We start from the raw sequence: 72,089 nt of genomic DNA on the forward strand, positions 1-72,089 counted from the left end.
AACATTATACACAGTAACAGCAACATTGTGCAAGGATCAACTATGATTGACTTAGCTATTCTCAGCAACACAATGATTGAAGACAGTTTCAAAAGACTTATGACAGAAAATGCTATTCACATACAGAGAAAGAACTATGGAGTCTGAATACAGATCAAAGCATACCATTATCACTTTTTTTGTTTTTTCTTTCTTGTGGTTTTTCCCTTTTGTTCTGATGCTTCTTTCATAACATGACTAATGTGGGAATATGTTTAACATGATTGTACATGTGTAACCTATATCAGATTGCTTGCTGTCTGAGGGAGGAGGGAGAAAAAGGAAAGAGGAAGAAAAATTTGGAACTTAATATCTTGCAAAAATGAATGTTGAAAATGATCTTTCGGGGGCAGCTAGGTGGCACAGTGGATAGAGCACCAGCCCTGGATTCAGGAGGACCTGAGTTCAAATGCGGCCTCAGATACGTAACACTTACTAGCTGTGTGACCCTGGGCAAGTCACTTAACCCCATTGTCTAGCCAAAAACAAAAACAAAACAAACCAAAAAAAAAAAGAAAATGATCTTTACATGTAATTGGAAAAAATACTGTTAAGTACAAAAAACTTTTTAAAATAAGTGTTCTTTCCACTGTACATCTCCTGACTTTCAGTCTAGTATTCTTTCTACAACATCATGCTGCCTCTCCTTGAAACAAAGCTAAGATGTCCGATTAGGGTGGGGAAAAATCATACCTCTCAAAGATAATGATTAAATATTCAAGTTTCCCCCCATAAAGATAATATTTTTTGTCTAAGTCAACATACTTTACCATTTTTAAACTTTTCTCATCATATTTTTGACAGCAGGTTTTCCAATTTTGACAGCTCTTAAAAAGTAATTTTAACAGACGAGTGATTTCTCTTCTAAGCAAAGTCAGATTGTGTGAAATGTCAATGTAAAAACCATACACTCTGACACATAATCATTTTTAGATGAATTTACTTATTAATTTTGCTTGCTATTGCTAATAAAATATAAGTGCTTAGCTAACTGTATTGCTTATTGAAATGTTTTAAAGGTATTTTAAAGCTGTATTCTTATGACTACAGGATTTTTTATTTTACTACAATCAGGTTGCTCTTCTTTATTCTGGAAGAAGGAAAGAAGGGCAGAGAGAAGAATGAATGTTTTACAGTTGAGAGATTCCAAGTCTGACCAAAGCAAAGAGGAAACTTGAAGTAATTACCAAGATAAGTCATAGTCATCATAATATCATAACCATGACAAATTTGGAAAGTACCCTAACAAAGCAATATAATGTTCATGAAACACCTGTCCTGAAACCCTAAGGCGACTATAAAAAGATTAATACTTTTTCACCGTATGTGAGAAAGGGTGACAGACATTCAAATAATATAATATAGGTAAAGAGATTTCCAAAACCATAAAGCATTATGGAAATGCCAGTTATCATCATCATCATCATCATCATCATCATCATCATCATCATCTTGTAATTAATTATTATTTCCTTCTTTTTTGATGGGAGCCATATAGAGTGACTAAAGCACAGGAAGACCTGATTCCAAATCCAGCCTCAGACATGTACTAGTTGTTTGACTCTGCACAAATTACTTAACCCATGTCTGCCCCAACTTACACATCTGTAAAATGGAGATAATAATAGATTTTTTTTGTGAGAGTTTCTGTAAGGAGCAAATGAGATAATATTTGTAAACTATTTTGAAAATCTTAAAACTCTCTATAAATGTTTGCTACTAAAATCATTCCTATTCTTTTATATTTAATGCTCTACAAACCATTACATAAGTGAATAAAAGGACTATTTTTTAGGATTACATAAAAGTATCAGGATGTAATCTCATTCTTTGTAGGCTCACTGAAAGCAAACTTGGTACAACTCCAATAGCATATATGGCAACAGTAATGATTTATACCTCATTTGTTCCCATGTGACTTATGTAGAATTAGAGGATCACAGTTCAAGAGCTAGATGGGAGCTCAAAGGCCATGCAATCTAACTCTCTCATTGGACAAATATGGAAACTGGAAACCAGTTAGCAGAGGAACTAGTGCAGGTAAGTAGCCAGACCTCAAACCCAGCTTTTCTAAGCCCAAGAGGAATCTTTCCACTATACCATGCTGCTCCTGGCAGGAGATACAGGGCATCCTACAAGGATTTGGAGAATAGGTATAAGCAAGAGGTTGATCAATCCCAGCAGAAGGGCTTTACACTGAAATCTTAAGACGGGGAAGATAATTGCGCTGGCAAAATTAAACCCAGAGTGGATGGAGGATAACAGATAGAAAAAGAATAGTGTAAAAACTGTTCAGTCTGTCAAAATGAAATAACAGGGAGAGTAACACAAGTAATACTCAAGTCAGTGGAAAGAATAATGAACTGGGAGTCTGGCAAATAGCCCAGGTTAAATGACTTGCCTAAGGTCACACATTAAGAAAGGCCAGGGAAAAGCTTGAACCCAGGATTTCTGGTGTACATCTTAAGGAAATGTATTGCTATTTATTACTTGGTAAATAAGCTCATGCTCTGAGTTCTTTCCCATTATATAAGGACTTGAAGTATTAAGAAAAATTGAAAGTAGACAACTAGAGAGGGAGAAGAGTTAGAATTGTGGAATATTACAAACAGAAAAAAAAACCCAAAGGACTGATCTAGTCTGATTAATAATAATAACAATAGCTACAACAACAATAATTCATTTTATATAGTGCTTTTAGTTTGCAAAACATTTTCCCCACCACAACCATAGAAAGTTGAAAATATTATTATCCCCATTTTACAGATTAATAAGCATCACAACTAGTATATGAGCCCAGATCTTCCTAATTCCATGTCCAGAACTCTTTCAACTGCATCCTACTGCCTTCATTTCCATTACAGTATTCTAATTACCTACCCTACTTAAAAATGATCTGTCCTATTGATGGTCAAACCAGTGCTTAAAAACTTCCAATGATGGGAAATATGCTCTCTGAAGAGGTAAAACACTTTATCTTTGGACATGCCTAATTGGATCCAAGTATCAAAATCATAGAAATCCTCACCTTGCTAAAAAGAATGCATGCAGGTAATATGAATATTTACACATAAGTACACATATATTTACATATATGCATATAACACATATGGCTTTAAATATACATTTATGTATATGCATACATACATACATACTCTGTGTGCACATATGTATATATATAAAATATTCTTTTTTTAAAAAACAGAGCTATTATTTCTTTTCATAAAAAACTCTACCAATATAGTTCAGTAATTTTTCAATAACTTACTTAGACTTCAGTGCTTGGGGCACTAAAAAGTTTATTGACTTGCCCAAGGTCACACAGCCATTAAATGTGTCAAAGCAGGAACTTGAACCTAGATCTTTTAGATTCATAGAACAGTTCTCTTTCACTATGCTGCTGCACATATTATCATCTGTGTTTTACTGGTAAGAAAATTGAGACTCAGTGAAGTGTTCATAATTATGCGTGAAATAAGAGCAAAGTCAGGATTCTAGCCCAGTTTGCCTGACAACCAGATGATTATTCTTCCCACCAGACCACAATGACTCTCAGCATTCATTCTCATGCTCTCCTTTGTCATTTCATTTGGACAATAATGAGCATTTACTGCATCATTCTTTTCCTGTCACCCTTGTTATCCTTCATCTTATCTGAATTTAATATTGCTAAAGTAGTTATCTTTCTCTAACAAATTTCAGCATAAAAGTCTTTTGATGGGATTGGTCAGCTTCTTACATCCATTCTTCCCAGTCCTTGTGGGATGGCCTATATTCCTTGCCCAGGACAGAATGGAGTAGTGGAAAGATAATGCCTCTTGGGCTTAGAAAATCCAGGTTTCAGTTCTGGCTATGCAATATACTTGCTAGGCAAGTCACAGCCTCTCCTGACTTCAGTTTGCTCGTCTGTAAAATGGGGACAAAATACCAGTATCAACTACCTCCCTAAGTTGTAAAGAAAGTGTTTTGTAAATCTTCAAGTGACATATGAATATAAAATATTACTGTTGTGCTGGAATCAAAATCCATAGAACAGAAAATAAAATCCTATTCAATACCATCTACGTAGTCATATGTTTATTCTCCATATTCTCTTTTCCTTGTAAAAATATGACTTTGGACTGGAAACATTCATCTTGAGATCAAATAATTTTATAAATGGAAGAGCAATACAAATACTGAGTCCAATTCACCTTATTATATGAAAAGGAAATAGAAATTTGCAGATATTTAAGGAACTTGTCCAAAGTCACGCAGATAGGGTCAGAGTTGGAAGTCAAGTGTGCTGGCTTTTGGTGATCTACTCCATAAGAGTAAAAATGACTTCTTTGCTCCCATATCTTTAAGTGCCTAGAAATTCAAAGTCACTAGAGTTATATTCTGGGTTTCTCCTGGTTTCATTCATTTTCACATGGAATAGAAGGATTGGGTAGCAGTTAACAGCTTCCATTATGTCAAAGTCATGTGTCTTAGGAAGACAGAAACCCCCAAATAGCCATACCAGGACTTCTTAGAGCATGCATGCTTATTATATGCAGTAGATATGATAATGCAGGCTTCTTTATGTTTTTTTTTAATTTCTTAGGTTTAAATTATTAATAATAATATCTAATATTTATTTATTTGTTGTTGTTGTTCAGTCATTTTTCAGTCTTGTCTGACTCTTTGTGATCTCTTTTGGAGTTTTCTTGGCAAAGATATCAGAATGGTTTGTCATTTCCTTCTCCAGCTCATTTTACAAATGAGGAAACTGAGGCAAACAGGGTTAAATGACTTGCCCAGGGTCGTACAGACAGTAAGTGCCTGAGGCCAGATTTGAACTCAGAAATATGAGTCTTCCTGACTCCATTGCAAAGCACTTTATAAGTATCTCATTTGATCCTTACAACAATATTATCTTTATTTTGCAAATGAGGAAACTGAGACAGAGATCAAGTAAGTTTCCCAGGGTATGAGGCTGGATTTGAATTCAGGTCTTCCTAACTCCAGGTCCAGCATTCTATTCACTATGCCACCTACCAACCTTTTAAAGATTGGTTTCGCATACCTTCTTTCTTGAAATATGCTTTCTTTCCAAGTAACTTTATGAATTGTTTCTACCATCCTGTATAGAATCCTTTTGCCCTTATCTTCATCAATAAGCACAAAATTGTTGTAAAGAGGAATTTCTCAGACCCTTTTACCTTCTCTTTTAGTAGAAAAATAATTAACATTATAGCAATACAATTGATGATTGCCTCAAGTAAGAGCACAACAAATGAAGTCATACCTTAAACTTCACTATATTGGTTCCCATATTGTCTATGTCTCTTGGATCTCAGCATGAACTATTATCCTTTGTGACTACCTCTCAAAATTCTCCCTGTAAATTGCCATTGCAAACTGTCATTTTTTTGTCCCTTTTTAGGGGGCTTTGGGGAACAATGCTTTTTTAGATCTGCACTTCCCTTAACAGCTAATATCTGCTAACTTGCTAACCTTTAGTAATTACCTACTTTCCATTCTAAGATCAATCTTCTTCAGTAAACTCATAAAGACCCTTCACTTAAACGTTCCAAATTTTTCCGTGTCCTGTATCTGATTATTTTGGTCCATTTGTCCATGTCTAATTAATTCAGAACCCAAATGCCCAAGTGTTTTAATCCTTAAACAGAAATTTAGATTCATCAGATACTAGTCAATTTTGAATGATAATAGTGTTGTACAGCTATTCATTTATTTCACTAATAAAATCCAGTGTCAAGAAACAAAATAGTATTACATCATAGAAAGCATATTACTTTAAGATTTAGGATATCTAGGTTTAGTTTCAACTTTGATATTGATGATTTACTTGACCTTAGACAAGTCATTTAACTGGTATGGGGTGTAATGTAAAGAGTACTGGATTTGGAGTCAGTGAACCTGGGTTTGAATATTGGTCCTGATACTCAATACCTTGGGTAAGTCACTTTAACAAGAGCAATCATTCTCTGAGCCTATTTTTTTTAATGTGTAATATGAGGGAGTCTTAAGTCAGTTCCAGATATAAAATGTTATGATTCCATAGATGAAATGAAACTGGGAAATTGAGGCACCTTATATAAATAATTGAGGCACATTTCCCCCTACTTTTTGCCTTACTATAGATATTAAAGGTATTATAGCTAAAGTAGAGAATTTTTACATAAATTATGAGATAGTGTTTTTCCCCTATATAAATGTAGCTATATTTGAGCTTGCTTTAAACACTAACATGGACTTTTACTTTTAGAGAGCATATCTATACTTTGTAAAAAGGGGTATTGGGAAGCAACCTCCATATTGAGGAAAGGTTCAGATCAGCCATGCTTCATTTTCTGGACTTTGCCACCATGCCCCATGTGGGTACCTTCTCTGCTTCTCCTTTATTTGTTGCATCCCCCCCCAAACAAAATGGAAGCTCTTCAAGGACAAGAACTGTCTCTTTTCTCTTATTTGATTCCACCATGCTTAGCACAATGCCTGGCACATAGTAAGTGCTTTATAAATGTTCATTTATTTGCCTTGGTTTGAGAAATAGATTTAAATAAAAGGATCTACAGTATAGGAATTTTTTTCTCTCCTGAAATCTGAATGTTTTTATGTACTTTGGATTTGTAAATAGATCTCGAGGTTGTTGTTTTTTTCCTAGTCCACACTATATTATTGATGCAATGCTCTAGAGTTGTATATCAATTTGACATCACATCTCTAAAAAGAGCATTTTTTTTCAAAATTAAGGACAGATGCAATTGAAGTATCCAGATTGTGGTTTCACAAAGCTACTTAACAAAACCTCTCATGACATGGACAAAATGGAGAGGTATAAGTTATACAATAATACCATTAGTACAGAACCAATTGATTGACCAAACCCAAGAAACAATAATTCTGGCAAATTAATATCTAACTAGAGGGAAATATTTCTCTAGTCCCACTCCAAAGATCTGCTTTTGAGTCTGTGCTGGCAAACATTTGAATTGGTGGCTTAGTTGAAATTAATAATAGCTAGCACTGATATGATGATTCATGGTTTGCAAAGAACTCTCTCTATGTTATCTCATTTGATACTCATAATAACCCTAAGAGGTAGGCACTATTGTATTATTTCCTTTTTACAGAGAAGAAAACTGGGGAAGACAGAGGTTAAGTGATTGTCCAACACATAGTGTGCTTATTTAATTTTTAGATGACAAAGAATTACATGAGAGAGTTGGAGGAGATCTCATAGGCTACCTAGTCCAACCCATACTTAAAAAGGAATTCCCACTACAATATAACCAGCTTTGTCATCCAGCCTCTACAAGATCTATGTGAGGAGCAACCTATTCATTTCTGAGGCAGCCCATTTCCTTCTTTGGGAATCCATTCATTTCTCCTGGTTCTTTGCTCTGTAGACAAGTAGACAAATAGAACAAATTTGATCCTTCTCTGACATGACAGCCTTTTAAATACTTGAAAAACTATACCCTTTAAGTCTTCTCTACTCCTAGCTAACCATCCCCAGTTCCTTCAACCAATCCTCACATAGCCTACACTTCAGGCCCTTCATCATCTGGGTTGTTATCCTTTGGATCTTCTGCTGCTTATCAATATCCTTATTAAACCATGGCACTAAGAACTCAACACAATATTCTAAATTTAGTCTGATGAGAGTGGAGCGTAGAAAGATTTTAGTCTCCTTATTTTGGAATCTATGCCTCTTTGAATTCAGACCAAGATCATGTTAAATTTTTGGCTTCCACATCATCCTGCTGTTGAATATTGACATTTCAGCCCACAAAGCTCCCCAGATCTTTTGCAGATAAATTGCAGTCTAACAATACTTCTTCCATCTTGTACATGCAGTGGATTTTTTACTTCAAGCATAAGACTACATAAATATAAATATATATATTTATATACTACTTGACCTTCATATTATTAGACTCAGTCTAGTGCTCTAGACTACCATGATTGTTTTGTACTCCAATTGTCATTGATTATTTTTGCTTTCCCTTCCAATTTTGTCTTATATGCAACTTGGATAAGCATAACATCTACGTTATAATCTAAGTCACTGAGAAAAAATTAAGTAGCACAGGGGCTACAACAGTTTGATAAAACATTCCAACATAGACCTCTTACCAAGTTAACATTGAACTATAAATGGCTACTGCTAGAATCTATTCCTACCATTTTGTCTATGTCATGAGAGGTTTTGTCAAATGTCTTCTGAAAATCTGGATCTAGATAGTTCAAGTCTATTTTTATTTTTTTATTTATTTTATTTAATTAAAAAATAGATATATGACATCAAACGGGTGGAGAACTCAAACTGACTTTTCAGCCAGTTCTGAATGGATGTATAATTCAATGTGGTAATTGAATCAGTTCCGGATCCACATAATTATACTATCATCTAGTCTAAATCTCATCTTTTCCTTGAGAGCAATATGGGATACTTTATCAAGTGCTTTACTAAAATCTATGTAAATTATATCTATGATATTCCTCTGATATGACAGTGTATTAACCTTGACAAAATAATGAATTGTTCATCTGGTGTGACTGTTAATTCATGGAGTCCAATGACTACTTTCTTTTCTAAATGTTTACTACCTCCTTAATTATCTATTCTAGAATTATCCCAGGAATCAAATGTTTGGGCTCATTGGCCTATAGTTTGCAGACTCTGTTCTGTTATTAAAAAAAAAAACACAGTATATTTGCTATTGCTCAGAAATGAAATCTGACAGTTCTTTCAGTACTAGAAGCTGTAGCTCATGTGGGCCAGATGATTTGAATTCATGTTCTCTTTTTCCTCTCCTCCACAAATTTAATGAAACACAATTGCTATTGGTGGCAACAGAGGCTTGAGGAGAAAAGACTACCTTTACTCATCTCAATATCCCCCATAGGGTCTAGCACAAAGCAGGTGTTTAATAAATGTTTATTGAATGTTGGTGAATAAATGCACTCACAGATTTTATTGTCTGTACACGAGATACTGTGAGAGCTGTGAGAATACACATACTGCCTATAAGACAGTTGTGATCCCAATGCTTTCTGTATAAGTGTAGTCTGCCTTTTAAAAAATCGATTTAAAAAAATAGTTAAAATACAGAATTCAGTAGCATTTTTTTACTAAGGAAAGTTTATGCAGGAAAGGAACTACCTTTCCTGAAAACCAAAAATCACCTGAGATGTTGCACCCACAAAGGTAGATAAGTAACCCAAGGCTCAGAAAAATAAGCAAGGATAAAATGATTTAAGAATGAGTTCTTGCCTTCTGCTTACCATGTAACCTGCATGGTCTCATGAAGAAAGTAGTGTTATAAAAACTTGAGCCTAATGGCTAATGGGCTTACTTTTCTAGGCTGAATAATGGCTTTATATTACAGAAACCACTTTAAAAGTGCTGTCCAGGGGAGTTTTGAAAAATAGATAAGAAAAATATATGCATAGTCTTTTCAATTCTTCATCTATGATCTCATTAATATGGGTCTTCCCTGCAATGGTGGAGATACAACTAATCTATGCCTTCTTATTCCTGTGTGACTCTTGTCTATATACTGCCCCACAATAAATTCTCCAAAATGACATCCATTGAGCATATTGGAAGCTTCTTCTAGGTCACCTGACATTGAATAAATAACAATGATACATGCCGGTGGTCCATCAGTTATTCCTTGCTATAGTCATGTGACCAGACCATTTTTTTTTGGTTATATATCTGAGGACCTCCCTTTACACATCTCCTGCACAGTTCTTCACTAATACTATACTGCTGCCTACTTATGCCCACCATGCACCTCTCCATTTGGGTGTCATTAAACTTTAATTCATTAGAGACTGTTTTATTCTGTGTAATGTAGCCCTGTATTGTCAATGAAAGAACAGTGTTATTAAAAAAGAGAGAGAGAGAGAGAGAGAGAGAGAGAGAGAGAGAGAGAGAGAGAGAGAGACATGGGCCTTTGTTTCAGGAAAAAGCTTAGAGTCATTAAAAATACTATACAGTTTCCCAAAAGTAATCCAGCTACCTCTCTTCTTCCACCCATAGTACTTTTAATATAGGAAGTCATTTATAAAGATCAATGTGATGGTTGCTATTTTCAGATGGCATTTGTTCTTCTTAAACAGAATAAACCAGACTTTGTATCTGAAAAGGAAGGGCATGATCTCAGTACTATGACTTTCAGAAATTCTCTAATTGTTGTTGTTGCTGTTGCTGCTGTTGTCATCATTGTCAATCAGTCATGTCCAACTCTTCATGACCCCCTTTGGGGTTTTCTTGGCAAAGATGCTGGAATGGTTTATCATTTTCTTCTCCAGCTTATTTTACGGATGAGGAATCTGGGATAAACATGTTAAGTAACTTGCCCACAGTCGCACAGCTATACATGTCTGAGGCCAGATTTGAACTCAGGAAGATGAGTCTTCCTGACTCAAGGACTGGCACCCTCTTCACTGTGCCTCTCAGCTACTCATTATTTAACTGCTCACAGAATAAAAATCAAGTTCTATTGCATAACAACACTCAGGATTATCCAATTTGGTCCCAATCTAACTTTGCAAAATTATTTGCCATTGTCCCCAAACACAAAATCTCCGTTTTAGTCAGACTGACCTGGGTATATCATATGCTTATCCATCACTATGTCTTTACACATACCATGCCCTTCAATTAAAATATCCCTTCTCTTTCTCCACCTATCAAAAGCCTACTCTTCCTGCAAAGTCCAGCTCATGTGTCCTTCTCCTCTGTTAAGCATTCACCAGTACTCTCAGCCAGAAATAATATCTGTCTTCTAAATACCTATTGTGCTTTTAGCTTGTCCATTTATCCTTTATATTGTTTTATTCTTAGAGGTTCTTACATAAAAAATCAGGAAGACTTTAAGTTCAAACACTGCCTATGATACATACGGCTGTGTGGCCCTAGGAAAATTGTTTAACCTGGCAGTGCTCTAACCAAATCACTAAAACTATCATTTGCAGAGAAGATGCTGACCTGCTTTGTAACAGGGAATTTTCCCGTTCAAGAATTCTCCTTACCAATAAAAACCACAAGTCCAGCCCCTATCCCTATCTCCACATTTTACTATCTCTCCAACTATATTTGTCAACTCCTAGAGGACAGGAACTGATTTATGGGTTTTTTTTTATCACCATAGAATATAACCATAGTGTCTGGTACATCAAACTCAATTATCATGAAAGCACCCCAGTGATATTTGCCCAGTGGGGGAAATACTTGAGAGACAGAAGAATTGAGGTCCAGCTTGTGGACAAATACCATGCCAGGTAACAGTTGCTCGGTAGCTGTCTTCAACAAGGGAGATAACTGACAGGTTATTTGTTTATGCATGCCAACACCATTAAACAGATAGGATCCAAATAGGAAAAAAAAAATCACTAATGACCCAACAGTTAGGTTCTGGTCAACCAAATATCTTGCTTCTATCTGTACTGCAAAAAAGAATTTTCATATAAATAATGCAAAACATTGGAAGCAGAAAGGCAAGAAAGGCAAGATTCTGACTTTTGTCAATGAAGGAAGCAAAACCAGTTGTGGGAACTTAAACTAAAGGGCAAAGTCTACAACTCTGCTGTGGTGAGAGTGATACCTAACCCCAGATTCCATTCAAATTGGGCTAGTTTTTCCTTAAAAGATAGTGAAACTATCCTCAAGACTTGATTGACTCTGGGAACTAATGATTCAGACTACTGACATGTTAATTGAATGACAGTTAACTGACTCTCTGGGGGCCTGGGTAAAAAACATCCATGAAGAGTTCCAAGAACTTTCCAATCCTTGGCTGATAGACCAAGATGGGCAACTCAGGTGCAGGGGGGGCTTCACACAGATGAATCAACTAAGGGTTCTACAATGTATACCTGTTAAATATCTGTCTCCTCTTACATAACTCAATAAATCTCCTTTTGTTAACTGTTGAATGACCTACAGGTATTGCATCTCATTTCAACATTGAGCATAAAATGCAAGGGAACTGGTTTGAGTCAGGTCCAGCCCTTATCACCTGCCAGAAGGAGCAGCAGTGACATTTGGAAGGGAAAGAAGATCCTAAGAATGGCACTCAGATACTCTGGCAAGAAGGACAATGGGAATGGGTAAGTCAGATGATAGGCTTGATCAAGTTAAAGAAAATGAACTTTTTAGAGTATTCTTTTTTTTTTTTTGGTGAGACAACTGGGGCTAAGTGACTTGTCCTGAATCACACAGGTATTATAAGGTTGGTTTTTATTTCAGCTGGGCAATGGGGTCAAGTGATTTGCCCAAGGTCACACAGCCAGCAAGTGTCTGAGGCCAGATTTGAATTCAGGTCCTCCTGACTCTAGGACCGGTGCTGTATCCACTGCACCACCTAGCTGCCCCTAGTATAGGGTATTCTTTATGATCCATATGAATTTGGCATTTCTGATAGCAGAGGGTTGTTGTTGTTGTTTCATTGTGTCTGACTCTTGTGACCCTATGGACCATAACACACCAATACTGTCCATGGGGTTTTCTTAACAAAAATACTAGAGCGGTTTGCTATTTTCTCCTCTAGTGGATTAAGGCAAACAGAGGTTAAGTGACTTGCCCAGGGTCACACAGTTAGTATCTGAGACCAGATTTGAACTAAAGTCTTCCTGACTCCAGCCCCAGCGCTCTATCCACTGCACCATCTAACTAGCCCCAATCAGGGGGGTAGAGACATGTATACACAGGATTACAGATCATAAGATCATAGAGTTGGATCTGGAAGATAAGTTATAGTCCAACCCTCTCGTTTTACAGATGAAGAATACGAGGCCGCAAAAAATTAAATGACTTGCCCAGGGTCACATAGCTAGTGAGTATCTGAGGCAGAATTTGAAGCCAAGTCTTACTGACTTCAAGTCCAACAGTAGCCATTGCAGCATGCTGCCTCAATACTCAAGTGTGCAATACTTAATTTTAACATGGAGAACTCCCATCTTTTAAGGGACTCAAAATCAATGACTCAAAATCACTTTTAAGTCTTAAAGTATGAAGACTGATCCATATATAGATATATACATGTGTATGTATAATTATGGTGACTTATAATTAAAACTTATAATACCTCTTCAGAATCAAATACATCAACTGCCATTCACTTAATATAGTGCTATTAAGACAAAAAAAATAAGGTACACAGAGATTAGGAAGATTAAGTTGCAGAGAGACTAATAAACAATGATTTCCTATATGGTACTCTTTACTCTAAACTTACCCATTTGTGACCAGTGGGTGGAGGGAGGAAAAAGAGACAGAGACAGACAGACAGACAGGAAGGAAGGAAGGAAGGAGGGAAGGAAGGAAGGAAGGAAGGAAGGAAGGAAGGAAGGAAGGAAGAAAAAGGAAGAGAGAGAAAGAAAGCAAGAAAGGAAGGAAGGAAGAAAGCAAGCAAGAAAGAAAGCAAGAAAGCAAGCAAGCAAGAAAGAAAGAAAGAAAGAAGGAAAGAATGAAAGAAAGAAGGAAAGAAAGAAAGAAAGAAAGAAAGAAAGAAAGAAAGAAAGAAAGAAAGAAAGAAAGAAAGAAATATGGATAGATGGATAGATAGAGAAAGAAAAATAATTTATGGAACACAGTGTTTTTCTAATAAGTGAAAGATTACACAGCCTGTACACAGGCTACATAAAATTTGAAGTTCCTGTAATTGTTACCTTTCACTAATCCCTAAGGAACCATTCATTCCTTCATTCATATGGTTCTTTATTGTCTCTTTGATTCAAGAATCTTAGAGCATTCTTAAAGATGGAAAAAATGTCTCTCAAATCTATAAAGCTGACAAAAGCACAAAACTCTAAGCTCAAGACATTTTTTAAGTCTTCTGTGAGCTCATTTTATTCACTACAACGTTCCTTGATTCCTAAGAAAGAAATAAGAATGAAAAGAGCTTTATGTGAACCTTTCCTCTATATGGATTCCATAAAAGTTATTGTTAGTTTTTTCCTTCTATACAATCTTATACTTTGTTGTTTGAGATCCAAAGTCTCTCATTATTGATAGATGTGTTCTGGTGTAGGCTATTCCAAAACAACAGAAAGTTTGAACAGCTAAAAAATCCATCAAGTAGGAATGTGAAATTATCCCTGACTACACATAATTTAGTTCTTCATTAACTTAATTGTTTTCCAGAAAAATGAAATGTGCAATATGCAAATTAAATATACTACATGTCAGTATTTGAAAGAAATATTCATTTAACATTACAACAAGGTTTTTTTTCTATCAGGAAATCTTGTTCATTTATTTTTTGCTAGAATTTTTGTTTGTCTCTATTTGTTCAAAACATAATACAATGGTGAGACCAGTGCCTGCTGGCAAAGTTGGAATAGCTGTCAGCAGGAAATGGCAAACTAATAATAAGTGGTGGTAAAATATTTATATTATAGTTTACTGGGGAGCTGAATGCAGTTTTCTATTTCATTACTGCTTGAGGCAGTACATAGTAACATATTTATGCTCTAAAATGAGTGGATAGAATTCTAAACACTATAGTAACTTATTTTTCAACTATGAGCTGGAGACAAAAAAAATTGTAATAATGAAGTCTTTCACTAGTTCCAATAGGAGAAATTTTAACTGCGGTACATAGTGCAGTAATTAGCAGCATCTCACATTCGGTGTTATTAGACACGAGTCTGACGGATCAACCACTTTTGTATGTGGCCTAGTAATTTAGCTCTTACTCATAATTTTCAATAACAGTGCTATTCATACAGAGGGAGGGGTGGTCTTAAGCCACCAGAGTACTCTGAGGTATGGTGATGTTCAAGCACAACACTGTGTTTATGTACTCCCCAAAGTGTATCAAAGCTCCGATCCCCAGAAATAAAAGAAAAGTCAAACAAAACAAGCATTAGACTGCGTAAAATAAGGTATGGACAAGGCAAACAGGTGAGGCATTGTCTAGGTGGCTAAGGTAGATCAATATCTATTCTTGCAAGCCAGAAATCCTGCCTGCTTTCCTCTGGCACTATGCAGATCATCTTACGGCGTGCAGACAGACTGTCGCCTCGATCTAACTGACAGACAACCTATTTCACCCCTGCAAAAATCATACCCATCTTCATTCTTTGTGGCTCACTGGAGAGGGGCGGTGTGTAAATGCCAACATGAAATAACAACTGATTATGCAAAGAAAATGGCATCAGGCTTCAATCTTCTTGGTTTAGTATATTAATCATGGTAGAGCAGCCACCAAATCTGGTTTTCAACTCCATCCAATAGACTGGAGGGAGGGTATGTAAGTGCTCAACGGTGCAAGTGTGTGTGTTTCCACGTATACTAAATGTGTATACACACTGATGTGTAAAATTACATCTACCATACTTACAAGTATATCTCTCAAAGGAAAAAGAAGAAAATGGATTGGGAGTAAATACATGTAAATGCACGCATATGTACATTTAATATTTATAATATTTAATAATATAATATTTACATGTAATATTTAACACATGTAGATCCATCATGTACCAGAAGATAGAAAAGAAATATTTATGAGACTTTACAAATGTATAGCTGACATAATGCTAGGTTATCCCTTAAATCAGCTGTATATTTAACAAATGACAGAAAGACTGGTAGTTGAAGTTTGTGTCATCAAGCTGCCATGTTCTTGTAAACTGTAATCTTGTACCTTACTTTAAAACACCTTTCTTTCCTTGAAAAAAATGTCTTAAATTCCAAAGGGAGAAATGAAAATATTTTAACCCAGGAAAAAAAAAACAATTGAGTGTATGGGTTTTTTTTAACTTCAGTAAAATCTTTAGATGCATTAACTTGTCTGTTAGTCAAAAATGAACAGTAGAAGATTGCAGAAACTTTCTTATAAACTTAATGCCATGTATAAGGAACTCCATTAAAAAATGTTGATTTTATCAAATCATTTATTCCACCTCCTAGATTTAAGTGAAAGTTTAGGGCACCCAACTCTTACTGCAGCACCAGTATTATTTTACCAAATAAGAAGTTGATTTAAGGGCAGAATTACACCAAATGCTAATTCAGCTAAGAATATCCAAGAAAAGATGTAGGCTACACTGCTAATTCCGGTTTGCAATGTTTAGTAGGTGTTTCTTCTAGCTTTGTTTTACTGAAACTAATATAGTCTTCATTGTAAGTCCTCATTTCATGTATATAAGCATGTACATTTCATTCTACTCACACTTTCTTAGGAAAAAAATCCTTGTATTGTTTCCAGTTCTAAACTGATTAGTAGAAAAACAGTAGCAATTATAGTTTAGCATTAACAATTGAAATTTTCTCTTACAAATTCTGATTTTAAAGGCGGTAAAACATTCTGTCTTAATCTCCAAAGTGGAAAAGGTCACCTTTTGTAGACTGATGCATATCATACCTCTGAGTAATAAGAACGAGTGTTTTCCTCACTGCTCCTTCTGAAGTTAAACTTATATTGCAACCATTTTTTTCCCTCTGCTTCCTTCTTTATGGTAGAGGAAATGTAATTTACTTGTCAGATTGAAATGTTTGATATGAATCTTTATCCTTTGTTTCAAACAAGTATTTCTGAAACACTATATTATAAACAACTGGCATGTTTAATTAAACAACTACTTTATTCCCAACTGAACAAGAGGGTATGATTATATTAATTTAATAGCAAGACATGTGACCAGGTTTTAAAGAAAACATTTTCAACTCAACAAGAAGGTATGATTATATTAATTTAAAAGCAAGACATGTGATCAGAATTTAAACAAAATATTTTAAGTCCCTATCTTCACAAATATAAAAATAAATTTTCTTATAAGATTTAAGATTAATATGATACACAGAATATTACTTCACATTAAAATATCTTCTTCAAATTACTAATTGACAAGCAAAACAAAATTAAAAAGTCATTTAGCAGTTTACTATGATGTTGGAAATTTATTTCAAATAGACAATTGTAATCTTGTCAAAGCATCCATTTTGCATATTTCATTGACTGCTTTTCATAGCTACAGGTTAGCAGACCTGAAATGCTGTATTAGTCCTGTTCTCTGAAATAAGACAATAGGCTGAAGTAAATTCAGCAGATAAAATATTGAACATGGTAGAATTACTATGTTATTCTTGCATGGTAGAATTACTGTCAAAATTAAATGTAAATAAATTTCTGTGATGCTTTAAAATTCATTAGTCAGCTAAGAGATAAAGACAAAATTTTAGTTTGCAAAGTTTTGTATGTGAAGGCATCATTTTACTGTGTTCGCCACAAATATTCTGCATTCTATAACAACAATTCACTTTTAATAATTTGTGAAGACAAGGCATACCTTAAAATGAGTTTCTGACCTAAGCAGAACAAGAAGCTATTTGAAGAAATCTGAATTGTTATGATCCCAATTACCTGTGTTTATATTTGTTTATTTAGGTAAACATATGAAACACTTCTGATCCAGATGTGACAATTTCAGTGCTGTCATTTACCTTGCAAAGATCATAGGATTTTTGCTTTTATCACATTCCCCTGAGTACTTTCTTGTTTTCATTATAAACTAGTAGTTGAGAAAACATGTCAGATGCTAAGCACAAAATCCTCCATGCAGCAAACATGGGAAAATGCAACAACTGTTTCGGAAGCAAATGTCTTAATGTCAACCTACACAAGATCTTCAATGACTTGCCAATGAATTTTAATTAGCATGTAAGTTACACTAAGCATTTGACTTCAAATGCTTAAGGAAAAGTTTTCAATTTTAGCTACTATATGACCAATGGATAAAAACATGTTATTTTGGCATTGACACTTAAAACCTTATTCCAAAATGTAGGTGTGTTGTCCATTTTATGTGAAAAAAAAAGTTTAGGGAGATAAATATGGAATTTGTGCACCCATTAAAATAATTGAACAGCAGAAATAAAAATGATCATTCAAGAATGTCTCAAGCACTTAGAACTTTAAATAATTAATCCATTATTTGAAATTTTTATATAGAGGAAAGCCACACGTTAGCTAGTAATTCCCTATATACTGATTAATAACTTACATGACCAAATAGATTGAAACTTAGAAATTCTTAAAGAGCTTTATTTTCACAGAAGTAGATATAAAATATACATTTTAGAACTATTATCTAATAGTTGACTTCGCTGAAATTGCATTTTAAAAAGGCTAGATTTTTTTAAATCAGCAAATGCAATCATTCTACTATTTAACCCTTGAAAATAAATAATTACATCAAAATGCTTCAACATCAAGAAATATTTAGTAAATTGTCATAACATACATGACACTGACTAAAATGTTGTAAATATCAAAAAAGGTGATGAAAGAAAAAGACAATGATAATAGCTTTATAGAGATATATACATATTTATACCGCACCTGAAACAGTCTGTTTCCATACATCATCCTTAAGACATTTCATTATAATTCAGGTGTTAATGTATTGCTTGCTCATTGCAATTTGGAAAAAAAAATCAAGAAAATTTATTTCCTGTGCATCTTTTACTTTATATGTAAATTGATTTTATTTAGTAGAACAATTATTTGTGAAAATATTTGCAATCAATGATGCACCAAAAAAATAAAAATATAAATGTTACAAAATTATAAAGACTAAGTGGGACTCAGATGAAGAGATATGAGAAGACACTCCCAACTTACCCCTTTGTGAAGGTGAGAAGTCCACAGGTATTACACATTGCACATTTTCAGACTATTTCAATATATCAATCGGTTGTGCTGACTTTTTCTTCCCTATCAAAAAAATATACTATTTTTCATATGGGAAAGCCTTCAGAGAGGAGGTGGAGGGATATACGGGATACCATGAAGTTGTAAGAAACAGAAAATATCAAAAAAAAAAAACTTTTTTTAAAAAGAAAATATTTGCAATCATTTATTTTTAATCTTTTATGTGCCTTATTTGTTTCTTTATTAAGTAGAAAACTTGATTTGTCTAATCATAGAAAACAAAATTATTCAAATGTCATTATTTTGAATTTTTTAATATCTTCTAATTTGCAGTGAGGTCATTATATAAACAAAAGGTGCCACCATGTATTAAACAAAGAAGTAGATCAAAACCATGAAATTTTTTGTTGAGATTATTAATTAGTTTTATAACAGCTAAAATTAGAAAGTGTTTGAATATATTATCCCCAGAATGTCAGCATTTAATTTTATCTGTGCACTAAAATGGTCATTTAAAATGCATTTTAATGAGTGTCATATGCCAATTATAATTCTCTGTCCAACATAAATTTATTTTAAATGCAATATTTTTATTTTAATAGAAGATATAAAAACCAATGTTGTTAATTTCATATAAGTGAATTGGGAGATATTATTAAAATATTAGCACCCCCCTAAATAGTACAGAAACAGTTCAGACTCATCTTAGAAGACATGGATCACATTTTTTCCCTCACTAAATTGTTGATCTGACTTCTTTCCAGATAGTTGAGTCCAAAAGCCATTACTATCTGGAGGACTAACAGTTGTTGGCTGTGAATTAAGTGGAGTGTTGAATCTACTTCCTCCCTAATCATGAGGAAATATCACAAAGGCTAACGGATTACTTTGTTGTATATTCAATCAGAAGCCAAAAGATGATTTTTTTTTTCTTTCAGAAGGAATTATTTGAAAAAGTCAGGTTTGAGGCTCAGATTGATGCTTAGAGTATGGAGGGAGTTAGTCTATCTTTTCAGTTCTTCACAGAAATTACTTTTATGTCTTACCTGTACATTACCTGATTTCAGGGGTACCACATTTACTTGAAAAATATGTGCATGTAATTTCTAATAAATCATGGCACCATTAAGTTTATGACTAATATCTATTTCATAGATGTAGGTATGTACATAAATACGTCATTTAAGAGTAAATCTCAAGTACTAAATTTGAGGAGAAATGAAGTAGGATTTTTAAAACAAATCAACACAACTCCTTCCTACGCCTTGCAGAACAAAACAGTCAAGTGAAGTGTCATTAAAAAAGATAGTGTGTGCATGTATTTTATATTTATGTGTGTGTATATATATATATATATATATATATATATATACACACACACACACATATGTGTGTATATACTTACATACACACACATACACATCTATTTATCTATCTGTCTATCTATCTTCCCTGGGCAGGATTCCCTGAAGGGAATTCCTACGCCAAATATCTGGACATCTCCAATTGTTTGCAAATATTCTCTCTCCCATACATATGAATTTTGTAGTTTCATATGATTTTCTGATGACAAGTTCATATTATTGTGCTTTAGAAAACATGTTCCTCGAAACAACCCTGTGAGGGAGGTAATGCGATAGCACCCATGTAATATATAACAAAACTGGGGCTCATGTAGCTTTACTGAATTGTCCCATTATTATCATAAGCCTAACTAATGAAAATGTAGGGGAAAATCATGGTTACTTTTAAAATTTTTCCTTTTTGTTCAACCCACAATTCTATAAGAGTTAGGTGAATTCATGTTTCATTTAACCCAGCCAAGTATTCCCTTCTATTTTATTTTTTAAAAACTCCTTTTGAAAAACAAAATATTACTCAAGAAAAGAACTGAAGGGAAACTGAAACATAGGTTGGGTAATCTACTCTTAATGAATTGAATACAATATAAGGATTAAACACAATTCTAGCTTTTATAGAAGGCAAGCAGTGCTCTCCATATGAAGAAGTTTACATCCAGTATTCCAATTACTAAAATGAAATGCTGGATTGGATTCTGGAAACTGTGTTCTATAACAGACTCTGTTATTGGCTGTTGCAAAATTTTAGCTGACCATTCTCCTTACACATTGTTGCCCCAATATTACTTCCTAGAAATGGCTGATGACAAATTAAATTATGTATACTATTCTTTCCTCATATGAGAGGGAGGAAGGGAAGCAAATGACATGGGGGAGATTAAGTTCTACTCTGATGCCTCACATAAAATTTAAGTGACCCTGGATTTTTGAAGATTATACAATCAGAATGCATACTCTGAAATGTTCTAGCAAGCTGGCAAAGTGTTAACTGTGGACCCAGGTAAAGACAAACTGCGTATCTGTTCCACAACCTAGTTTGACTCAGAGGGGGTTCATTTTCAGAAAATAGACTACTAAGTGATGCTCTTTTCTGACCTTTTCTGATTTGTATACTTGAAGAATTGTATACTAATGTGTGGGAAAGCCATGATCTATATCATTGAAGGGAGTATGCACACCAGTGAAATAATGATTTCTTTGAAGTAAATATGAAGTAGGAATAGGATATCCATATTATTGAGTAAAACATCTTAGCCTGTCCTTTAATAGAGAGGGTGGTGGTCTCAAATACTCACAGAAGTCCAATGTCTTTGTACAAAACTGTCAAACATGATGATTACTAGTAGCATGTATTTCAGCAAAGGGTGTGTGCCTCAAGGCATAGCTAGGGTAGAGGTAAGATTATGGAGAAAGATGCTACCACTCTTTGATATCTCCATCAAATGAAACATGTAAGCTCATTTCAAGATGGATATAGGCTTTCTCATGATTTTTCATTATTCATACAATATTCTGAAGTCAGGATAGGGTCTGGTGCAAGAGTCCAAATGCAATTTCTTTCTTCTAGACAAAGTCACGAAGACCAGTTGTATGCAGCATGGGAGATACTAAATGCAATAATGAGTATGAAGTAAAGCTAGAAAGAAAAGACCACACAACTATAATAACCTTGAAAGGGTGTTCCAAAACCCAGAATAAGTCAGAGAGACAGAAACAAAAACATTTTGCTCTTTTTTAATTATCTCCTTATCTTTGAGAACAGTGAGGAAAGTACAACGAATTGGTGACATACAACAGATTCGCATGATGATGGTACCTGACCACCCAATTTAATGAAGAGAATAATGACTCTGAAGGATGACCAAGGGAGAAAGAAAAAAAAACATTCAGACAGTCTAATAAAAAATTTTTTTCAATAGATTTTCTCAGGTAACGCATGCACCAGGAATGAAGGAAGTGTCTTTTATTCCCTGACTGGACTTTCTGGCTGGGTCCAAGTAATTTCCTCTGTGTTGGAGTTCCTTCCCATTGATACTTCTGGCTCATATAAGGAGAACCAATGTGAAGAGCAAGTATACTACGATGGGAAATGAATACTCATACCATCAACCATCATAGTTCTGACCGATGAAGAATCTCTGAGAATAACAAGGAGGAAAAAAGAAAGCAGAAATCAATACATAGAAGATTTTTTTTAAAATCACCATTAAAATGGGAATAATTTATTAAAACTAGGAAAAAAAGAAAAACTAGAACAAAGGGATGCATATTATATATAGACACATTAGTGATGACTAGTATTAATTAGAATCATAATCACTCTTTCATTTTATTGCCACAACTATAATTACACGAAATAAGAAACAATAATACAAAAGAAAAGATCATTACAATAAGAACTGAATTAGTGACAATTGGAAAACAATGATATTTGGAAATCTATAGTATTTTAATAAAGTAAACATATATGAAATTGGCCATATCAAAATTGTCCCACCAAAATATTGAAAGTCATAAAGACCTGCCTGATAGAAATAGCAAGAATTAGAGGGAAGGAGGGAAGCAAATGCCATAGGGGAGGTTTCTTAAAGCTGAAAAAAAAAAACCTCTTTCATTTGGGTTTTTTAATGAACTTAGGTCAACTAAAATGGACAGGCCACTGTAAACCAAATTGGTTAGTTCTGTCATGCCTTGTTTTAGTTGCCTCTTCCCTACTGTCACAGCAGAAAAGCAAATTCATTCAAGAAGCAAAATAACAGAGTGGATAAGAATAATATAATGAAGCAAAAGTAACACTGAACACAGTGAAAAGCTAAGTTTTGTATTATTGGCCAATGATTTCTATTTCAAGGAAGGAAACTGATGATGATGATTTTGGAGTTCCTTTCTGTTGATAACTTTGGCTGATAAGAGGAGAACCAATGTGAAGAGAATGATGGTGATAGTGGTGGTGGTGGTGCTGATGCTGGTGATATTGATGATGATGATGATGATCCAGGAAAAGATAGAAAGAAATATCTGGGGCAATCAAGCGAGACAGAAAACTAGAACAAGAAATGCTTTTCACTTTGTTCCTGTCAATATGGAATAAGAACAAGAATTTGACCTAGAAAAAGATATTTGACTTTTTCTTGAAAGGTACTTTTTGTAAATGTTTTCAAGCATTTATAGAGATTCAGAAGATGCTCAATAAATTCTCAGTTGGTTCATTAAGAGTTAATCATTTTTCCTAAACTAAAAAAATTCATTAATAAATTTTAAACATGGTGACTACCTTCAAGAAGGCCTTTCAACATTGATTATTATATTGGTATTAGGAGGCAGGCACCATTGGCTTTCACCTTATAACATTTTCACTGCATATTGTGGGGTTTAGAAGTCAGAACTTTACCCATTATAATATGTAGGCATCAGAATGAAGCATTCAACTCATTCTACAGATAAGCTTTAGAGCAGGACTTCTTAACTTTTTTGTGTGTCATGACAGTCTGGTAAGTAACATCTATGGATCCATTCTAAGAATAAGATCTTAAACACATAAAAAATACAAAATCTTACAAAGGACAATTATATTGAACTACGGTTCTTGAAGGGCAGCTAGGTGACACAATAGGTAGAGCACTGGGCCTAGAATCAGGAAGATTCTTCCTGAGTTCAAATCTGGCTTCAGACACTTACTAGCTGTGTGACCCTTGGCAAGTCACTTAACCTCATTTGCCTCAGTTTCTTCATCTGTAAAATGAGCAGGAGAAGGAAATGACAAACACATTCTCAGTATCTTTGCCAAGAAAACCCCAAATGGAATCACAAATAATCAGACACAACCGAAAACATGACAACAGCCGTTCTTAAAATATTTTTAAAGAAGTTCATGAACAGCATAAGAATCTCTGCCTCAGAGGGAAAAAAAAATATGTTCTCTACCATGTTTGTACTTTTGTTGTGCTTTTTTTTTTAATTTGTAGGGGAAGAAAATCTTAAGTTTCAATAAACTTAAAATCTGGAAAACTTCACTTTCCCAATAGTAAGAAACTATGCAGGAAAAGGTACTAGTCACTTTTCACTGACCTTAAGGAAGATGTAAAAATGTGATACCTACTGTTCATTGCTTCAATGGAGTATTGGTTTGTCTTGTCAGGAGCAATGATATGAATTAAAGCAAAAAAAAAAATTAAAGCTCCTCCATGTCTTGTCTTTGGTGTTTCCAATCAAGGAGTTCCTGTGGACTCCCCATCCAGTTTGCCAGGTAGCACCTGTATTGCCTGCAAAACATCTGTGAAGCAGAGTATCAGCCAACTGTTAGTCAAGGATCATTTCCCTTCAAAGTGATTGATGATCCACTGCTAAAACAGCTTATAAAAATAACTTCTCTTTAGAAAAGGTGCTACACAGTTTTCAAATATATCTCACCATTCCTGCTGGCTTAATGCATGTTTGAAAGTTAATTTCTCGTTAATATTTGAAGAAGAAATACTTTCAGAACAAATTCCAATGATCCATTACATTGCAGAGATAAAATATTATTGGCATTATTTTCATTTCCATTGCAAGAAATGATAATGTCCAGGACTGGCTTTTAAAACTGTTAATGAGCCCTGGCAATGTGAAAAAGAGATGGATTAGGTAGATGTAATGAGATATGATTAAAGGGTGCAGGCACTGAAGGGTGTTGGAGAAATTCTTTTCAGAAAGAGTGTAATTAGTGTCTGATAAAAGTACTTAGTAGATAAGATTTTTGAAGAAGAGAGGTTAAGATAAACACATACCATATGACAAATCTGCTTAATTTTTCCCCTTTCGTTCTCTTACATACTCAATAATATGTTGAAGTTTCATACATAAATAATGTTTGTTGAATACTTGATGAAATTCCACCAGACAATTAGAGTGTTTTAATTGCCAAACACAGACAGCAGAAAATGTGTTGAAAAATCTTATTCTATCTTCAGTGTACATTTCTTTGTTGATTTATGTAATGCAGCTAATAATGTGCAACCTACCCTGACTTTAAACAAACAAATGAACTTCTTAAAAGCACGCTTTCCATAAGTTGCTTAGCAACTCTGAAGGCACATTTTATTACATTAAGAAATTGTGCCTAGATGATAAAGACTTCTCTAGACATACTACTGAAAGGAAACACAAACCTATCAAATGAAAAGAATTATTAGATTGGTATTCCTCTCACATGAAATTCCATTTTTATGAGGTCTTAAAAGCCAAGAAGAGTTAGTACCACTTTCAAGTATGCCTTGGTCCTACTGAGCCAATGACATCTTGAAGGATGAATGAATTAATTTGCCATTGCAGACCCAAGTTATCTTTTTTTTTTGTAAATAGTACTTTATTTTTTCCAAAGATAGTTTTCAACATTCATTTTTATAAGATGTTGAGTTTCAATTTTTTTCTTCTACCCTCAGTCCCATCCCCCCCCCAAGATGGCAAGCAATCTGATATAGGTTATACATGTACAATCATGTAAACATATTTCCACATTAATCATGCTGTGAAAAAACAATCAGAACAAAAGGGAAAAGCCACCAAAAAAGTGAAAATAATATGCTTTGATCTGCATTCGTACTCCATAATTCTTTCTCTGGATGTGAATAGCATTGTCCATCATGAGTGTTTTGGAATTGCTGTGGATTTGTATTGCTGAGAAGAGCTAAGTCAATTGTAGTTGATCATCATACAATGTTGCTGTTACTGTGAGCAATGTTCTCCTGGTTCTGCTCACTTTACTCAGAATCAGCTCATGTAGGTCTTTCCAGGTTTTTCTGAAATCCACCCGCACAATAGCATTCCATTACATTTACATACCAAAACTTGTTCAGCCATTCCCCAATTGATGGGAATCCCTTCGATTTCCAATTCTTGGCCACCACAAAAAGAGCTGCTATGAATATTTTTGTGCGTGTGAGTCCTTTTCCCATTTTTATGATCCCTTTGGGATACATATCTAGTAGTGGTATTATTGCTGGATCAAAGGATATGCAGTTTTATAGCCATTTTGGCATAATGCCAAATTGCTGTGGTTGGATCAGTTCATAACTCCACCAACAATGCATTAGTGTCCCAGTTTTCCCAAATCTTCTGCAACATTTATCATTTTCCTTTTCTGTCATATTAGCCAATCTGATAGCTGTGAGATGGTACCTCAGAGTTGTTTTGATTTGCATTTCTCTAATCAATAGTAATTTAGAGCATTTTTTCATAAAACTATAGTTAGCTTTATTTTTTTTCCTCTAAAAACTACCTGCTCATATCCTTTGACCATTTACCAATTGAAGAATGACTTGTATTCTTATGAATTGGATTCAGTTTTCTACATATTTGCGAAATAAGGCCTTTATCAGAAACACTGCCTGTAAAAATTGTTTCCCAGCTTCCTGATTTCCTTCTAATATTGGTTGCATTGGTTTTGTTTGTGCAAAACCTTTTTAATTTAATGTAAACAAAATTATCAATTTTGTATTTCATAATGTTCTCTATCTCTTGTTTGGTCATAAATTCTTCCCTTCCCCATTGATCTGACAGGTAAACTGTTCCTTGCTCTCCTAATTTTTTTTTGGTATCACCCTTTATGTCTAAATCATGTACCCATTTTGACCTTATCTTGGCATATAGTGTGAAATGTTGTTCTATGACTACTTTCTGCCATACTATTTTCCAGTTCTCCCAGCAGTTTTTGTCAAATAGTGAGTCCTTATTCCAGAAGCTAGAGTGTTTGGGTTTATCAAACATTAGATTATTATAATAATTTACTACTGTGCCTTGTGTACCTAATCTACACCAGTGATCCATCACTCTATTTCTTAGCCAGAACCAAATAGTTTTGATGACTGCTGCTTTCTAACATAGTTTTAGATCTGATATGGCTAGGCCACCTTCCTTGGCATTTTTTTTAAATTAATTCCCTTTGTATTCTTGACCTTTTCCTCTTCCAGATGAATTTTGTTACTATTTTTTTAGGCTCTATAAAATAATTTTGGTAGTTTGATTGGTATTCACTGAACAAGTAAACAACTTTAGGTAAAATTGGCATTTTTAATAGATCCCAGTTTTCTTAACTGTACTGTGTCCCAATCATAGTTCCAGAACATATACTTACTACCGTACAGCCTGAGCTATCTTAAACCCTCAGTCGCATATTTGTATGACAGGTAAATTTGACATATGAGAAAGGAAACAAATAGGTGAACAGGACACATAGACACATTTTCCCACAAAAAACAAACAACATATTTAGATATGCCTATATATACACAAGATTTTAAAGATGTCCTTTCTAAAACTACAGTTTTTTAAAATATGTTCTCCCTCTTAATATCAACAGTGAACTTTTTCTTATAATGAAGAAAAACAGTCCAGCAAAATCAGTTAAAGTAATAATTTCATCAGACAACACAGGCAATATTTCTTCCAGCTAGTCCTCCAATTCTCTACTGAAAGGAGAAAGATGTGCTTTACTTAAATTCTCCAGTACCAAAATTCATCACTTCAGTTATTCAAAGTTTGACTTCCCTATGGTGCTATTTTAGTTTACATTATTATAATCATTTGTGGATATTGTTCTTTTGGCTCTGCTTACTTTGCTCTGGATCAGTTCATACCAGTCTTCCTTCAGTTGGTTCACTGAATTACACTCAATTTCTTATGGCATAATGGTATTCCATTATTGTAATGTACAATTATTTTTTCAGACATTCTTCAATCATAATGACCTATAAGGTGCCCTTAGGCATGAACGATATGGTGAAAATTATTGGGAGCTGTTGGACTATGATTAGGTCTTAAACTACTTAAAGAGCTATAATCACATTGTCTATTTACAGTTCTTCTCTAATGGTAACCCATTTGCCCAAAATCCCTGTGTTTCATTAGCAACAAAAATGTTCATGTTTACTTTGTCTAAAAAATCTTTATTTATGAATGCCTGACACTCTAAACCAGTGTTTCTTTACCTGTTCCATGGAACCTCAGAATCCCACAGCTTATCTCTAAAGATCCCTAGGGGTAGCGGTGGGCAGTAGTGGAATGAAGAGGTTTTTAATTGTGTTTGGTCATGGGCTTCCGGGTTCTATGCAATTAGCAAACAGAGAATAAGGTCCCAGGAAGGGAATAAAACATTACATGTTTTGACAGTCTCAGAGGGTTTGGAAAACACTGCAATGAGAAATAAAAGAACTGAACATGGAGATTTTTTCATTGTACCACTTGGCATCCTAGGAATAAGGGTAAAAGTAAATATTTTTTTAAAAAAGTTCAATACACTCAAAAAGAAACCTCAAAATTCTATTGGACCCATTTCTTTTTTTGAACTAAGAGTGTTTATTAAGGAATTAACCTCTGTATCATATAAAGATCAGAATTGGCTTGGATAATCTCTGTTCAACTGTAAGGATGGTATCATGGTACATTGGAAGAGAGTTGGTTTTGCAGTCAGAGAATCTGTTATAATAATGCATATGTTACCTGTGTGACCTTGGGCAAGTTACTTAAACTTTCTAGACCTCAGTTTCTTCATCTGTAAAATGAGGGTGCTTAATTAGATGATTTCAAAAGACCCTTCTATATCTAAACTCCATGATCTTAATACTAACAGAACAATGTCCTTATTTTAAAAGTAATGCTATGGTATTGTTCCCAACAGCTTGCAGTCACTCATGCTACCTTTCACCCTCTCTTTCTGTCTCGTATATACTCATACTACTCATATAAAATAGGAACCCATTAATATGCCACACGAGTTCTACTGGACAGTCTCCCACCATCTATGGGAAATTTTCCTATAGAACTATTCATAGAAAGCTTCCCTGAAGATGCCTACAATAAAAAAAAATGGCCCCCTGAAATACATAACATTTTCATATAACAAAAAGATTTGCTTAAGCATGGCACCTTTCCCCCGCCTTCACCAAACATTTCTTTGTATCTTAGAATTTCTAGTAATATAATTTTCATTATCCATAGTACATCATCTGAAATTTAATGTAAAAAAATTGAGTGTAATGTCCATTCAACACGTACAACTTCAGCATTCTCCCATTATTGTCAATATCACTAATATATCTCAATTCCCTAGGCTAAATCTTTTTCCTATTTTTGTCTCACCTATGCCTTTTACATCCAGTCCAAAATTTAACCCATTGCTGTTCTGAAATATTTCTCAAATTTACTCTTTCTTTTTTTGCCTTTCTATAGTCATCATATTCTCTAGGATGAAGCAAATGAAGGAAATCCTTATAGACACACAATTTTGTAGGACTCTACACTTCTTACAATATAGTTGTTCACAGAAGCAGCAGGAAAGGGGAGAATGAGGTGTCAGTGTCAAATGGTGCTAAAAATGTATTGCGATTCATAACCATACAACCAATCCATAAATACTCAATTCATCCCCATAACCACACTCACCATTATTCTTTTGGTACTTCTCCCTCTTTCTAAATACATGCTGCAGTCCACCTTTTTGTAATTTATTTTCTCATTAAAAGATGGCATTTATTTTAATATCAACTTAAGTTCATCCATATAAAAATGTATGGGGAGGAGAAACAAAGTATGATTTAACTCAGAATTCCATACTTCCTAGGGAAGGCTCAGATTGCAGCTAGTTCCCTGATCCAGAGTCTCACTGTCTCATCTTTAGATTATACAACTTCCTATTTTTCAGTCAGAGATTCTAGTCAGGCTCCAGTTTCTCCTCCAATTCATCTCATATGCCTTCATTATAGCTACCATCAAACACCATTACAATTATCGTAGACATTATCATGTAACAGAAAGATCAAAGATTTTGAGTTTAAAGATTAGGAGTTAATTTTGGTTCTGTTACTTAATAAGGCATATGACCTTGAACAAATCCTTTAACTTTTCTGGACCTTAGTTTCCTCATCTGCAAAATGAAGGGGTTTGACTAGATAATCTCCAAGGTATCTTCCAGTTCTAAATCTATGGTCCTAAATCAACATTCTACTTAACAATTGACAATGACTTCCTATGATTTCTAATGTCAAATTCAAATGCCTCTGGCTAACATTGAATAGTCCCATGACCCCATGTTACCAAAAACTATTCTCACAACTCTGAATGCTCACCTTACCTCCTTCTGCCAATCTCTCTTTTCCTTCAAAAGCCACATCATCTCATAAGCCTATGCTCATTATTTTCACTCTACTCCTTGATGAATTATATATTGCAAATCACCTCAGTACTATTCTATTCACATTATATTTTAATTTCCAGTCACTTTCACATCCATTTACAAAAAGTATTTAAGTTTTTTATATATGCTTGCTTCATCACTGCTAGCTCCAGGAAGATAAGAAGCTATAAATTTGTTTTCTCTCTCTACTACTAATAGTAGAAATAGTAGTAGTAGTAGTCATAGTTGTAGTCATAGTAGTAGTAATATGTATTTTCTATTTCAACAGCCTTTATGAAATTCAAACTGCTTTTACACCTGTTAGGCAATCAATCTAGAAACTCATTTTGTCTTCGCACAACAATCCTAGGAGGCATATAGACTATGATTATTGTCATTTTAGAGATGAGAAAAGTGAGGCAGAGATCAAGTTTAATTTATTATAGTTACATGTGCTATAAATACTCAGTGTACAGTAATGTTGGCTCACTAAATTTAGTACATATACATACACACACCTATCTGCATGTGTACATATATGTATGTATGTGTGCATATGTACATGTGTACAAATCAGATATTGCCTAGTTGTGAGAAAGTTCAAATGAAAACATAAATGTTTAATTAAAATGAATGAGTTGTATGGATGAAATGTGAAGAATAAGGAGGGTAAGAAAAAGGAGCAAACAAAGTGAGAGCTGGCTGACTATTTCTTGGACTTCTTGGCCTCCAGATAAGGACATTTCAGAACAATTATTTTCTGTGCCAGAGGATGCCAAGCCAGTAGCATAGTAAGTCAGAGGTTTTAAATGGAAGGAAGCATGAAAAGACATCCAGGGATGGCTACTTGTTTATAACTTCCTAGGTTCCAATTTATGAGCATTTTACTACAAGGCATAATGGGAAGAGTTTGGGATTTGAAGTTAGGGTATGTGGGTTGGAATTCCAGTTCCTCCACTATGTGACCTTCAGCTAGGTCTCAGCTAGGTCAGATGGTCTCTAAGATTTCTAAATTCTCAATCCTATGATTAATTTGTCAAAATGTCAAATGTCTTCATTTTTCCCCCTTTGCATTCCCCAGAACAGGGAAGAGAAGTGTCAATTGTGAAAATCTTCTCAAAAACAGAACAGTTCAAACTTGCCTAGCTGGCACTGTGCACCAAGAGGTTATATAATGTTGGTCTGTAGTGTCTTCTTCAATGGTCAGTTTGACCCTTATAGCTATCCTATGGAGATAGGTACCAATGCTACTGTTACTCCCATTGTTAAGATGAGGCAATTGAAGTTCAGAGAAGTTAGAATTTCCCATGGTCACATGGATGGCAAATGCCAAATTTCAGACTCTAGGGCCCACATTTCTTACCCTATAACACGCTGGTGTCTTTTCTTACAAAGATATCCATTAAATAAGAAGTTTGATTCTTCAGGAAAAGAACTACTAAGGATGCTGAGAAATTGGGAAGTGCAGTTCAAACTCTTCCAATTTTGAGTTACTGAAACTACTTTCTATAAAATTTACAAAACTCAAGGGGGTCTATGAAGGGAGGGCTTGCCAGCCCAAGATAAGGAGATTGGCTACAGACTTTGGGGTGACCCTAATGAACTGGCCAACTGACAGTCAACTTTTAACTTTTGAGTTTCCTTTCCCCTTCACTCCAGCCTTTCAGATCTGCCCCACGCTTTTGCCTCAAGAGAAAATCAGGGCCCGCAGTTCCGTGGTGGAACTTAGAAGGTAAATTCTTGTTTTGATTAGTTTTATTTTTCCCACTTCTTCCCACTGCCCCATCTCCCCCAACACACCCGCGCGGTGGCGCATGATCACACACACACACACACACACACACACACACACACACACACGGGAATGTAAAGGAGGCAGGAGCATATAAGAGATAGTAGGGAAGCAGGACATCAAAAAGTTTGAGAACCACTGAGGTCTAAAATGTGTCCTTTCTTGTTATTACTTTGGTTTTTTTTGGGGGGGGAGGGGGGGTTAGGAAGCCACTTTTAAAAAACAGCCTGTTTCTCATTAGAAGTGTTTCTGTGGGCACCGCTCTTTGGGTTAAGGCTGCCCCGGTGCCCTTCTCCTTGTTCTCTGGGAATTCATTAAAGACATTTGTCTCTACAGTCCGGAGCCCCAAGCCTTTAGTCCTGAATTAAAAATCCTTTTCTGGATAGGGTTCTTTCGAGACACCCAGGGTTCAGCATGCATATCATCTGCAGCATGGAAGCAAGGGTACTTCTGGAAAAAAAAATGTGTGGGAAGGGATGCAACAGGAGCCCAGTGTTCAGATGGGGGAGGGGTGTCCCCAGTTTTCACTTGTGTCAAAAGTAGATTCAGATCTTAGGTGGGCGTGGGAGTGGGTAAGAAAAGGAAAAGTTACTCTCTATCGTCGCCTTTTCTCTCCTTCCATTTCTCTTATCCTCCCCGCCCTTCCAGAACCAGATAGAGATATATATCAATTCAATCCCCACCCCCGGCACACACACTACCAAGCCTACTCTTCCCCACCCACCCCAATATCTGCAGTAACTAGTAGAAAATCCCAAGTGTCAACCAAGAATGCCATGGATCAACCTCAGCCATCCTCATCTCTAGGTTATTTACTTATATGGGGGGGGTCAGGGAGGGAGGAGGAGAGTATGAGAGGGAAAGGTTTACTTATATCTCAGGGGTGAAAGAAACACAATTTCTTGCTGATTTTAAAATATTTTTTAAAACATCCCTCCTGCTCAGATTTTTTTCCCGAAGGCGTGGGAGGGAAAGTGTTTGGGCTCTGTGCTGACAGTAAATAGATCTTGACAACATGTTTTGTGTGATCATTTTAAGCTCCCTTCTCCCCAACCAGATCGTTGATCGTCTCTGGGATTGGGGAGGGGTGGAGATTGGGCTGTGGCACCAAGACGCCTCTGAGATGAGCCTCTATGTATCAAGAAAAGAAACAGGTGAGTTTATTCCTGCCCCCCACACCCCAGCACAGCACACACAAATACAGACTCCCCTATAAGGGACTAACGATGGAATAAAGACTCCAGTGCAATTTTCCAGGGTTTAATCCAGGATAGCTTCACCCACACAAATCCTAGTCCTTCCCCTAAACACCCACATTGACAACAACAATAAACACAAAAGCAACCTGAAAATATTAAGGATCAAATCTGAACCTAGGCTGGGTCTAGAGAACCAGGTTGGGGGTAGGGGTAGGAAAAGAAACAAAAAACAGTTGTGTTCATTTACACGTTTCCTGTGTGAAACAAAAAAGTCCCACCATCAGCAAAAGAAGTCTCTTCCTCCAAAATAGCAGTCAAAGAGGGGAGATTAGAATATGCATAAATTCCTTCATTTTCATTCGTAGGAAGCTCGATTTCCGGCAGATTTGTTTTGAAACTGCTCCTTTAGTCCCAACCCCTGAGCAGAATTTTATCTAACCCTCTCTCCCCATGACCATGCATAGCACATAGTAAGCACTCAATAGATGTTTGTTAAATTTGAATCGAATTTCCCATGACTCAACAAAGATTATGGCTTTTTTTTTTTCAGAGCTCTGCTCTGCACAAACCTCCAGGCGGAAGACCCCAGTAGAAATATCACTGAACCTCACCAGGACTCCTCTCCCGCCTTTTCCCCCCATTCATAGTTCACATTTTGTTTGGAAACCTGGATAATTCTTGGAGCTGTAGCTTAAGGTACGTTTAGTTGTATGGGAAGGTGTAAAAACAGACTGTACTATGTTCCATTTTCTTTTCAAATAGACATTTAATAACTAAGCTTATACATTAAAACTCTAGGCTACAAGGTAATCATATGCGCTTACAGACACATATGAAATGCCTCTCACCCTCCCCACCTCCTCTCCTCTTCCAACACTTTTTGGCTATACCTTGTCCATACCTTCCTATTCTTAAACAAATTGGGTGTGTGGGTGGGGGGCACTAATCCTCTTTAAAGAAGGCAACTTTGTTGATAAACAGTACTTACAGACAGTTCAAACTTTACATTGCTTCCTTCCTGGCTCCTCTTACTTTGGGGAATTTGTCTTCTAGGACTCTTCCCATTACCTCTAGCGTCATAAGATGGGTTTACTGCAATTTTTTTTTTGACTTTGCAATATATTATATTGAGAAACAGTCAATGCTACTTTGAAAGTTCTCTTTCTGAGTTTTTAATCAGGGGAAACGGTAGCATAAAAATCCGTTGTGCTGTTTCTACTATAATTATATTTAATTTTCCTATTGTAACTTGCAGATGAATTTGAAGGGATGAATGCATCAAATCTCAGTTTATTGGGGGCCTAAAACGACTTTAAACACAAGATAAGATCTGCAGTTTTTAAAATAAACAATTAATATGGTTCCTTCTCACCCCTATTATTCATAGGACAGAGAAAAAGTAGGTTTCAAGTAAGTTTAAGAAGTATTTATATGGATTTAGGTTTTTAATTTTTTTCTTGATTTTTATTTAGATTACAAATATATACAAACTTTCATGAAAATTTAAGGGAATTTGTATAAATTTTAGGAATTTAGTTTTTCTTTCTTTCTACTTATACTAGAGCCATATATAAACCTACATGTGTTCTGAGGCTGTATAAAGTTACATATAGATATGAAACTGTCTATAGACTCCATGGGAAGAATCTTTTGGACAAATTGACATAGATATGTATACATGTGTGCATATGTGCATAATTTTATGTCTGAGTGTGGTTTCCTTGACGAAAAAAAATTTCATAAGTTATGCTTCAATATCTTTTCCTCTCTGGAAGTCTACTGATTTGAAAAAGAGAAAGGAATGAAACTTTTACAAATGTTCAGGTATATAAATGTTTAGAATATGTGAGTGTTATCTTATTTATGTCTTGTCATCCTAATTACACGTTTTCTAATTAGTTTTTAAAAGAACTATTACTTCCCTTTTGAACTCTGGCCGGAGTTTTCTGGTTAAGTTCTATTAAAATGCTGTTTGACAAATAGTATTTAAAGTAACAAATTGAGTGTATATGAAAAAAGACCAATAGACAGAAATGTTTGATTTGTGTTTTTCTACCACAATCAACAATTACAAAAAAAAATCTCTTCTTAATTTAGACAAATAGAAAAAGGTCAGAGATTATGGAAAAATGAATTTTTCCATTCAAAAAAGAAAAAAATCAGTAGTGAGGGTCTGATAACAAGGAGCTAAAGCTTTTCCCACAGAAGTTAGATGGGTAAAAAAGAATCTACTAGCACGTGTATCAGTGTGCAGAGAAGCTCTCCCCCCAAAACAACAACAACAACAACAACAAACCAAACTTTTGAAAGCTGAATGATAAAGTTGTAGACTGAGCAGCGATTTTCTGGAGCTGCTGAGTGGTAGCAATAGGGCAAGGTAAGATTCTTAGTGTCCAACCTCCTTGAATTTACTACAATAGATTGCAGATTTCTCTCCTTGCTTGTCTTTGATGAAAGAACACTATTAGAAGTTGCATTAAAAAAAATAACCATTACCAGGCCTGAGTCAGTGAGATACCAAGATGCTGAGAGACTGAAGTGAGTAGAGCGATTTTTTGTTTATTTGTTTTCTTTTTGTTTACTTGTGTGGGTGGTGGGGAGATGGAAAAATCAACTTTTTATTATTAGTATAGTTGTTGTTAGTAATAACAATAACGGTGCTAATAAAAATAAAAGGGGTTAGACACCGTCATTTAGAGCCAATGGTTTCAAGAAACAAAAACTATTTGTAAACAAGTTTTATATTAAAGAAACCACTTATCTAAGATTTCCCTGCTTGGAACTTGCATGAAACAAAACATGCATATTACATTTGCCCAATAATTCTGTGTTCCCCAGAAACATGTAAGGGGAAAAGATAGTTGTTTTCACTGGGGACTTTCACCTCCTTTCTCTTATTCTATCCCACTCCTGTCTTTTCCACAATGACAGTTAATATATATTCTCTGCCTCATAGCAGCTATGCAGCAAAGAAATTCTCCTCCTCCTCCCTTCTTCTTCTTCTTCTTCTTCTTCTTCTTCTTCTTCTTCTTCTTCTTCTCCTCCTTCTCCTCCTCCTCCTCCCCTTCTTCTTCTTCTTCCTCCTCCTCCTCCTCCTCCACTTCCTCCTCCTTCTTCTCCTTCTGCTTCTCCTTCTCCTCCTTCTCTCCTCCTCCTCCTTCTCTTCTCCTTCCCCTCTTCTTCATCCTCCTCTTCCTTTACTCCTTCTACCTCTGATATGTTCTTTTTTTCCCCCCACCACCCCCCAACAGGTTTTCTCCCACAAAAGGAAGGCAATTATCAAACAACCTGTTTTAACTCCGGACATCTGCGTGGAAGGCGTTAGGTCTAATTCCCTCTCCCTCTTCCCGACCTTCCCCCCCCCCCCCGCTGGGAAGGGGAGGACTTGTGGAGGAGAAGCCCTTTGAATCTCTTCAGGTCCAGATTCACAAGCAAATTCATTGCGGACTAGTCTAAGGAACTGGTTGCTTTTCTCTCACTTAGAACAATAAGCCCTGGTAGTTTGACAGTTGACAAAAAAGCATCTCTCCCTTTCCCCAGGGAGATAGACTCCTATTTACTATGTAGACTGCCACCAACTACTTTGTCCCAGAACATACGCCCCGCCACCCACCCCCAGAAAACTCCCCCCTCCTCCCTTTTAACACCTCCTTTCTAGCCCATCTACCCCTAGAGTCCAAAACTCCTGGGTCCTCTTGTCCCAACCCTCTCTGCCTTGACCAATGGTGGCAAGGAAGGATTCATCATATTCTCACATTCATTCATCCAACTGGTCCTCCGCCCGCTCGCGCGCTCCCGCGCGCGCGCGCACACACACACACACACACACACACACACACACACACACAGCACACACACACACCTTCTTTGGCTGCAAAGAGCTTCTGGACATTTCCCTTCCTTCTAGGCACCTAATCCTACGCAAATTGTAGCCATAAGGACTCTCCACGCATTCAATATCGCCACTATATCCGTCCACCTTAGCACCAGCACCTCCCACCTGGAGATCTCTCCTACCCACCTCCTCAGCTTCTCTTCTGTCCGTATTTCGAGTCTGTTAAGATCCCATCTTAGTTAATTTGGGCAAAAGGGCAGCGGGGTGAAGGGGGGTAGAGGTTGTGTGTGTGTGTGTGTGTGTATGTGTGTGTGTGTGTAAATGAACAGGAGAAAGAGCTAAAATCTGATTTTTAAAGGGGGAGGGGAGACCTGCTATATCCAAACAAAAGAAATCTTTCAAAACGATTCTTATACTATATACTGCAGTTATGCATCCTGTCCTATATTTCTAGGAAGGTCTAAAATATGTCGCACTGGGTACATACTGCAGACCCTCAGGCCTAACCTTCAGGAAAGTGGGAGGGGCAATCAGATGAAAAGTGGGAGACTGTCTCAAAAGAGATTTAAGAGAGAAAAGAAATTCTAGGGGAATCCTACCTCCTGTTAGGAGAATTTTTGTATTATTATGGGTGATGGTGGTATTATTGCTGCTTCTATTTTATTATTGTTGGTATTGCAGGAATAGCTATTAATCATCAACAAAAGTTTGTGAAGATTACTAAGTCAGTTTAATTAGTTTATTGGTAATTTGAAGGCAAAAACCAGTAATTAAGCTAAAAAACTAGAAATGATCAGTGATGATTCATGCAGTCGGTAGAGTTTGAGCACCAGTGGACAAAAAAAAAAATCTAAATTTTGGATTCGAAATATGGCAGCTGTGTAATAAACAGGACTTAGGGGCAAAGGGGAGGGGTATTATAATTGAAATGTTCTTAGTCAATCACAAGGCCGAACAATTCAGCTAAGATCATTCATTCTATGATTTACTTGCTTGGTAAGAGGGAAAAAAAAGCCTGTTTGTTTCTGTTGTCAGAGAACAAAGGTGCCATGTATATTCTTCACGTGATTTACATTTTCATGTGTATTCCATCCGTTCATGAACATCCAAGCATCTGAGATCACTTCCAGACAAATTTACCCCCCCCCATTTCTCTTGCTCTAAAATGTTACACACCTCACTGCATAGGGTGGAGACAGGTCTACAATTTCAACCCTTTCTGCCGACAGATTTTTGTGGAATATAAATTCAATAATGCAGTTCTCTCAGCAACAAGCGCTCTGCTCACTTTCAAATATAATTAATGTTTTGATAGCGAATTTCTTTAAGTACATATACACATAAAAACAGACGCACCCTCTTAGCATTGATGTTTGTGCATTTGTGCATCTAAAAGGAAAGGGGATGAGGATGTTCCAATGATTTTTTACAACTTTACAACTAAATCGGGGCAAAGGGATCAGATCTTTTGGGTACTAACTGTGTAGCTTGCTATATGCAGAAGGATATTTTAAGTCAGTTAAGAAGGGAAGGGTTTTTATTATTATTATTACATTACACCTCCACACTCTAAATGTAATGTTAGTTGAGGGGGGTTACATTTAATAAAAGCTAAAGTCTTCTTATCTCCATTTTGCTACATTTTTATTAGTTTGTAGCCTAAATCAACAAGACTAGTTCCTAGACTCTTGATCATCTCTCCTGAATCCCTTCTGAAGTTGCAGGTTTGAATATTAATGTTTTAAAGTTGTTATTCTGAGCCTAAAAGGATGTCTATAGGGGTTTAGGTAGGTAAAGCAATTGGGAAGGCAGAAAGAGACATAGAAAGAAAAGGATAGAGAAAGAAAAAGGAAGGAAGGAAGGAAGGAAGGAAGGAAGGAAGGAAGGAAGGAAGGAAGGAAGGAAGGAAGGAAGGAAGGAAGGAAGGAAAGAAGGAAGGAAGGAAATCATGGTCTAGCCTAGTGGAGTGTGCTAGTGATTTGATTCCATAACCTGGACTATCTGATATCTGATATTTCATTTCTCCAACCCAATTAGATTTAGAAGAGGAAACGGAGGTTCTGAAGTTGTTAGCAGCAATGATTTGGAAGGTTTCTCTTTTTTTTTTCTTCAGGAAAGTGAATTATATGTTATTTATTTGATAGAGAGAAAATACATGTTGCATTCAGAACTGCTGACTCTAATGTGCTAGTGATATTAACAAGTGAATAACTTATTTATTAGGGTCCTCACAAAACTGTGACTGATCTATACACGAACTTTTGAATGGGTTTCCTGCACACCATTTTGCACACTTCTGTTTTTAAAAGTGTTAAATAAGGTTATGTAAAGGAATTATGATTTTTGCTCATTTCCTCTTCCTATTTCAGAGTTTGGGGTGGGTGATTGAGACAGAGGTCTAGAGTCCCTATTTCTTGTTTCAAGTACATTATCTCACTGGATGAAAAAAAAGGAAAACAAAAAAAAATAGAACAGAGCAAAATAATTTCTCCAATGTATCTGTAAATTAATGGGATAGTGATTATTCTTTTAAGGACTGGAAAATAAAACCATGCTTTCCTATAAAATTCAAGATTTTTACTCATCAGATTTCTTTACCCATCAGTTTTTTAACATTATCTTCCTTGATAGCATAGAGGCTAAAATGATCTGTCACAGCCCACCTGGGTGAATGAATGTTCAACCCACTTCTGAATTTTTTCTCCCGGTAGCTGAATATTTTAACAGCAAGGTCTTAGCCAGGTAGTAATTTCTGAACTGCAACACACTGTAAAGGTTGACATATTTGATCTAGGACAGTACAATATTACCAACCCTTGTTCACATGCAGTTAACTCCATGTTAATTTCCCGTGATCTATGAACAAATACATGACGGTAAAATATCTACAATAGTGATTTGAAAATATCAAGTAAGGTGTTAAAAAATAAATATTGTTCCTACAAGATTTTTACTTTTTCTTTTTCTTCAGCGGAGGTGGGGGAAGAGGGAATAAAACCTAACACTAGTACCTTCCTACCTAGAAAATACCGGTTCCAGTTGAGCCATGGCTAACATTAAAGAAGATCACACTCACACTCATAAAATATTGTTATTTTTCTTTAATGGGGAAAATTGGACTTCAGGGTGTCAGATCTGTGGTTTCCCAAATGGTGATAAAAATTGTACTGACACCACTTTGCACTTTAACAATCGGATTTTGTCAGGGTACAAGTTGTTTGTTTAACCCGACAGCTCGGTACACCCCGTCGCACGCTTTGCACACTCATTAAAACGATTATTTACGATCTGTCGAGTGTTTTCGGGTTCATTCACAGGAAAGACTTGGAGGGAAAGTGATTCAACCTCAGACGGTCCACTATCACAGAACATAAGACATAATGCAGAGGGCGAAGGGGTGTGTGTGTGTGTGTGTGTGTGTGTGTGGTGTGTGTGTGTGTGTATAAGGAGGAGGGAGAGGTTAAAGAAGACTTTGCTAGCTGCTCATTCGATGCTCTGGAATCTCGACATCTACAGGTTGCAAAGGAACACTTGGCCCAGGCAAGATCTTCTGATTTTAACTTTCCCGGGGCCTCAAAAGCGCTCTGGACTTATAGACAAGCCCTTTCCTTTAGCACATTATTCCAACCTTATTAACAGCTTGACTTTGTGCTCTTCTGCTGTCCCACTTTTCACCAACAACCACTGGGAAGTTTCAGCAAAACCTCTTAGCTCCTAGATGTTGATAAGAGGTGGACCCTGGAAAACCTGCCTGGTGGAAAGAGACTAAGTCACTTTTTTCTCCCTTGACTCTTTCATTCCTAAGAATTTGGTGCAGAGACCACCACCCGAACAAAAATTACTTGGAGAGAAGTGGGGAGTCTATGAACAAATATGATTTGAGTAGGAATGATAATTTTATTTAGTAGATTTCTTCCAAAATATTAGAAAGAGAAGAATCTATGTTGGGGAGTGAAAGAAGATCTTAATATTCTGGTGAAAAAAATCCACTAGTAAATTAAAAGGCTGCTATTTAATTTTCAAGTCATCTTACGAAAGCAAAACAACACAAACACATTCCTTCCTTTGCCTACTTCACAGGGTTGTTGTGAAGACCAAATGAGATTACGTGTGTGAAAGTGCTCTGTAAACTGTAAAGGGCTATACACTGATATGGTATTACCATTACTCTCTAGCGTTCATAGATGGAAGCATTTGATACTCCAAGTGGCTTAAAAAAACAAAAGGCATTCCGAGACCAATAAGAAATTTATATTCATGCTTTAAAACCTACAGTTATATAGTCTTCCTTTATTAGCATCATATACACACCCATTCACTGCATCTAAGGACACTAAACTTCTTGCTTGAAATAAGTAGTGCAGGCATATCTTTAAGAATTGTATAAAGGCATCTTGATGCTTTCTTTCTATATTCCCATCATTTTGGACCCTGACATTCCATCTCCAGTACTAGCAAACTTCAGAGGCCCCTGTATCCTTAGAAAAGGAAAGGGGTGGGGAATGCATCCCTCATCCTGCAGACCCACCCCATACCCCTCCAACAACTACATGTCTATTTCATGAAATTATATGGCTTTCTAATTCTTAGAGAAAATCACAAATGCACTGATTGAGCATATACAACATGTTTGTGATATGAGCTTCTAATTAGAAATAGTCTATTAATTGTCCTGAAAGGAACACCGGTTTTTAAGCACAGTGACAAAGGAATTGCACTGCTCTAATGCGTTCTCAGGTTTAGGCAAAACGGATCTATCAGAAGATGCTTCCTAGTGTATATTTTCTATAAAACTCGACCTGGTATAATCATCTAGATAGAGATACCAAAATATGTAAGTAAATACCCAAAGCTCTGCATAAAGACACAAATCAATGAAGAGATAGACAACACTATTGATGAGGAAATGATCAATACTAGCACTCCAGCCTACAATCAAAGATGTCTCTATATAACTTTTAAAAGACATTTTCAACTTCACTAAATATTATTCCTTTTTTTTTTTTTTAAAGAACCTTGATGTCACTTCTATTTGATTATAAAGTGTTCATTCTGTGGTGGTTCCAAAGTGTAAAAATGGATGCTCTACTTTTTTTTTTCTCCTAGAAAGGCTTGCCAAGCTACATCATTAATAATAAAAATAATAAAATTATCAAATAATAAAATTAGTACCTTATTCTTTGCCTAGAAAAAAAAATCAGCCTTCACCGAAGCCCCTAATTATTCATTCAGTGAGCTTTACGTAGGAAAAAAAATAAAACACATAATTGACCTTCTAAAAATAGTGCTCAGTATTTTATACGATTTGCAACTACTGTGGTATCATCAGATTTAAAACTTCTTTGGAGCTTTTGTTCAAGCAAATGAGGGAAATATAATTTCCTCCTTAACAGGGAACGTTTTACTCCCAGACATGCAGTAAGCAGGCAATCTACATCCAGAAAGGGTTTTTTTTTAAGCATCTTAAATATTCTGGAAATCATTCCTTTCCTGAACGCAAAACAAGTGTCAAGCTCAAGAAAGAAAGATTAGAATTGGATTTTCAGGCTTTTATTTTTTAAAAAAAGTTAAATGTTACATATTTCTTTCGGTGCAAAATTCTTTCCGATTCCAACATGACTAATGTGTGTGTATGTGCACAAGAGAAAAAGGTGTAGGTCTTCCTGTTTGACTCGGATCACTGCAACAACAATCCAACATTTTATGCCAACTTGAGCGACCTTCCTCCAAATAAAAATGTTGGTTCATATTAAGACTATTTCACACCATGATTCTTCAGAAACCCAGACCTAAACACAAGTATAGTTGCTATTTAAGCAAGCAAAGCTTTTCTAAACGTGATCTTTATTTTCCTCGCCTATACACATATTCGGATAATCCTACTAATATTGAACCTACTAATATTGACCGAACAGTCAAGTTCCCATGGTTCCTCTATTTTCCAAACAGCAAAAGATACGAGCAGAGGGAGGGAGGAGCGAGGCCCAGAGAACTATATGATTAGTCACTGTCTGCGGTTAATGTAACAGCTAATTTAACTTTCAATGCAGACTATCACATTATTAAAGTTCACCCCACAGTGAGGAAAATGAAGCAACCCCAAGAAATCTCTCCCCAATATTACTAAGTTTACCAATATCCTGATCGGTCAAAAGGATGAAAAAAATGCTCCACCCAGACTCGAGATATCCCGGGAAAGGTATTTTGCATTGTAAAAGTACTCTCGATTTCAAAGATGAAAGAAATAGAATTAAGGGCACTGGAAGCGTCGACCGCACAGAACCAAGAAACTTGCCCCTTATGAACATTGCAAGCTCGTTCCATGTGAAAAACTGAAAATCAAACCTAAGCCGAAATCAAGATTCAATTTGGCCCTGTAACCGAACCTCAAGGAGCACTCAGAACATCGCAAAAACAGTTCTCACCGCTTGCTGTTGACGCGGCATGACTTTTCCTCCAACTTGGAAGGACCACGGAGCAAGGCCACAGACAAGAAAGAAAGGATAAACCGGACCCGCATTCAGCAAAAGACAGCGGAGAGGCTCTCGGATTCAAAACAAAAACAAAAATAGCAGCAGCAAAACAAAGGAACCCTCCACCTTCCATCCCCCCCCAAAAAAACCCTATTACTATCAGTGTTTTGCTTTTTTTTTTTTTAATTAATAATCATTGGTATGTTTCTCTTCTCAATACCAGTCCACCGCTACCATCCCTAGATTCTGATTTCTCTCGTGCTGTAAACTGGGGGAAGGCCAGTCTACTAGACAAATTCTGGGGGTTTACTAAGTGTGCTGTATGTGCTAGCTCATATAGGTTACTGGTTGATGCTGAATCTGTGAAAGCAAAGCGGGAAAGCTGGGGGGGAGGGGAGAGGAACGGGGGCTCAACGAGTGAATTGCTTTTGCCTGTCTCAGTACTCTCTGATACTGAGCTTCTTAATGCACCCCCCCACTACCGCGCCCCCTGTTTCTTCCTATCCACACCCCTCCCCCCGGCCCCGTCACATACACGAAACCTACCCCAGGGCAACCCTGGGGAAACTTCTCTTTTCCATAAGGTCCCAGACTGGAACTGCTAGAGGTTAGCTTAGAAAAGGGAAATGGGGTGGAAATCGAAAAGGCAGAGGGGTGGGGAGTGGGGAGTGGGGAGGAGAGAAGAAGATGTCTATCACAGAGAAAACAGTTTTATCAACTGGCAGATAAGTGCAGAGATCTGAAATAGGCACCGTGTAAACAATAAGGATCGACTAGAGAAAAAAAAAACACCACCAACCTACACTGCTCTATAGAGTCAATTTTCCTGCCACCTGAAAATCGAGCCTGTGAGAATGACCAAACCTCAAAGCTTCGCTTCTCCTGGGCAAGAGCGCCCTCACCTTGCTGCTCCCAGTGCAGCGGCCCTGTGCAATCCTGCCCCTTGATTCTTAGACTAAAGGAAGAACGCAGCCTAGTACCAGACTCTGAAGCTAAAGAAACAGTTCCAGTCTTCTCGGCCTCCCTTACACTCTCTTAAGCAAGGGAGATAGAAATAAAACTGTGGGGTCCCCAATCACGATGGCCTCAGCCTCTGATACTCTGCCTCTTTCTAACTCCACTTGTGATTTTATTCAATAAACTGGATGCGACGCAAAAATAAAAGCTCTAAGTTTCCGATACACGAATCTCTTCCCTAACCCCCTTCTTGCCATGCTTTTTTCGGCTCTATTTCTTTGCATCCTAGTCTTGGTTTAACTCCGCGGTCTCGAGTGTGCGCCGCTGCCTCCAAAGAATGTATTAAGAATCAATTATTTGCTTGAGATTCCCAAAGCCCAGACCAGGGATATTCCCAACAGGGACAAACTCAAACTCAAGGTTCCTGGTGCTCATTTCCTAGTACTTCGAAGGCAAAGAGAACAAATGTCACTACGTAGAGACCATTTCCAATCCATATCCCTTCCTAGAACACACACACACACACACACACACTGCATCCAATGCCCCAAAGCCCAGTAAAACCCATCTCTGCTTCAAATGGAACGTTCACTTTTCTAAGGCACCCCCTCAAAGGAGCTGGGGAATTGGGAAGGGAATGAAGATTGTGAATCGCTTGGGGTCAGCTGATGTATATGGGTAGGATAAGAGGGTGGGATAGTTTAGTGTATATGGGTAGGGTAAGAGGGTGGTATAGAAAACTTGTGTGTACTTTTTTTTTTAAATAAATGAAGGTGTGTTGAGCAGTGGGGTAACTGTTGCTGCTAGCAGCGATTACTCCAGGGTGGTGGAAGGATAATTGGAGAACTGAGAGCCGAGACAGACAAATTCTTCCCACTAAATACATTTCTTTATAGATAAAGTAATTATTCAAACACCAGTCGATCAAAAATCACCTACTTCCTTCTCGATTTCCCCTCCTTACTAGGTTAGGAATACACTCTTTTTTTTTTTTTTAGAAATGCGAGGTGATTTTTCACAAAGGAGAAGAAAATTAAGGGGGTGAGGGGAGATTGCACGCCAGCAACAGGAATTTCTCCTGGTATTCAACAGATCGGCCCCAACCCACAAAGTCTTAGATTATAACGCAAGAATCGGGCACCCAAACAAACCCTAAAGCCTCCTCCCCTTCCAAAAAAGCCCTTCCACTCACCGATTGTGCGAGTAGGGGCCACACTTTGCGCCAGGAACTTTTACGCCAGTGATTTTCGGTCCATGCCTCGCAGCGTCTTGGAAAGATAAATAGAAATGGGAAGGGTGGGAAAAGACAGGTACACACACACACACACACACACACACACACACACACACACACCCTTCATCACCATTCGAGCAACACTCCCTTCTCTCCTGGGAGCCCATAAACTTCACCTACTAGATTAAAAGCTAGAACTGATCATCGGTGTAGTGAGAAGTTCAGATTTCATGGCAAAAAAAAAAGCGCTGGGTTAATATACCAGGGTTTGAAGGGTACCGGCACTGTGGGACAGGAAGAGGGGTCCTGGAAAAAGGGAAATCGTTTATTCTACGCGAAAATAACAGGAAGCTTGGGCGGTGGAGACATATATAGAGCTGTATAGACAGTTATTGGTAAAGGGCAATGAAAGTGTTGTGTGTGCGTGCGCGCGATGTGGCTGTCTTTCTCCCCCCCCTTTCTTTCTTTCTACATCAGAAATAGGGTAATGAAAAGAAGATGGTTTTCTTTTATGTTTCACCTACCCTGCTGCCAGGTGAGATGGCTGGGCTCGTTTTCTTGGTGAAGGGTCCAGTCCGTCTGTAAGTAAGCTGGAGTAGAGTTGAGCGCAGGTGATCCAGCGAGGTAGGAATGCACAGGAACCCCGCCCTCCAGGAACAGTTACACCACCCCAACAGTCTTGGCCAGCTCTGGAACCTTGAATGATCTTCACCTTCACCCTTTGCTCGTCCAGTTCACCACCAGCTCTTCTTGAGTACCAAGAACCTAGTACTTGAACCATTAAGCTTCCATGCAATAATTTTCTCCTGAAGCAAAGTCATTTGGATTTATGCAATTTCTCTAATTATGCTGGGGAAAACACTACTTTTACATAATTCTCTTTATACATATATATACACATATATGTATATATGTACATATATACATACATATATAAGCATGTATATATATATAGAGAGAGACACAGAGAGACATATATGTATATATACATGTATATCCAGAATTTCATTTATGAAAGATTAGACAACCAGCTCAGGGAAATTAATAGCATCAATGAACAAAAAAGAATTTTAAAATGCAGAGAATTAACAACAAAGAACTGCAAAAAACAAAACAAAACAAACCTTCCTCTTGATTTTCTATAGATGTTCCTAATTACAGGAAATAAATCTCCAAAAGGCAACTGAATGCATTGAACAGTTAGGGCCCCAGTCTTTATATTCATTTTTATACCAATCCTATTATAGCACAAGAAAGATTATTTGGGAAATCCTGTTTCAGAGTCTTCAAACTATTTTTAAAATAAAAAATGGGATTGGCAGTTAACTTATAATATTTATTCAATGGTTTATGCTATTTTAATTCTTTTAACCTTAAATTAAGACCAATTAAATGTTTTCACTCAAAAATATAATTCTGGATTTTATATTTTCATATTAAAATTTATAAATCCAGTATCTGAGTGAATTCACTGATTCCACATTTTGAGGAATATTTATAACGATCTCATTTCTTTAAAAATTCTAAATAAATACAAACAGGGTTAAAACTAAGAAACATTTTAACTTTTCTCTAACATATTAATTTAAAAATAGTTAAATACAAATTCCCAAAATTTTTCTTCAAGCTTTTACTCAACAAGGGTTGATGGAAACAAAGATCAACATTACATTGCAATTTTTTTTAAGTAAAATTGTCTTATTTTTAAGAAGACTGTCTTGCCTATATGTGAAAAGATTTCTAGAGAACAATAACCCTAAGAAGAAAAAGGGGGACAGATTGAGGTAAATGAAATTTGCATATTTAGGCCTTAACAAGTGTCCTATAAATTATCTTTCTATTTATATTATGTTTAAATGTACATAGATACATATATGTACATACATATATGTGTGTACATTTCCCCCAATATCTACTTGAAAATCATAAGTTGCTTCCAGTGAAAAGACCATAAAGGTGCCTTGAATACATGTATGGATTAACACTCACCCAGCCCTCAACTCCCATAGTATAAAGAAGTCAATAACACCTGAATTTCTTAGGTAGCAGTTTACTACTGATCTCAAAGCACAGTGTTTGGCATTGAAATCTCATTCACTAAATGCATTTGAAAAAGAACACAGAACAAAAACAAAAATTAAACCCCAGCAATGCCATCTTTCTCCCAAATAAGGAAGTATTTATGAAAACAAAACAAAACAAAAAAGCCCATCAGTGATGATAAAACCTTTCTCCTAATATTAAGATCCCTTTACTTAAGTACAAGACCTCAGTTTCATTGTTTAAACTTTTCACAATCCAAACACTTTTCCTATATGCATCTAGAATTCCCAACAACAAAACCCATTGCAAAGCACTAAATAACCCATTATGCCAATCTTATAAAAAAGCAGAAGCAATCCTTTAAGTTTGTTTAAGTCACTAATATGCAAATGAGACTCCCTCATTGCTTAACTTCAGAATTTGGGGTTTCATTGCTACTTTAAAATAAAATTGCAAATTTAATATATTTAATGTTTTATTGTTTATATATCAATAAAACTATTGGTGTATTACATATTTACACGTGTTACTATCACATTTTCTGGGGTAGTTGAACTGAAAAGAATGGTATTAGCCTATGACCAACTCATTAAAAAACAATCCCTGAAAGTGGAAATTTAGACTTATCTAGATTTAAAACAAAACATATTTTTTTTCTGGACTATTTGATTGAATCTCTTCTTTACTATTTCCAGCCCTCATTAAAAACTAAACAAAACAAAACAAAAAACATACTTCTCTTAGATCTTTTGGGGAGGAGTTATATTTCCAATAGAAAAAAAAATCTCTCTCACTCTCTCCATCTCACAAAGAATATTAAATATTCAAGTATTCTGCATTTCAAATTTAAATTTTCTAGAGGCCTCTACTCCCCTTGGCTTTTTTTTAAAATTCAACTCCTTAAGTGTTTCCAGATAAGATCTCTAGAACAGATTATTTTTCATTGGGCCCATTGTGAGAAGTAGCTGGCTTATTGCATTACTGCAGAACACATTTCAGACTATAGAATTGTAACAAATAAACAACTTGTCTTCCCCAGAATCACCACGGGATCCAATTAGTTATAGTAAACCTCTCGATAAAGTTTTCTAATTGTTTTTCGGGAGGCGTGACATTCATCAATAAACTTTTTTGCTTTTGTTTGTTTTTGGTTCATTACAAATTAAAACAGAAGTATGGCTCAATGTAAGTAAATAGGACAAACTTCCAGTTGAAAATTGCTAACATATTTATAAAGAGTCAATTAATATATATTTATTTCAAGGGTATAAAAAAGTGAGGCACCTTTCTGCACCTGAACAAATAGAGATTAAAACTGAGAATTTGGGGAGAAAATATAAGCATTGATCTGTAAAGTCATTACATCAGGCGATCACTTGCAGCAAAACTGTATTTCAACTTTAGCACATCTTTATTAGAACTCTCACTGTGGGTAAACAGCCACAAAAATAAATGCTGACTTAGAAACTATAAATACAAATATTAATAAACAAAATGTTTGCAGCATCAAAAGCGCAAATACTCCCTGAACTGTAGGGATCTCTCTGTGTATACATATATATACATATACCTACATATGCATATGTATAATATGTGTGTATTATAGTCATTGCTATCTAGCCATATACATATATATATTATATATATATAAAATCAGCCAGAGGCTATAAATATTTTTTGAAGCCTGAAACAAGGTGAATAGAAAAGTAAGCATTCTGTCAATTGAATGGAAAATAAACAGTAAATATCTATGCACACATATCACTAGATAAATTAATAAATTGCTGTGTATACTTAGAAATTTAAAGAGATCCGCTGAAAAAGTCTATAGTAAAAATAACTAGAGTTAATCAAATAACCTGCTGCTCCTTTTTTTTTTAAAGATTAATTCCATTTGGAGGAAAATACTATTTTTTATTTTTTTTTGTATAAAAGTTTCCATTTAAATCTAAGGAGCTATTTAAATCCAAAGCTGGCCTGTAGAGCCATCCTTTTGATTTTTTTTTAAAATAACTTTAATCTTTTGTAGATTAGCTCTACTTAATAAAAGAGACAAAACTATCAAGGTATATATGAATTTAGCCTATTTTTTATTTCTGTGTGTTCATAGTAAACATTTTTGTAAGTGACAAACACGGGCATATGACCACAGTATCACAATCAAATTTTAAGACGACATTAACAATCACTCAAATTTATGCGGCATTGGCGCAACACAGGTTACATATTTGCAAGGTTTACCTATAAGTACAATAGGTATTAACATTTCACTACATTTAGGAAAAATAAAAGTGACCTGTTAGTGACCACATACATCAAAATATACACAACACAAACTGAAGGCAATCATTAATTTTGTCCCCTTCTGACTCATTTGAACGGGCAGTGCTGCGAACTGAAACGTGCTTTTTTTGTTTGTTTTATGTTTTGTTTTTGCTTCTCTTTGAAATACTTAGTTCACCAAGTGCATTTTCTAAAACCCAATCTTTGGTCTAAAAGTAAACAAAAACCAGTTTCTTAAGGAAAAGGACAAAACAATAAATGGCCCAAATGTCGTTTCTTGGGAATCCTTACTATTAATTATTTTAAAATACAAATTACAGTTTAAACTTCTTTTTCCCACCTTTCCCATAATTTAGTGTTTTTTTCCAAGGTCTCCATCCACCATATATATCCATGATAACTTATAATACTGCAAACATGGAAATCTTGGTGGTAATTAGTGATAGACTTGTCGTGTCTGAATAAAAATTGCAAAGCAGTCACTATTTAGATACACATTCTACTATAATTTTGACTTCCAAACTTCGTAGTCTACAGTGTATTCTCCCCACATTGCACCTCGCTGACACTCCACACCTTGTTAGAATAATAAACAACCCTAAAGACTGAACAAACGTACAGAAAATGGGGGACTTAATAAAAAATACCTGGACTTATTTTTTAATTATCATTTACAATGCAAATGTGTGTAAAATGTTCACTTACAGTCTGGTCCCAGGGATGTTAATGTATTAAAGGGTTGGAAGAAGACCCCTGATTTTGATGTGTGAAATAATCAGAAAGTCCTCCAGACAGTCCCGTTGTAAAACTTGGCAAAGAGGGTCTTAAAGACTCACAGGGCAGGGTGGAGGGCGCCTGCGGAGACGTGGAGGAGGAAGCGGCCCGGGCGGTCATAGAAGTGCTGCTTTGAGAAGTCATTGAAGGGTGAGGGACATGGGGGAAAAAGTAACTTGTCTGTCCCGCCAGCAGATTGACGGAGCAAGGGTTTAGGGAATAGGTCCCGGAGCAGGGGACAGACAGCCCGCAGGGCACAGAGGCTGCCAGGGCAGCGGCCGTAAGGTGATGCGTGGCATAAGGGATCTCCCCGTTGACGAGTCTATCAACACTTAACCCATTGGAAGTGGAAAAGGAGTGGTTGTTGCCCAGCGAGTTCTGAGTCAACACGGAGCTGTAGGGCATGGGGTGGCTGGGGTAAGCGGATGTGGTTCCATTGTAACTCAAAGTGCTGCTAGCCCGGGGGTGGTGTAGGGATAGGAAGGGAGACATGGGCCAGTACAAAGAGCCTGCCCGATCCATGAAGGTCAGTCCGGTGGAGTGAGCCTAGCCCCGCGTTTGAAGGCCAACTTAGCCCGGGACGTCGTAGATCTCCGGCGCAATTTACCAGTCGTGCCCCCGATGAACACGTCGTCGCTTGAAGGGTCCAGCATCCAATAGTTCCCTTTGCCCGGGTCGTCATAGTGGCGGGGTACCTTGACGAAGCACTTGTTCAGGGACAGGTTGTGGCGGATGGAGTTTTGCCAGCCCTGCTTGTTCTCCCGGTAGTAAGGAAAGTTCTTCATGATGAATTCGTAGATGCCGTTGAGGGTGAGGCGTTTCTCTGGGCTCTGGCGGATGGCCATCATGATCAGGGCATTATAACTGAAGGGCGGCTTCTCGTACTTGCCGTTCTTCTTCTCCCCTTCCTTGCCCCCCTCCCCGTCCTTGCCGCCCTCACCCGCCCCCTTCTTCTCCTCCCCCCCAGACCCTTTCTCCTTCTCCTCCTGCCCAACAGGGGCCAAGTCTCCGGCCCCACCGCCACCTCCGCCGCCGGGTTCACCCTTGCCCCCAAGCCCATCAGCTTTGGCCCCGTCTAGGGCTGCCGAGGCGGTAGCAGCCGAAGCGGCCCCCTGAGGGGGTGGAGGAAGCAGGAGCTGCTGGGGTCCCTTATCCTCATCTTCATCGGCTGGGGCGCTGCGCGCCTGGGGGGCCTGAGGGGGTTGGGGTGGCGGGGGGTGTTGCTGCTGTTGCTGTTGCTGAGGAGGCTGCTGCTGCTGGGGAGGAGGTGGAGGCGGCGGGTGATGGTGGTGGTGGTGGCCGTGGTGGTGATGATGATGGGGCGGAGGGTGGTGGCTGTTGTGGTGGCCGTGGCCCGCGTGGTGGTTGTCGCTCTGCACTGCCTCAGGCACCAGGCTGTTAATGCTGAAGGAGGACTTTGGGATCATTTTCACCTCTTTCCTATCTCCCATGTCCAACATCACCCACTATTATGGGGGGGAAGCGGCGGCGGTGGCTGCGCCCGCGGGATCGGTGGCGGTGGTGGCAGCAGCGGCGGGGGCGCGGGAGAGGACCGGCGACGGCGGCAGCAGCAGCGACGGAAGGGTGCCGAGCGGGGCGCGGGTGGCACTTGCGGCGGCAGCGGCAGTAGCACTGAGCGCACCGGCAGCAGCGCAGTTGGACCGCAATCTCGGGCGCTGGCAAGTCATGTAGCAAAAGCAGCAACCACCCCTCAGGAAATTTAAAAAAAAAAAAAGGAAAGAAAGAAAGAAAGAAAAGAGAAACAACCACCGCCCCGGGGGTGAAGCTCTCTCGCTCCCAACTCTACTTCATGGTCTTCCCCCCACCCCGCCCCCCCTTTTGCTTCCTCCTCCTCTTCCTCCTCCTCCTTCTCCTCCTCCTGCTGCAGCAGCAGCAGTAACAGCAGCAGCAGCAGCAGCAGCCCAAAGGGGGGGAGACCAGGCGGGCGCGTCCCGGAACGGCGGCAGCGAGGCTGGGGAGACAGCGATCGAGGCGGCTATAGCCACAATTAATTTTCCGAGCTACAGGCGCACACTAGGGCTGTAAAAAAATTTTTGGTTTAACCTTTCCTACCGGTCGGCCAATCAGAGCCGGCGGCGTGCGGGAGCGTCTCTCTCTCAGTCATCCAATCCCGAGATTCTTCCCTTCTCTCTTCACCCACACCTCTCACCCTCCCTTCTTTCCTCCTTTCCTCCCCCTTCTTGCTCCCTTCTCCTCCCCCACTCCACCCAGTGCCATTGCAGGCGCACGGATACAGGCAGGAGGACGCATCACCCCGGCACCTTATCCTTTCTCCCACCTCTCACGCCCCCTCCCAACCCACCAGCCCTTTTTATCCCAAATTCGCCTCTTAAAGCAAATATATCACATTTCCGGTCCCCTTCGCACTGTATTGGATCATGTTCGTTTTGTACGTCAATATTTTCTCCTCTTGATTAAAGTTTGTACCTTTTTAAAAAAAAACGTTTTAAAAAAGGGAGGGGAGTAAGAGTGAGAGTGGAGGGAGTGGATACAAGAGGAAAGCAGGAAATGGAGGAGGAAGAGGCAAGGCACTACTTTCCAGAGACATTCCTGCCTGGCGGTGTCATGTATTTCTGAGACCCTAGCATTCTCCCCTCTCTCGTAGGTAACACTATAAAGAGACCATGGGCGATTTAGGAGAAGGTTAGACCTGTCACCTGCGTGTGGTTGGGAGTCTGAGTGAAGTTTTGGAGGGAGAGGGGGAGGAGGAAGTGAGGAGGGACAGACGGGGGCAAGGGAAAGGTTACTTCCTCGGCTCCTGCGCCTTAGGTCCTTGTGTCTTGCCAGGCAGCAGAGAACCCGCAGAGCAGTTCTTCGGGACTATGGGGTCCCGCACGCAGCCGCTTTTTCCGAGGAAGGCGTCCTCGGGGTCACTGGAGGGTTGGGGAGCTTAGTGTTAAGCGTCTTTCATGGGTCTTCCGAAATGAGGGGTTCAGAGAAAGAAAGCAAAACAAACAATCTCAAAATAAACCAGGTAAAAATATAAAACATGATATATGTGTTTGTGTGTGTATGTGTAGCCCGCCCTCCCCACCCGGCAGCCTTCTGCTTACTGTGGGGGTTACCTTGGTTCTTTTTCCTCCTCATGGCTCCGTCAAGGATTCATTATGTAATCGGATCGGGACCCTGTTGTCCAAGAACTACTTACTCTGGAGGTGTTTTCGATTTTTTCCCTCTTTGTTTCTTTTGTTTGTTTTCCTGAAGTTGTACCAAAAGGATGGGTATGTGTTTCCTGGGAAGTTTTCCCTCTGTCTTCCCTTCCCCCTTTCCCTATTTTCCATTTCCCACTGGTCTCAAAACCTAATTTAACCCACCCAAGTATGATCCCCATCAACGAGGAATTCATGTTGGAAGTTTCATCCACCATATGGAAATCTTGGCCCTCCAGATTCGTTACTTGCATTTTAAATTCCCCGAAGACTGAGGTACTGTGGAAATTCCTAGAGGGACCCACAGATAAAAATCAAGATTAGGGCCCAACATTTCCCGGGCTCTAGAATTTAGTGTTAATTATCCAGATCAACTGGTGCTTTAATCCCCCTCCCAACACACACACACACACACACACACACACACACACACACACACACTCCTTCTCGGACACGCAACTCACTGAGAAAGTAGGAAAGGAGGGGGAGAGTGAGGGAAAAGTCATGAATGGAAAGGATATTTTCCCTGTCACATAATACACACATATATAACATATATACCCATATATATATAAAGTCGTGTAATGTAAGTATTTCTTCACCTTCATAAAGTCGTGGGGTAGGGTGAAGAGAACCTGGCATTCAGTTTGAGTTGGTATTTGGAAAAATGTCAAAAGAAAATATGTGAGTATATATGGTGGCTAAGCCTTAAACTCATCTCTAATATAAAGGATGCATTTAATGGAAACTAAATGAGCAAAGGGTTGAAGAATTGTTCTTTTCCCCACCCCAATCCCATGTAATCCATGAGTGTATGTGTGTATGTGTGAATGTGTGTGAGAGAGAGCGCCAGGGGCAGAGGAACCATAAATAAGAACAATTACACCTGGTCAATGATGAACTTTTGCCATCCAGAATACAATGAGATATCTCTAAACATTAGGCTAACCTCAAATGACCTCACACTATTTTAATGTAGTTATCCTATTTTTCTGATGTGTCCCCTACTTTACAAATAATAAGAAAAAATGTTAATTATAAAATTTTACAGTCAAGTTTCTAATTAATAAAACACTTCATGTAGTTTAAAAAGTCAAGATTGACATTAGTATGACACTATATGTTGACTCGAAGGTGTTAAGTTCTTCAGAGTTACTAATACAGTGGCCAGGACTGGTAAGATCAGTGTACTTTCTATGTACTATCTTCTTCCTCCCTACTTCCTCAGTACTCTCTCTTTCCCCCACTACTCTCTGATTCCTACCTCCTTTCTCTACCTCCCCCCTTCCCCACTATTATCCCTCTCTATCCCTTTCTCCTCCCTTCTTTCCCTTTCCTCCTCTTCCCCCTATTTCTCCTTCTACTCCTCCCTATTTCTCTTCCTTTCACCCCTCCCCCACCCACCCTTCTCATCATCACTTATAAGGGTACACAGGGCTCCCTCTGAGGTGGACAGGCCCAGTACGTTTTCGTAGTCGGTCTAGCGTGAAATGATTCGGTGTAACCGGATTCTTGGGAAAGGACAGGTTACGTAAACATTTACTGATGTGGAGTAACTATACTATTTGTACTCTGATATGCAGGAAGGAAAGTGTTGATTAACACAGAAGAAAAAAAAGCGAAATTAGCTGATTGCATGCTCATAAGTGCAAGCTGTCATTGAACTGCTTTTAAAATAGACACAGCTGGGTGTTTGTGTTGAAAAATTTCTTGTGTTTTTGCTAATACTGAAATAAGCATGATTTTGTATACCAAACATTTTCAGATCATTAAAATTTGTAATCTGTGCTGGTTTTAAACACAAAGAAAAGAAACAGAATCATTTCGATGTAAAATTTGCTGATATTATATTAACTCAATCAGGTCTGTACAAATTGTGCATTGTGCCTCCTAAAATCTGTTTGATCAATTTAATACACAAAGTGCCAAACGTGGGTATTGTTTGTTAACATTGGACATTTTATTCAAATCCAAGCTCAGCAGCAAACAGGGAGAGCTTCTCCTTGAATGCAGCTATAGCACTGCCTACTGAATTTTTAATGCTTTAAGGTGTTTCTAGGGTCAAAGCAGCATTTACATTACTTTTAGTGCTGGATGAAGCTGAAGGGGGCGAGTTGGAGGAAATAAGTGTCTTTTTTTTTCCCATTTTGGAACCGGGAACAGTGTGATAAAAAAAATAATAGAAAGGCATTATTGACCACATATAATAATTTTATTTTAGTCTCCTTTCTGCCTTATTGACTAAAAAAATAAATTTCAGACTTCCACTAAGAATGAAACAATATTTTTAGTTTTGACAATACATATCAATGTCAGGAAGTTTATTATGTTCGGACTTACATAATGGGCATTTTATTCACCCTATGAAATCTGTCTTGCCAAACTAAAAAAAAAGAAAGGTAGCTGTCTCTGAGAATATGCTCGGTTGAATCCTGTGTAATTATTTTAAACTGCAGGATATCGATATTATTTCCATTTATGCATATAGGCGCTTTTCAGTAGAAAATTCACAGCTTGCAAGTACGCAAATGTATATTTCAGAAAGGGCTTTTTGCTCAAACTACTTTAGAGTGTCCCAGGAAAAGGACACTGAAACAGAGGCACTGTCCAAAATGAAAAGTGCTGGGGCAGGGCACTGTGGGTCTCAGGATCCTCTTCTAAACATGATTCAGAGCTATGACAAAAGCCGGAGGAGCGTTCTGTTCCCTTCATTGTATATATTAGGCCGAGCTCTTTAACCGATAGTGGTGGCATTGCATCTCTGCAGTGATTAGCCCGAGTAAACAGAGAGAGCATCGTTGTCCAGTTAAATCAGACCACCTTAGTTTGAACAAAATTCTTTTTGATTTGATTTTTTAAAAATTATCTTGCCTTAATCCCGCCCCACCACTCCCCAGTCCCCGTTTTCAGAAATCACATGAAGTTCCCTTATACTGAATAGAAGAAAGGACAGCACAAACCATGGCTGAGACAAATTTCTCCCCCATGCTTACTCTCCCCTCCTCCCCCTCCCTTCAACCTCCCACCCCTCATAATCTACAGGCCTCACAAAGCTGTTCTAATCTAAGAAATGCTTCAGAAATTTATGTTTCATCAGCCGTGAGTAACTGGTATTTAATAGCCACGCTTTGATAGCATTATGCAAGGAGCCAGCAGATTTCATTTTACCATTCAGTGATGACATATTAAATACCTTAGGGGCTGCTATTTATCGCGTTAGTTCTGGGCTTTCCTTGTTTGGTTCCTGTTACCTGCAGAATGCAGGGAGAAGCCTTCCTATTTCTCTAGACTCCGTCCTTAGAGAGCAGGCTGTCCCCCTGTAGTCTGCAAAGACGAAGCTCGAGATGCAATCTCCACGGGGTGGGAGGTAGACCTGCATAGGCATCCGGGGTTGTTTTTTTTTTTTCTTCCCTCCAGATAGATCAGTGAATAGAGATCTTTCCTGTCTCCAGCCAACTCCTCTCTAATCCCTAACAGCTGGGAACATTGCTAACATTAGTGATTAGAAGTTACTCTTTAGCGTGTTGTATCCTTCTTCTGTGGGTTTTGGTTACAGGTTATACGATTAGGTTTGCGAGAACAGTAGTGAACTAAACTTCCCAGTAAGAGGTCTTCACACCAGGGGAGTGTTACTTTGCTGCAGCAGCCCTGCCTCGTCACTCATTAGGGAGCTGCAGGTTGTCAGCGGCTGCTCTCAGCGCGCACACACACGCACACACTCTCACACACAAACCAACCGCACTAAAACTAAATTAAGAAGCCGATGATTAAGACAAGCGTCTACGAGGCCTGTCATTTCAGCATCCTTCCATCATAACATTGTGGCACCGGCAAATTTGCTTGGAAAAAAAAATCTATGGGAGAGTCTCCTATTTGAGATAGGAGAAATGTTTAACTTGTATAGGCTGCGAAAACATTTTGGAGGCAAAGATTAAAAAGAAAGAAAAGGGGCATGTCAAAGAACAATGGTGCTTCCTGGGCAGGTGTCTCTCCCCATGACTTGAATCTTTGCATTTCCAGAAGGCAGGTATGTAGGCATGAAACAGAGTTCACCCGAAGACCTTGGGGAGTAGGTACCGTGGGGAAAGAAATAGAAAGCAAACACCAGTTACTGAGAAATTCTCAACATAATGACTCCAATCCAGTGACTAATGTGCCTTAATTTGGAAGGTTGTGGGTATTTTTAAGATTCTTCTTGATAAAAACCCCTGGTATTATAACCCCTACCCTTTATAAATTTCTAATTTCTTTTTTTTTACAGTACCACTGAAATTCTTTTCTTTCTCCACTTTTACCTCCTCCTCCTCTTCTTCCTCCTTCTCTTCCTCTTCTTCCTCCTCCTCTTTTCTTCTTCTTCTCCTTCCTCCTCCTCCTCCTCCTCCTCCTCTTCCTCCTTCTCCTCTATAGCAGCTAGATGCCTTCTAGATCTTTCATTTGCATGAAAGAAATTGCCCTCTAATCGGCAAAGAGCCTCTTTCCAGGCCTTCTAGAGGCCATTAAATAAACCAATACATTTAAAAGATTCTGATCCTTCATCTTCCTAGTTCAAGATTGGCTTCCACCTTGTTCTTCAGAAAGATCAGAATAAGAGCCCAAGAAAAAGACTGACAGAAAAAGAAATACTACTTCAGGTGACAGCAAAGTTATAGAACATTTTTCTCCAGTTGTAAAGCAGAAATAGGGAGAAATGATGATTGGCAAAACAAACAAACAAACAAACAAAATCGAGTTAGGAAAGTGCTACTATAAATTTTCCTCTGCGGGGTGCTAAGAAAAAAAATCCCCAAAGAGGTGACTGAAAGCAAAACTTGATGGACCCAAGTTGGTCAGATTCAGAGCTGTTTCCCTTGCACTCATTTTTAATGACCTGGAACTGTCATTTGATTTCTAGTTGGTGCTTATGAAGCCCAATATTAAAAAGGTATTGGGAAAGGGGGGGAGGGAGGGAGAACGAGAGAGAGAGAGAGAGAGAGAGAGAGAGAGAGAGAGAGAGAGAGAGAGAGAGAGAGAGAGACAGAGGGAGACAGAGGGAGAGAGAGAGAGACAGAGGTGGTTCCTCTCCAGTCTCCAATTTTTTTACTGCTTTCAAAAATGTTCAAGAAACTCATGCAGGTGTCAGGAAGAAAGGTAAACCATATACATGGGTTATAGTGAATCTCCAGGCTTGATTAGATTTTTGTTAAAATGTGGTTCAACTCCTATCCATCCTATGCATTCCATACAAACTCCATCATAGCTACCAGATTTCATTAATGTGCATTGTGAGCAAGTTCTTTTTCAGTACAGACAGTTCTCTGCCCTCATCTTCAGGTTCTATGTGAGAAAAAACAGAGCACAGAGAAAAATACATAGGCTATGGGGGTGGGGCAGGATGCATATTTAGCTCCTTGTGAAATAATATTAATGTTTTCTTTAAAGAGTCATTAATATGAGTGAAATTAAATAATTTCCAGATGATTTTGTAAAAAGTTATTTGGGGGAGGTATCTAGTGAAGATAAGCAAATTATTTCTTCCCCCTCCATCTTTCTCACATTATTCTCTCCTTTCCTCTCCTCTTCTCTCCTTTCTCTTTTTCCCCTTTCCATTCTCTCCCTCCCTCCCTCATCCTTACATGCTGAAAAATTGAATCCTGCAGGGCAGCATTTTCAGAGTCATCACTCCTCCCTTACCCATCTCAGAGCTATACCTGCCCTATGCCTCAATTTGTTGGCTTGCATCCTACAAAACGAGGGGAAAAGCCTTACTCCTTTCCAGCTCCCTCTGCAGAAGTGGAGATGGAACTGGGTTCTTCTCTCTCTTTGTCTCAGATTGCCCACTAAGCTGAACTGAAACAGAGGGCCCTGTTTCAGGCTCTTTTCCTAGCTTTCCCCTTCCCTCACTTAAAACTGTTCTTCACCCTGCATCTTACATCGGAGCAAAAGTGATATAGTATTTTTTTTTCTTTTTGACTAAAAGGTCACCCAGTTGCAGTGTGCTGAAAAGTGATGAAGAGATTTTTTTTTAAAGGAAAGATAGGTAAAAATTCTAGTTGAAAACGATTTTAACTCACAGGCACAATTATGTTTGAGATGCCTTTGCATCCCAAGGTGTCAAAACCTCCCCAATTGTGCTTGTGCTTTCTCTTTCTCTTTCTGCCTTTGGGGAAAGGGGTTTTGGTGAGCTGGTGGGTCGGACACTAGGTGGAGAAAGAGACTAGTAACTTTTCACTGGTATCCCTTTAAAACAAAAGAGCACGACCCCTTAATTTCACAACAGTGACATAATTTTTTTTTAACCTAAATGACTTCCCCCCCTCCCCAATTTTATTATTTCTCTTCTGGATCTGTCATAATCGAAACATGGGAGACAGTGAATTTACTCCCTCCCCAATTTGATCTCTGATGGCAGAACCTTATAAATTACTACCTTTCTTCTTGAGTCTGAACCTGTTTTCCAACCACAAAGCAGAAGAGGGAGGAAGACAGTCCTTCTGTGTTTTCTCCGGTCTTTAGAGTTAACACTGCCTGTCTCAAGAAGGTGTCTGATGGCCAGATTTCTTGGGCTCGAGGGCAACACCCATTTGACTTCTTCCAAATGATGAGGTCCTTGCCCCATCACAGGATAGTCAGTGAACAAGAGCCGAGCTCTCTACCTCTTAGCAAAACATCGGGATAAGAAGAGAGCCACTTAGCCTGAATATCTGATGTGTGCTACCCGAGTCCCAGTACAAAGCATGGCCCACTCCGCTGCTGGCTTTTCTTAAAGGAAGTGAGGTATTGTGACAAGGCAAGATAAAGCTAACCTATCCATACAAGTTAGGAAAAGAATCATAGAAAGTAAGCACTAGGGATTTTTAAAAAATGTGATTAGTAGACAGGTATTTCTCTAACTCTTCGTTTATATGCACACAAAAGTCACATCGATTTGGCTAGAAAGGCTCACAGTCTAGATAGATTTCCGTTATCTTTCTCCCATTTAAAAAACTCAGTTCCGTTGGCGTGCAGGTTGGGAGCAATTAGCACTAGATTTTTGCCCCAGAGCACAAAAGTGAAGCCAATTCCTTTCTTCATCTCACCCACTTGCATCTCTTCAAGTCAGCTTCAGTTGTAGTTTAGAATCGTCAATGCACGGTCCACATGGATTTTGTAGTTGTTATTGATAAATACTGTTCCATAATCAGGGCACTTGTCTTGCAGCTACAACTGCCAGCGAGGTGAGTTGAGTCACATCGTAGGAACCTGAGTTTCTGTTGGAAGCAAACCTCCCACTTTGCTTTGGAGCGCTTGGTAAAGGAAGGAGGCATTCCTTAATAAATCGTTTCATGCCTGTTGTGATCTTTAGTTTGCTGGTCTGTTTTGGTGTGTATGCACTCACTTTTCCTGTCTCGAAGCTTTCTAGACGCTTTTGGGGCATGGTTTTCTGTGTATAACTCACACCAAAACCAACATATCAACAGTATACTGATAATTGTTCTAATAGTGTGTGTGTGTGTATGTGTGTGTGTGTGTGTGTGTCTATCTAAGGGAGGAGGGGTTAGGGTGTTAGAAGTTAGGTAATTGTGTGTATATACACATAAGTACACACACAATACATATTTCAGTTGTACTATGTTGTCTATGCTCTTTTCTCCCTTGGTAAATACTACACTTCACTCCTCTTTTCCCTCCCGGAGGCAGCTCCCCTTCCCTCAAATCTGTGGTCAACTAGTCCCAACATGTTGGATCCCCAAGACGGACAACAAAATCATTACAGGAAAATTATAAAGTCCTACCACTCAACTCAAGGAGGTTGGTGCATCTGGGGTGTTTGTTACCTTTCTGGCTTCATATTTTGCAAAGCACAGGCGTACCCGGGTGTGCATACACACGCACACCCTGAAGCTCTTCTGCAGTCCACCTCACCTCGTAGTTCAGGTCCTAGGTTCTTCGCATTGCTGTCTTCCCTGGGTGTGGTAGGGTGCCGTGTGTGCATGTGCATGGGTGTGTATATGTATGTGTATGTTTGTGTGTGTGCATGTGTAGGGGGAGGCAGTGAGAAGCAGCTGATTTTCGACATTTCAAAGGGACTCTATTTATCAATGTTACCGAAGTGTACGTTACTGGAGAAACAACAAAACAAGCATAGAGCTGCAATTTTCAAGAAAATAGGATCCCCAATATAAAAATAAAAAGTAGCAGATAAGATGTATAATTCAATCAAATTATACAAAATTGCTTGAAAATCCAGAACAGTAGCGATCCATTATGCCTGTGTTTTATTAGTGACAAGTACAATTACTCTAAAATAAAGAACACTGGTGAATATATAATTGGCTGTAATCATGTTAGTGTTTGAATAAAAATGACGGGAACATTTAACACTTTGACAACAAAATGTTCAGAAATAACTTATTTATTCAAACAGTTTTTATTTTCCACTAAGTGAAGGAGAAACACAGTTTGCTGAGGAAAATCAATGACTTTTCCCTGCAATAAATAAATATCCAAAAGGGGAAAAAAACAACCCCACACCTCGATATTATTACTATTATTATTTTTAACCAGCAAGAAGCTTAATAAAGTCTCTGGAGTCGGCTTACCGACTCTGTCTTAGTTCTGTACCCAAGGTGCGCCACCTAGAGGGCAATCTAAACATCTCCTTTATGCCAACTGCATTGCAGGGAGGTGACCTCGGAAATCAAAGTTAATATTCCTTCGCAAATTGCTTTCCTACTAAGATCCCCACCCCCACCCGCCTCCACCGTCCTCCAACCGTCGTCACAATATTTTCTTGGTAATTGCTTTGTGCGATTCCATCTCGTTGGCAATTGAGAAAACATCAGCATCTCTCATCAGCTTGGTGCGTCTGCAAGCACTCACCAGGAAGCTCGAAAAACGTTAGGAGGGTAGGACAGGATTTAAAGACCATTCACCCTAGACTACATCATCCCTCCACCCCAATCACAGGTGACCCCCCACTCCCTCCAAGGACTTGACTTTAGGGAAGAGATTACTGATTTTAGTATAAGTACATTCCAGGGCATTGCCAGGTAGTGGTTTGAATTCCTCCTTCCCGAGAGCGGGGGAGAGGAAACGGGGGGGGGGGGCCGGCGGCGGGCAGAGAAAGAGAGAGAGAGAGAGAGAGAGAGAGAGAGAGAGAGAGAGAGAGAGAGAGAGAGAGAGAGAGAGAGAGAGAGAGAGAGACAGACAGACAGACAGACAGTAGAGAGAGAGAGAGTTTTAAATCATAACTAATTCCCATCCCCCTTCCCCCTATTCTGTCCTCCCTAGGAGACAAGTGATTTCTTAAATTTTCTAAAATGGATTGAGTGGACTCCTGAGTAATAAGCAACCCTGGCAGGAGAAAAATGATAATGTTTGTCCAGTCTTGCTGGTGATGGGTCAACTCATTGTTAGCTCTTTGGATTAGCAACATTTGCTGTTTTTAAAAATAGAGTACAGGGGTGACTCTTCCTGAGTTTCTGCCATCTTATATCTCTAACCTGCCACTGAGAAGGGAAAACTGTTTTGCAAATTACCTTATCCATTTTTAGCCTCTTGGATATGAAGGCCGATCTTCTAGTCTGCAGAAGACCCTCTCCCTAAAGGCGGAATACTTGTTTTTTGCTTTAAGTAGATTTTCTTGGCAGTTGGAAATATTGAATAGGTGGGGTGTCCAGTGGAATTTCAAAAGATAAATAGTATTAATAACAATGATAGCTAATGCCTGTATCAACAGCAGGCAATCTGCTGACAGTGTTTACAAATATATCCTCCAGCAAGTACTCATATCACCAAGTCCCCATGTGTCTATGATTTGCTTAATGTCCTCTTTTATATACACATAATCTTATTTAGGGTTGAAGTGCACTAAAAATATGAGAAGTGAAAAAAGTTTGAGTATGTGTGTGAATCCCTGAATGTTGTCAGAATTCAACTAAGTTCTCCACCCTACTCCTCACTCCTCTCCCTCTGTTGAAGAGAAAGAAAGAGAGAATTGGAGAGGCAGGAGGAAACTTATTTTCTAGATAAGTTTCAAAACTTTTCAGTTTCCTGAAGCCTAGGACTGGTTTGAAATGAACATAATGGGAGACTCCTTGTAAATGAATTTTCCCCTCTTGTCCTATGTATATTTTTTAAAGGAAGAAAAGAATTTTGGGGGTATTGACAAAATCTCCAAGAATGATTGTTCCATTCCCCATCACTCTTCTACCAACACCACTACCTCCTCTCCTCTAATCCATGCATTCCAACCCCCATTCCAAGCCTCTCCAATGTTTCATTTTGTTGTATGCAAAAACGAGTGTTTCCAATTGTAGCTAAAGGTCTATCATTTCCCTCCCGCATTATATTAAACGGCAGATGTTAGCCCTTTTCTACGTGTTCAGGCTGCTAATGCAAACCACTTAACACAACAAAAATGCTCATCTTTGGAGTTTTTCCCAAGGCCAACCATGGATTCAGGAATCATTTTTCTTTCTTTCAAGGTACTTCGCTGGTCCTCCATTCCCCACTTTTCTTGAGGTGGAGACTGGGAGACAAGTCAAGGAGATTGTGTAGGGTGGCTGTGGTGGGAATAACTTTCCTTCCTTTGTCATGTTATACTGTGCAGTCCCCAACTTGAATTTTAGTTCTCAGTTCAGATGCAAGTGTTGGAAGCAAGATTTCTGTATCGGTTTCCCCTAACTCTTTTTTTTCTTTTTCCTTTTAATTTTTAACATTTTAATTTAAACTTTTGAGTTCCAAATTCTATCCCTCCCTCCTTCCCTTTTCCCCTCCCTGAGACAGTAAGCAATCAGATATAGGTCACACATTTGCAATTATGTAGAACATTTCCATATTAGTCATTTTGTACAAGAAGGCTCAAGTAAAAGAAATGAAAGAAAGAAAGTGGAAAAAAAAGCATGCTTCAGTCTGAATTCAATCAATATCAGTTCTTTCTCTGGAGGCAGATATGCTTCATTAATAGTCCTTTGGGATTGTCTTGGATTATTGTATTGTTGAGACTAGCTAAGTCATTCACAATTTTTCATCAAATGATATTGTTACAGTGTACAATGTTCTGATTCTGTTCACTTCACTATGAATCAGTTCACATAAGTCTTTTGAGGTTTTTCTGAAATCATCCTACTTATAATTTCTTACAGAACAATAATATTCCTTTACAATCACATACCACAGCTTGTTTAGCCATCCTCCAACTGATGCCATCCCTTTGAGTTCCAATTCGTAGCCACCACAAAAAGAGTAGCTATAAATATTTTTGTACGAATAGGCCCATCTCTATTTTTTTTTTTTTGGTGTCCTTGGGGGGAAAAAAAGACCTAGCAGTGGTATTGCTGGATCAAAGGTTATGAACAGTTTTATAACCCTTTGGGCATAGTTCCAAATTGCTCTCCAGAATGGTTGGATCAGTTCACAACTCCACCAACAGTGCATTAGTGTCCCAGTTTTCCCACATTCCCTCCCCTCCAACATCCAACATTTTCCTTTTTTGTTATATTAGCCACTCTGGTAGGTGTGAGGTGGCACCTCAGAGTTTTAATTTGTATTTCTCTAATCAATAGTGATTTAAAGCATTTTTATGATTAATTTCTTTGTCTGAAAATTGCCTATTCATATCCTTTGATCATTTATCAATCAGGGAATGACTTGTATTCTTATAAATTTGACTCAGTTCTCTATATATTTGAGAAATGAGACCTTTATCAAAGATACTTGTTGCATTTTTATCCCCGTTTCCTGCTTTCCTAATAATTTTGGTTGCATTGGTTTAGTTTATGTAAAAACTTTTTAATTTTATATAATCATAATTATCTATTTTACATTTTGTAATGCTCTCTATATTTTCTTTGGTCTTAAATTCTTCCCTTATCCATAAATCTGACAAACTATCCCATGCTCTCTTAATTTGCTTATGGTATCACTTTTTAGATGTAAATCATGTGCCCATTTTGACCTTATCTTGGTATACAGTGTGAGATGCTGGTCTAGACCTAGTTTCTGTCATACTCTTTTTCAGTTTTCCCAGCAATTTTTTGTCAAATAACGAGTTTTTGTTCCAAAAGCTTGGATCTTTGGGTTTATTATATACTAAATTATTATAATCATTTACTATAATCTGATTTGTACCTAATCCATTCCACTGATCCACTACTCTATTTCTAAGCCACTACCAGGTTGTTTTGATAATTACTGCTTTATAATACAGTTTGAGATCTGGTATGGCTAGACCACCTTATTTTGCATTTTTTCATTGATTCCCTTGATATCCTTGAGTTTTGTTCTTCCAGATGAAATGTTGTTGTTATTTTTTTCTAGCTCTATAAAATATTTTTTTGATAGGTTGATTGGTATGGCACTGAAGAAATAGATTAGTTTAGATAGAATTGTCATTTTCATTATATTGGCTGGGCCTACCCATAAGCAATGAATATTTTCCCAATTGTTTAGATCTGACTTTATTTGTGTGAAAAGTGTTTTATAGTTGTATTCAAATAGTTCCTGGTTTGTCTTGGCAGATAGACTCCCAAGTATTTTATATTGTCTACAGTTATTTTAAATGGAATTTCTCTTTGTATCTCTTGCTGCTTGACTTTGTTAGTAATATATAGAAATGCTGATGATTTATGTGGGTTTATTTTGTATCCTACAACTTTGCTAAAGTTGTTAATAATTTCAAGTAGTTTTTTTTAGTTGATTCTTTAGGATTTTCTAAGTATCACATATCATCTGCAAAGAGTGATAGTTCTGTCTTCTCATTGCCTATTCTGATTCCTTTAATTTTTTTTCTTCTCTTATTACTATAGCTAACATTTCTAGTACAATATTAAATAATAGAAGTGATAATGGCTATCCTTGCTTCACCCCGATTGTACTGGGAAGACTTCTTGATTATCTCCATTATAGATAATGCTTGCTGATGGTTTTAGATAAATATTACTTATCATTTTAAGGTAAGCTCCATTTATTCCTATGTTCTCTAATGTTTTTAATAGGAATGTGTGCTATATTTTTTTCAAAGGCTTTTTTTCTGTATCTATTGAGATAATCATGATTTCTATTAGTTTTGTTATTGATATGGTCAATTATGCCAATAGTTTTACTAATATTGAACCAGCCCTGCATTCCTGATATAAATGTCACCTGGTCATAGTGCATAATCCTTATTATATGTTACCATGATCTCTTTGCTAGTATTTTATTTAAAATTTTTGTATCAGTATTCATTAGGGAAAATGGTCCACAGTTTTCTTTCTGTGTTTTGGCTCTTCCTGGTTTGGATATCAGCACTGTATTTATGTCATGAAAGGAATTTGGTAGGACTCCTTCTTCACCTGTTTTTCCAAATAGTTTACATAGTATTGAGACTAATTATTCTTTAAATGTTTGGCAGAATTTGCTTGTTAGCCCATCTTGTCCTGGGGAGTTTTTCTTAGGAAGTTCCTTCATGACTTGCTCAATTTCTTTTTCTAAGATTGGGTTATTTAAATATTTTCTTTCTTCTTTGTTAATCTGGGTAATGTATATTTTTGTAGATATTCATCCATCTCATTTAGATTGTCAAATTTATTGGCATATAATTGGGCAAAATAACTCCTAACAGTTGTCTTAATTTCATCTTCTTTGGTGGTGAGTTCACCCATTTCATTTCTGATATTAATAATCTGGTTATCTTCTTTCCTTTTTTAAAACAAATTAACCAATGGTTTATCTGTTATATTGGGTTTTTTTTCTTCACAAAACCAGCTTCTAGTTTTATTTACTAGTTCAGTGGTTTTCTTACTTTCAATTTAATTAGTCTCCTCTTTGATTTTCAGAATTTCCAATTCGGTGTTTAATTTGGGGTTTTTAATCTGTTTTTTAAAAACTTATTTGATTGTTTAGTTGCATGTCCAATTCATTGATCTTTTTTTCCTGTTTTATTGACGTAAGCAATTAGAGATATAAATTTTCCCCTAAGTGCAACTTTGGCTGCATCCCATAAATTTTTATGTTTCCTTATTGTTATCATTTTCTTTAATGAACTTATCTATTGTTTTTATGATTTGTTCTTTGACCTACTTTTTTGTAAGATTAGATTATATAATTTCCAATTAATTTTTATCTCTCTTTCCATTGTCCATTAGTGAATGTAAGTTTCATTGCATTATGATTTGAAAAGAATGCATTTACTATTTCTGCTTTTCTGTACGTGGTTGTGAGGTTTTTATGTCCTTATACACGGTCAGTTTTGTGTAGGTGCCATGTACTGCTGAGAAAAAGGTATATTCCTTTCTATTCCCATTCAGTTTTTTTCCAGAGAGCTATCATATCTAACTTTTCCAGAATTTTATTCACCTCCTTAACTTCTTTCTTGTTTATTTTTTAAATTAGATTTTCTAGTTCTAAGAGGGTAATGTTGAGGTCCCCCACTAGTATAGTGTTATTATCTATTTCCTCCTCAATTTCTTCAAAAATGTAGATGCTATACTATTTGGTGCATATATGGTTAGTATTGATATGACTTCACTGTCTATGGTACCTTTCAGCCAGATATAATTTCCTTCTTTATCTCTTTTTAACTAGATCTATTTTTTTTCTTTTGCTTTGTCTTAGATCATGATTACTATGCCTGCTTTCTTTGCTTCAGCTGAAACACAACAGATTCTGCTCCAGCCCCTTACCTTTACCCCGTATGATTCTGTTTCAAATGTATTTATTGTAAACAACATATTGTAGGATTCTGGTTTTTAATCCATTTTGCTATATGCTTCTGTTTTATGGGTGAGTTCATCCCATTCCCATTTATAGTAATGATAACTAACTTGTATTTCCCTCCATGCTATTTATTTTGTTTTTTGGGGGTACCATCCCATCAAAGTAACTTTATATCCACACCCTCTGTCTACATATATTCTTTCTAATCAGGACAGTTTCCTTTGATAATTTCTTGAAAGACGTGCAGGATTTTTTTTTTATCATGGCTTTCAGGTAGTCCAATAATTCTTATAGTATCTGTCCTAGATCTATTTTCTGTCAGTTTTTTCAAATGAGAAAATTCGCATTTTCTTTAATTTTTTTTTGTTTAAATTTTGTGTTTATCATATCTTGATGTCTCATAGAGTCATTAGTTTCCACTTGTTCAATTAGTTTCCACTTGTTCAATTCTAATTTTTAAGGAATTATTTTCTTCAGTGAGCTTTTGTACTTCCTTTTCCATTTGGCCAATTCTATTTTTTAGGGAGTTATTTTTCACAGTTAAATTGTGTATATCTTTTCCCATGCTGTTGACTCTTTTTTTCATGATTCTCTTGCATTAGTCTAATTTATTTTCCCAATTTTTCTTCTACTTCTGTAATTAGTTTTTTTTAAACCTTTTTTTAAAACTCTTCCAAAAATTCTTTTTGGGCCTGAGACCAAATTGCTTTGTTCTTTGAGGCTTCACATGTAGCCATTTTGACACTATTGTCCTGTTCTAAGTTTATCCCTTGATCCTCCCTATCACCATAGTAACTTTCTATAGTCAAGCTTTCTCTCTCTCTCTTTTCTTTTTTTGCTCATTTTTTTTCCTGCCTTTTTTGTGCTTTGATGTTTTTATGTGAGAGTTGGGCTCTGGTCCTGCACTGTCCCAAGCTTTTTGTGCTGGGGCTCTCAGTCTTATTGCTAGCTTTCACTGGGCTTCAGGACTAACTTGCTGTATTTCTCTGGAGGGTAGGTTTTCCTTCTGGCTTGTACTTGTGAGTAGGACCTCCCCACTGGCCTCCCCTGGGTGTGGGATTTAGCTGCTGGTCTGCCCCAAGGATGGGGCCCTGCTTCTGGTTGCTATGGAAACAGGATATCTCTCAGCTGTAGGCCCCAGGAGCAGGGTTTCCCTGTTGGCCAGCCCCAGTGTGGAGATTCACTACTGGTCAGCAATGGGCCTCCCTGATGGCTTGGGCTAGGGCAGGACCTTGCTGTGCTCCACAGACTGCTCACTTGCCTAGAGGTCTTCTGGTTTGCAGGAGGGTGAGATTTTGCTGGTGAATTGCCCTAGGCTCACAGCCCTGCTCCTCTTGGACCTTGTTCTCTTCCCACCCCAGTGAGACAGGCCTTCCCTGCTGGGCTGATGAGCTGTTCCCTGCTTCCAGACCAATTCTGAGGCAGTTTTCTAGTTCTTTGGAGTGGAATTTGGGAGGGCTTCGGAAGGTTCTTCTTTTCCTCCACCATCTTGGCACTGGAAGTTTGCCCCTAACTGTTTACTTTTCCCATTTCTTTCCTTCACCTGTATGCAGGTCTAAACTTGAGCCTGTAGAGGCAGTCTTGGAATTTATCTCATCTCAGTGTTTCTGAAGGAGAACATATTTGTCTTCTTTTTTTTTTGTTGGGAGAATTGGTTTTGCGGGTGATATTTGGATTGATTTGGGGGAAGGGCTTATTTTATACTTGAAGGAAATATTTTTTGGGTAAAGTGCCTTTCTAACAACTTCCTGAGCAGTCGAACGAGGATATTTAAACATTTTTGGTGGCCTTTGTCAAGATTCTTATATTTCCCTGTCAAACTGAGAAAAATTATAAAGACCTCTTAAACTTAAAAGCAAACCTTATTTTTAGAAGAAAAAGACTATGTTCAGACTAGGGAAGAAAACAAAATAACTCCCACCATAGTCAATAAAATAATACTATGCATATGTGTGTGTGTGTGTGTGTATGTGCATATATACATATACATATATATACACACATCACACACACATACATATGTGAAATGCTGACTACTTGTGAATATGATATATGCATACTGTAGACAAAAATACACATATAAGTGTTCACATATGTGCACATATTTGTCTATTTCATGTATTGTATTGCACAGTATATATTGTATTTCTGAGCACATGTGATTACATGATTGATTGACTATAGATAGATGGATAGATAGATAATCTTCAGAAAGATGACAGTTACACACAAAATACTTTTATAGTTTTATTGTTAACTCTGAATCAAATCCTCAGCGTTGGTTTGGTAGGTTAAGAATCTCATTTGAACGGCAGCAGTGCCATCTAGTGTTCATTCTGCTTAATAGCAGTGTTGGAGACTTGATTCTCTGTTGTGGAAAGCATTTGACCAGAGACCTGGCCTTGTTTTCTAAGAAAGTTGAATTGTCAGTTGCGGGAAGGTTGGCATTCTACCTTTTCACTCCCCAAAGTAGTTTCATTCCTCCTTGAACTGTAGATAGGGAGCAGGTAGGACAGAAGTGTTTGTAATGTGAATAAAGAAGAACTAGTAGCCTCTTTAAATAGGCATTTTCATAGGGGCAAGATAAAAACAATGTTGGTTTCATTATTTTAAGAGAGAGAATTATGATATCACTTATTTAATTATTGTATTTCCACAAAATAATTTTACTAGTGAATCTCCAAATGTTATAAATGTAGAAGATATAAAGATAGACATGATATAGTGATTACATATATATATACACACATATACATACATATATATATATATATATATATATATATATATACAGACACAGACACACACATATATACAGAGAGAGAGAGAGAGCACATTTATTCAGCACTAAGCATGAGGAAGACAATATATAAGGAGGAGTTGAAATGCATAGGAAGAAAGTTTGTTGATGCTGATTTTTCCTTATGAATCCTAATGAATCCATCCCTCCCAAGTAGATCCGCATCCTTGGTAAATGTATGAAGGATGTTATTCTTTAGAACACAAAATAGAAGAAACCTACAGAAAATGTTCACAGCAACTCTGTTAATATATACTCTTTAAATGTTTTGTTTATTTTATCACTAATCTTAGGTATCTAGAAGAACACAGAGAGATGAGTATAGTCATCCCTAGATGGACCAGATTTTACACATTTCAGAGCATCTCCATACAGGCCAGGTGGTGGGGGGAGGAAATGTTTGATTCTGGTAGGATAATACTTTATACTTAAATATATCTGTAATCCTGTCAATGTATTTGTTCCTTTGAGCAATGAAGATCACAACCCACCCATTCCTTCTCATCTTATTTGACTCTTTATGTCCTTCCATAAATCATCCAAAGGGAGTTCCAGTGAAAGATTCTTCTTCCAGAACTTTTGATATCGTGTGGATACCAGAATTTTTGACGTTATGTGGATAGAACATGTTGACTGTCCATACATCCTCCCTCACGATC

General features: G+C 37.4%; 2 protein-coding genes across 2 annotated transcripts; both read right to left on the reverse strand.

Annotated features, from left to right (window-relative positions):
- Positions 1–24,170: 24,170 nt before the first annotated feature.
- Positions 24,171–46,569, reverse strand: LOC144456201 (uncharacterized). The gene is made up of 3 exons (XM_078150637.1): positions 46,227–46,569; positions 45,661–45,736; positions 24,171–24,338 (listed from the first exon to the last, which is right to left on the reverse strand). Exons 1-3 carry the CDS (start codon positions 46,481–46,483, stop codon positions 24,237–24,239), a joined length of 435 nt encoding a protein of 144 aa, XP_078006763.1. The 5' UTR covers positions 46,484–46,569; the 3' UTR covers positions 24,171–24,236.
- A 3,249-nt stretch (positions 46,570–49,818) lies between these two features.
- Positions 49,819–52,386, reverse strand: FOXG1 (forkhead box G1). The gene is given in 2 exon segments (XM_021004264.2): positions 49,819–51,341; positions 51,344–52,386. Coding segments are annotated over 2 exon segments (1,509 nt in total). The 5' UTR covers positions 52,263–52,386; the 3' UTR covers positions 49,819–50,751.
- Positions 52,387–72,089: the final 19,703 nt, after the last annotated feature.

This window comes from Phascolarctos cinereus, unplaced genomic scaffold (assembly GCF_003287225.1).
Source record: "Phascolarctos cinereus isolate Bilbo 61053 unplaced genomic scaffold, phaCin_HiC Scaffold_3;HRSCAF=262, whole genome shotgun sequence".
Classification (NCBI taxonomy): Eukaryota; Metazoa; Chordata; class Mammalia; order Diprotodontia; family Phascolarctidae; genus Phascolarctos; species Phascolarctos cinereus.

Bases quoted from the DNA above. Each gene is read 5' to 3' on its own strand.
- LOC144456201 (XM_078150637.1), bottom strand. From the start codon at position 46,483: ATGGTTCAAGTACTAGGTTCTTGGTACTCAAGAAGAGCTGGTGGTGAA. The intron at 45,737-46,226 runs GTAGGTGAAACA...TATCTTTCCAAG, and splicing joins CCATCTCACCTGGCAGCAGG to ACGCTGCGAGGCATGGACCG. The intron at 24,339-45,660 runs GTGAGTGGAAGG...TCTGCTTCACAG, and splicing joins GGCCCCTACTCGCACAATCG to ATGTTTTGCAGGCAATACAG.